The following is a 71052-nucleotide window of genomic DNA, read 5'->3' as shown; positions in this document are numbered from 1 at the left end:
TGTTACTGGAGCTCGCCCTGGATATCAGCCACCAGCCTCCAGTCTGAGACACAGTAGTGTAAATCCCAGTGACTCACAGAGTCCCCTACAGGTCTGTGACCCCCAACTGTGCCATACATAGCACGGGTAATAAAAACCCAGAGACAGATATTGGGGTTCAAGCTGGAAGATAAGAGATGCAAAGGAGCCAACCACTAGAGAACTCTTACCTCTACAAAAATCTTCAGACTAAAAAGAGAGCGCGTTCCTGTCTCCTCTCACTTTTCATTCCTCTCTAGTGCTGGGATTAAAGGTGTGCACCACCACTACCTGGCCTGTATGGCTGACTAAAGTGACTGCTTTGCACTCTGATCTTCAGGCAAGCTTTATTTATTAAAACACAACTAAAATATCACTATACATACACATGCTGAGGGCCACAGTCTCGTCTCCAACTTGTCTTCATCTGTTCTTTCATTTTTGTTTGGAAAGCTAACACAGGACTGTGCGCTGTTTACTTTACCACCCAAATACATCTTTCTGTTATCATGTTGTCATGAATAGAAACACCTTTTAGTAGTGAGGAAGGAAGAAAAACATAGTCCCAAAATAAAGGGCAACCTTTGAAGCTTAGTAAACTGGACACCCGGAACAACTTCACCAAGTTGTTTTGTCTTCAGCCCCGAGCATCATCTCAGAGCAAACGGAACATCCTCTTGATGGAGCCGACTTAGCTAGATAGAAGACCAGTTTCTCTTTTTCTCCCACTCACAGAGGACTGGGGATGATTTTGTCTGTATCTGTCGTCCTCCATCGATATAATCTTGGCTAGGGCTGAGCAACAGCTTAAAGGAGTGGAGCCCTTGGTAGATCCTTGGTTCTGTTGCCAGCTGGAGAAAGTACCCTGATTCTCCTCTCACAGAGTCAGAGTACCCTGGAACCCCACCACAGCCATGACTGGTCCCGACCTTGGTGATCCCAGCTGTCAAGTTTGTCCAACCATTTAAGATTGTGAAAGAAAGCTATCATTAACCAAGTTCAAGATCCAAAACTACACAATGGAGTTACATGTGTGCATAGGCACACGCATGTGCACACACACATGCACACAGAGATCGGAATTCATAAATACACACACAACAGTCACTTGTCTGAACTCGTATCTATTCTTGGCCAAACGCAGTCCCACGTGGCCCATGGCACACATTGGACCCATCCTCTCAATGCCGCCTCAGATGTTCACCTTGCTCCCAAGCTTCTGTCATCAGGTACAACACAACACGCGGCGGCCCTGACTCTGTCCTGCTCTTGGGCGGTGGCATCCTTGAGTCTCCAGAGAGGCAGGTCAGACCAAGTCCTCTGAAAGGCTGGGGAAGAGCAGGAAGCAATGAGCCTCAGAGATAGACTCTCTACCTTGGCTGCCTTGCTCCTGGGAGAGGGCCCGGTGCTTCTGTGTCTCTGAGGTGTGACCCTGCCTCTTTCCTCCCCTTCGAGGCTCATAAGCACAATCTAAACTTTCCATCCCTCAGCCTGGGACCTCCAGCTGCTTCCACAAAAAGCTCCTGAGCCTGGACTAGGGAGAGGAGAGAATTTTTCCAAAGGATGTATATGTGTATTGTTGGGGGCCAAAAGCGTCTCGGTGAACTCAGGGTCATGGCACAGCCTGACAAATGGCAGGAAATTGGGGACTTCGGCCTGACATTTTTTGCACAAAGGCCCCAGAGTCCAGCCAGGTGAGTTAGCCTCTAGGAGGGACACACATGGCCACCGCCCAGCACTTCCTGCCCTTTGTTGGCCCATGGGACAGCCTTTCTTTCGTGACAGGCTCCTGTTACTTATTTAAGGCCAGGAGTAGCTCAATATAGAAACGGGTGGGCCCAGGAGTCGGTGGAGGATGTAGGAATGTAGACTGGCCGGATGCCTGCCTGGGGTAGGACTGCCAAATTGAAATACTATCGCCATATATACCAATCATGACCTATCTGCCATTTATATACCTATGGAGATGTCCCATGTGCTCCATGGTATGTTTCAGAGGATCACAGTCTGCCTACACAACAGCCCTATGGAGATGTCCCATGTGCTCCCATGGTATGTTTCAGAGGATCACAGTCTGCACACACAACACCCTTTGCCAGCTGCTTCATCATCCTTGGGTCCCTGTGTCCTGGCTCATCTTCACGGGTACCCTGGAGGAACGCCATCTTTCTGTCATAAGGAAACCGTGGCCGCCGCCTTCCTCAGGATCTACCTCTGTTGCCAATGAGACTCTGTGTACAGGGTTGGCCACTGATACCCTGGGGTCGTTTACATCCCTGTATACATTATCACCTTCACGTAGAGTTCACAAGGAAGAATTTGAGGTTTTCTTGGAAACTCTGGGTCTGGGCTTAGAGTCCCCCGTGAAGTAGCAAGAGCCTGGGCTCAGGAAGACCCACAAGCTCTGTTTCTCTCACTGTCTGACTGAGGCTACAAGCCAGAGTAAGAGGGCCTTCATCTTCACATTCTGTGGGTCTAAGCCATGCCTGCTAGCATGTACTTGTGACACTGAGGTCAGGAAACAGTCCCGGAGGTCCACAGGGCCATGAGTCCTACACACCGAGTCAGTAAGCTTTGACGGCTCTGACTGATGGTTTCAGTAGATCCCCTTTTCATTTGCATGCCTAGGTTTCTTTTCTTTTTAAAAAATACTTTATTTTATTTTTATGTGTATGACTGTTTTGCCTACATGTATGTCTGTGCACCATTTGTGTGTCTGGTGTCACTGGATGCCAGAAGAAGGTGTCGGATCCTCCAGAATTAGAGTTACAGATGGTTGTGAGCTGCCACGTGGGTGTTGGGAATTAAGCCCCAGTCTTCTGCAAAAGCAGCCAGTGCTCTTAACTTCTGAGTCATCGCTCCAGGCCCCTTTTTTCTTTTTCTTAGTTAAATTTCATTCTCATGGGAGTCTGTGTGTGGGTATGTGTGAGTACGCCCACAGAGATCAGGACCACCGGACCCTGGAGCCAGAGTTACAGGTGGTTGTGAGCTATTCACCGAGGGTGCTGGTGCCTAAACTCAAGTCTTGTGAAAGAGCAGAGCACATCTGTAACTTCTGAGCCATCTTACCAGTCCTATTTTTCTTTTCAGTGCTGGAGAGTGAACCCAGAGAGTTACACACGCTAAGTGTTCGCTCAGTTGTCCACTGCCTTGTTCTAAAGCTAATTTTAGACAATCAGTTGTGAGGTTGGGCGGGCGCAATGTGATGACTGCTTGTTTTGCATCCCCGCCCGCAGGAGGCAGAGGGAGGCAGATCTCTCTTGAGTTCACGGTTAAGGCTCCACCTGTAGTTGCAATGTTCTGTTCCTCGACTTTTAAAGTAATTCTTTTTAAAAATTACTTTCTTTGTTTGGTCATATGCTCAAATGAGGAGGTCAAAGGGCAACTGTGGGAATTAGCTGACACTCTCTTTCACAAATGTGTGCCCTGGGAATTAAACTCAGGTCTACTTGTCAGCAAACCCTTTTGCCTACTGAGCCATCTCAACAGCCCACGTTTGTGACATGTCAATCTGTTAGAATTACGTGCAAAACAGCAGTAAGTCCAGGGTAAATGCACAAACACACAAGCTTTTGTGTGCAATTATGGCATAAGTTTGACTAATAAGCGACTTTTTCCTAGTTAATTTCCTTTTAAGTTTTTATGTATGTATGCTTGCATGTGTGCATATGTTTGTGTGTGTTCATATGTGTGTTCATATGTGAGTATGCACTTGTGTATGTATGCACTTGCCTAGCATGCACAAGGCCCTGAGTTTGATTTCTAGCACTGCAAAATCTAAATAAAAAGAAGAAAGAATGGTTGTGTTTGTGAGACTTTTCATCGCTAAGACCTTAAAAAAATAACACTAAAGGAGGATTTATGTCACCTGGTACCCAGCTAATGGGACGAGAATGTTGCTACCATTTGGGACACACCCGTCTCCCCCAGTTAACGCTCTCCGGACTCATCCTCCCAGACACATCCAGCAGTCTGTCTTGATCCGACCTTGGTTGGCTGTCAAGATTAACCATCAGTGAAGACAGTGAACACTTGCACAGACTTGGACACACACAGGGATTGGCCCAGCAGGCGCGTGTACATCATAGTATTTCAGCCAGTGGAAAATGGCAGCTTGCACAGTGCCCGCTGAAAACCTCCTGCCACCCTGTAAGGATGACGCAGTCAGAGCAACATCACAGTGTCAGGAGTTAACAACACCAGAGCAGCGATACTGGTGACCGCACCCATGGCACTGCCCGAAATACAAAGGTACCGCACAGAGAACCGCATGCAGTCCCCAGCGTGGAGCATGAGGGCAGGCGGCTGTGCTACTGGTTTGTTTTTTTTTTTTTGGGGGGGGGGGTTGTTGTTGTTACTGCTGTTGCTTTTTTTTCATATTTATTTATTTATTATGTATACAATATTCTGTCTGTGTGCGTGTCTGCAGGCCAGAAGAGGGCACCAGACCTCATTACAGATGGTTGTGAGCCACCATGTGGTTGCCGGGAATTGAACTCAGGACCTTTGGAAGAGTAGGCAATGCTCTTAACCACTGAGCCATCTCTCCAGCCCCCACTGCTGTTGCTTATAATCGATTTATTTTTATTTGCATTGGTGTTTTGCCTGCATGTATGTCTGTGTGAGGGTGTCAGATCTTGGAGTTACAGACAGCGGTGAGCTGCCATGACCATGTGGGCGCTGGGAACTGAATCCTGGGTTCTCTGGAAGAGCAGACAGTGTGCTCTTAACTGCTGAGCCATCTTTCCAGCCCTGTGCTACTGGTTTGTACGTTGTCTATAACATACTTTTCTTGTCAGTTTAGAATGCACTTCTACTTATAAAAAATGTACTGTAGAGCAGTCTACTGTGTTACACAAACAATATCTTGTTCATCTCCCCCTTATGATTATAGCAAGATGGGTTGGGGCTGTAGCTCAGAGGACAAGCACTTGCATAGCATATGTGAGGCACTAGGTTGGGCCCCTAGCACCAGAAACACACACACATATACACACACATACATACACATACACAAACACACACACAAAGGCCATGATGACCGACTGGTGAACATCTCCTAGGCCTCTTTAAGGAACTTCTATGTTTGTAGGACAGCAAAATTGCCTTTAAATTGCATTTCTGGACCTAGGATTGTGGCACACACCTTTAATCCTAGCACTTGGAAGACAGAGACAGGCAGATCTCTGTGAGTTCAAGGCCAGTTTGATCTACATAACAAGTTCCAATTCAACCAAAGCTATTTAGTGGGAACCTTTCCGGACTGGAGAGATGGTTCAGAGGTCAAGAGAACTTGTCAGACTTCCAGAGGACTTAGGTCTGTTTTCCATCACCTACATCATCAGATAGTTCACTACTGCCTGTAACTCCAGGTCCAGGGCATCAAATGCCCTCTTCTGGTTTTTATGGACACCTGAACCCATGTGATATACACTCACAAAGACATACACATATACATACACATAAGTAAAACAAAGAAAGAAAATGCATTTTTTAGAGTTGGTCCCTAGATAGGCTAGGAAGGAGGCTCAGTTGGCAGAGCTCTTACAGGCATGCACAGAGTGCTGGGATTGGTCTCCAGCAGCTCATAAAGGAACACAGTGCATGGTATCATAGTCTTGCAGTCTAGGCACTTGGAAGGTAGAGGTGGGAGAACCAGAAGCTCAAAGTCATCCTCATCATCAAAAAATGGTGAAGGCTGGAGGGATGGCTTAGCTTGCAGATTACTGAAGCCTGATTCCCAGTGCCCTTATGGTGGCTCACAACTATCTGTAACTCCAGTTCAAGGGGATCCGAGGTCCTCTTCTGACCTTTGTGGGCACCAGGGATGCAGGCGGTGGACCTACATATGTGCAGGCAAAACACTCCTGAGTATAAAAAATGAATTTTGAGAAGACTGTGTCCCTCTCCTTAGGTGACACATGGCAGGACTGTGTTGCACATATCACCATACACAGTAGAATGTATTTTCCAGATGGATTCCCGTGCCAAAGCTTTTCCCCAAATATTTCTGATCTACTTTGCGGAAGAAACTGCAGGAAAGTCAAGGTGAGGGTCACTGGCACCGGGTTCTCTCCTTCCAACAGGCAGGGAGTTCTCGTTGGGAGAGGGGAAGAGAAGAGGTGGCAGAGGGGCTGACCTCAGGCTTGGACCAAGGCCTGAGCATCCCTATTAGCACAGGGGATGCAGTGTACTCCTAGCCATGAGCCTGCCCTGGGAAGAGCTAGGATTTGGGGCCAGAAGCCCTGAGCTGAATTCTGAGCTCTGGAAACACAAAGGCTTTTTGGTTTTGTTTCTGTTTTTGCAGTGTGAGGGCACTAGCTCCCACTTGAACCTTAAGTGACCCCAAGGAAGCTGAAACTTTCTAAGCTCCTAGTTCCCATCTCTACAAAATGAGGATACTAGCTACCACAAGGACCATTGACACCGTGACAACAGTAGCCATAGCATTTGCTCTCAGCCTTCTCCGAGGTCAAAGCGGGGCTTGAGCTAATCCGTGTATGTGTGTGTGTGCATGTGTGTGTATGTGTGTGTATGTATGTGTATATGTATGTATGTGTGTGCATGTGTGTATGTATGTGTGTGTATGTATGTGTGTATGTATGTGTATGTGTGTGTATGTGTATGTGTGTATATGTATGTGTATATGTGTGTATGTGTGTGCATGTGTGTGTATGTGTGTATGTATGTGTATACGTGTGTATGTGTGTGTGTGTGTGTATGTGTGTATGTGTGTGTATGTGTGGGAAGGTGCTTTTATGAGCTAACTCATAATCATCTAGCATATGGTCACTGTTGTCCCTCATCCCAGACCTTTACTGAACGCCTGTTTTGCCCCGGGTACTGAGTTATATCCTGCAAATTTGGTAATGAAAGAGGCAAGGCACGCAAGAGGCTTGGCCTCACTCCACTTTAGTCCTCCAGGGCCTCTCATCAGTCCAGTTAGCCTGTGCAGCAGGTGGGCTGCTTCTGTAGGTGTCGCTGTCATTATCCCCTCGTTGTTGCTGTGGGAATTCAATGGCTTGTTTTATCCAACCCCTCGACACATGTCACAGTGCTTGTCAAAGAAGGAGCACTCAATAACGGTTAGCTCTTTGAAAGTGCCCTTGAGGTCACTGCTCTCTGAAAGACTTGGTCACTGTCTAAGATACCTCCCCCTGCTTGAAGCTGGAATAGCTGAGGCATTTCCACGCCTGGCTTCCTTTGCCATGGACCTCTTGGGTCCATAGCTTTTATTCCACTCCAGCTGTGCGCACACCAAGTCTCCCTTCTTCAGACAGTGTATAGCCCGGGAAGATAGGCCTACAGTTATGCAGACACTTCTCCTCTGCGGTGCCATGAAAGACAAACTGTCTGCTCGTATCCAGTCGGCAGACATCCCCTCACGGCTTCAGTTAAAAGGTGACAGCAAATGCCTGCCACTACCTGGAGGTCCAGGATCCGGAGGATGAATAGCCCAGAGACGTAGGCAGACAAAAGGGAAGGAAGGAAGGAAGGAAGGAGGGAGGGAGGGAGGGAGGGAAGGAGGGAAGGAGGGAGGGAGAGAGAAAGAAAGAAGACAAATGTTCTAATTCCTAATGCACCTAGCCCAATCATCAGAGAGGCTTCATCCAGGAAGCGATGGGAGCAGATGCAGAGACCCACAACTAAACATCAGGCAGAGCTTAGGGAAGCCTGAGGAAGAGAGGGAGGAAGGATTTCTAGGAGCCAGAGGGGTCACGGACACCAGGAGAACATGGCCCACAGAATCAACTAAGCAGGGCTCAGTGGGGCTCACAGAGACTGAGGTGGCAATCAGAGCCTGTGGGGTGTGACCTAGTGCTCTGAATAAGTGTTATGATTGTGTAGCTTGGTGTTCTTGTGGGACTCCTAACAATGGAAGTGGGGGCTGCTTCTGACTCTCTTGCCCATTTTGGGGACCATTTCCCATCTACTGGGTTGCCTTGTCCAGCCTTGATATGAGAGTTTGGGTCTAGTCTTATTGTAACTTGTTATGCCATGTTTGATTGATATCACTGGGACACCTGCTCTTTTCTGAAGGGAATCGGAGGAGAAGAGGATCTGGGGGAAAGGGAAGGTGGGGGAGAGGATCTGGGAGGAAAGGAGGAAGGTTTGTAATATATGAGAGCAAAAAAACAAAAAATTAAAACACACACATACACAAAGATGATGACAAAAGGTCATCCTTGGCTACATAGAGAGTTCAAGTCCAGCCTGGGCTACAAAAGACCTGGGAAACTTTCACAACAAAAATGAATGGGGTTGTACATGGTAGCTCAGGCATTGATAATGACTCCCATAGGTTCATATATTTGTATAGTTGGTCCCTACATGGGAAACTGTTTGGGGAATGCTTAGGAGGTGTGGCCTTGTTGGAGGAGGTGAGTCACTGGGGGTGAACCTTGAGGTTTCAAACCTTGTACCATTCCAAGTTTCTAACTATACCTCACGCTTGTGGCTCAGATGTGAGCTCTTGGCTACTGCTCCAGCAACATGCCTGCCTGCCAGCTGCCATGCCCCCTACCATGGTGCATGATGGTTATGAACTCACCCTCTGAAGCTGTAGGCAAGCCCCCAATTAAATGCTCCTTTTCATACGTTGCCTTGGTCATGGTGTATCTTCACATATTTACAGCAATAACACAGTAACTTCACCTGACCTTTTCCTTCTTTATCTCTGTCTTCACATGACATCCACCATTCTTTCCCTCCCTTCCTTCCTCCCTCCCTCCCTCCCTCCCTCCCTTCCTTCCTCCCTCCCTGCTTCCTTCCATCCTTTCTTCTCATTCTTGGAGATGGAAACCAGGCTCACACACATGTCAAGCTACATTCTACCACTGAGGTACACCCCAGCTGTCTCCTGCTTTTCTTGTTTCTTATAAACAGGTCATTAATACAAGAATATGTATTTCCTGCTTTATTTGCTCAGCCCCTCCAGATACTCCTTCACTGATGATGGACTGTACCCTGATAAAGCCATCATAAGAGGAAATGTTGCAAGTGGAAAGTGTGCTTATTGCCTCTAAAAACTATCATACACCTTAACTTTGAAATACGGCACACTTTACAGTTTCTCTCTCGGGATCATTGACTGATGACTGTCCCTGTGTCTCCCGAGAGTGTTAACCTGGGAGGAGATGAGAATGCAGGATTCCCAGCGCAGTTCACACTGAATGTGTGTGCCTCTCTCCAATCGTGAAACTGCACCATCATAATCTACAGACTCTGTGCATTTCCTTTTTGAAAACTTTTATTTAATTTTGTGTACATTGGTTTTTTCCCTGTATGTATATCTATGTGAAGGTGCCAGATCCCCTGGAAGTGGTGTTACAGACAGTTGTGAGCTGCCACATGGATTCTGGGAATTGAACCCAGGTCCTCTTGAAGAACAGTCAGTGTTCTTGACCACTGAGCCATCTCTCCAGCCTGACTGCACATGTTTCCAGATAAGTTTGTGTTCTGAGATACTGGGGTTTTAAGAAATGGATATATATCTTTCCGGTTACACAATTCAATCCTTTGAGTAAATTTAAATTGCTTCTTCTCTAAGACGTACAACGGAAAGAATATTCTTCCTCAAGTGTCTATTGTCTACCGGTGTCTAATGTGTTATGGTTTAGTTCAAAAATGTCCCCCCATAGGCTCATGTTTTTTTTAAAAAAATATTTATTTACTTATTATGTATACAATATTCTGTCTGTGTGTATGTCTGCAGGCCAGAAAAGGGCACCAGACCCCATTACAGATGGTTGTGAGCCACCATGTGGTTGCCGGGAATTGAACTCAGGACCTTTGGAAGAGCAGGCAAAGCTCTTAACCACTGAGCCATCTCTCCAGCCCCCTAGGCTCATGTTTTGAATGTGCCCAGATAGTAGGCTGTTTGAAAGGCTGTGGAGCCTTTGAGATGTAGGCCCTGGCTGGTCGTTAGAGACAAACCTTTATAGGTACTAACTGGGTCCTAACTGTGCTACCACTGTCTGATCATGGTATACCACCACAGAAGGAGTCTCCACCACGGGTTCCCTTTGTCACGCCCTCTCTGTCATCACGCACTGAAGCCCTCTGAAGCCGTGGGCTCAAACGAGTGCCTTCCACGTGTGCTGGCTGCTGACCTTGTGCAGAGGGCAGAAGCGACTCAAGGAAAGAAGGGTTTGTCTGGCCTCACAGTTCCAGGGCACCGTCCATCACAATGGGGATGCCATGGACACAGGAGTTTGGGGTGGTTGGTGACACTGCATCCACAGTCAGCAAGCAGAGGGATGTTGACAGACCGTGTTAACTGTCATGCTTCCTAAGTTGGTCTGGTTCAGCAGTTTGGTCGCAAAGATGTAAAGGTGATCGACATATAATTCTTAGCATGTTACATAACAAACATGTTAAAAAGTAGCGGCTGTCATTATCAACTCTCGTAACTAGGCATCTGCTGTGGGTTCTTCCCGACAGAGGCTCTAGCTCTGTGCTATGCATGGGGCCCTGGGGATCACTCCAGTACCAACAACAAGATTAAAAAGAAAATTAAGGGAAGAATTGGGTAGTTATTCTATTTTATTTGATAAGCTGGGAATTTTGTTTTGTTTTATTTTGTTTTGTTGTTGTTGTTTTTGAGACAAGGTTTCTCTGTGTAGCCCTGGTTGTCCTGGACCTGCTCTGTAGACCAGGGTAACATTGAACTCAGAGACCCACCTGCCTCTGCTTCCCTAGTGCTGGGAATAAAGACATGCTCTACCACCACCTGGACTGATGAACTGGGATTTTTGTGGTTTGTTGTTCTTATTCTCATTTTGTTCTGTGGTGCTGGAGTCAAACCCCAGAGTCTCCCACGTGCCAATCATGGGTCCCATCACTAAGTGCACTTTTTGCTTCTTACAACTGTAATTTATGGTTAATGTATCATCCACCCGTGTGTGTGGGGGGGGGTGCACTGTACTAGAGTGGAGGGTCTCACTTTCTACCATGTGGGTTCTGGGAATTGAATTCAGGTCATCAGGCTTGGTGGCAGGCACCTTTACCCATTGAAAAATATCGCCAGTCCCTTGAGTAAGTTTTTATGTGAGTTCTGGGCTCCTTAAAAGTTCCACCACTTATTAAATTTTTTAATAAAAAGGCCTCCAAGGGCCAGGCATCGTGGCTCATGATTTTACTCTCAGCACTCAGGAGGCAGAGGCAGGCAGAACTCTGGGTTCGAAGCCAGCCTGATCTACAAATTGAGTTCTAGGACAGCCAGGGCTACACAAAGAAAATTCTACCCCCTCAAAACAAAATCTGCCTGGATTGTGGCAGAGCATGGTGGGAAGGCATCACTCACTAGTCATTCATCTCAGGACCCCTGCAGGACCCCCCGAAACTAGTCAGGGTCCCTAAAATACCCCCAAAACTACTATCTCCAAATATATTCAAACTATTCTAAGAATTTTTCTCTAAATTCTACAAAGGCAGAAAGGATTACCAATTAATGCTAATCATAAATTATGCATCAGTGTTTGGGAAAATTTATAAGATGGTATAATTTTTATGTGCGGCATGTTCATTTTATGGCCTTCTGGGTAATCAGTTTGAGCTCTACATTGCTGTGCATTTTTTAAAAGCATCAGAGCACACGTTTATTGCTCTAAGTGACAATAAAGGTTTATAGCCCTTTGCTCGTGTGCCATCCCCAGCCATGCCCAGGCTTCTCGTGCCAAGTTCTCCTCCAGAAGGCCACCTCAACGGCAGCATTAGCTTTATGGAGAAGACATGAGCTGCCTCACGATGATTCAGTTTCTGGTGAGTTTCCAGGGACACCAAGCAGAGAGGAACAATTCATTCTCCTCTAAAACTTAGGCTGTAGGGAAGCTCGCCTTGCCATTTTTTTCCTTTCTTCCTTTCTTTTTTGTTCAATTTTTTCTTTCTTTTTTTTTTTTCTGAGACAGGGTCTTATTATGTGGCCTTGCTGTCCTGGAACTTGCTATGCAGACCAGGCTGGCCTTGAACTCATGGAGATCCACCTGCCTCTGTCTCTTGAATACTAGATTAAAAGTATGTGCTTTGTCTCAAGAAATAAATAAAACACAAAATAAAATGGGGTCTGGGCTGTCCAAGAGCCTCCCCAGACATTTTGAGGTATTCCTGCTGCCTTTCCTTGCCTCCTGAGATGGAAGGTGAATCTCTTCTACTGTTGAAGACACCAATCACTCTGCACAGAAGACCCATGGGACTTGAGCTGGATCTGACCTGAAAGCCTCCTCTTTGAGGACTAGTTTTTGTAGTTCCAGAAGCTGCCATGTTAAGTTTTCTAAGGAGGGAGGCAACTGATGGTTCTACGCAGCTCTGAACCTATGAGCCGCAACATCAATCACCATGGCACAATAACCCTGCGGTGCAGTAGTGGAACACACACCTTGGCAGTAACCAACAGCTCTCTAATTGGGTTTGATGAAAAGAACATCATGTCAAGTTTTGAAAACTTAGCCAACTCCCCAGCTTTAATGAAGTCGTGGATCCTGGAGGAGAACCTACAACAGCTACTTTACTAAGCCAGCATAATCCTAGCCACATTCTAAATATTTATTTCTACACCCATAGATAAGTATAGTCCTCACCTCTCATGAAAGAAACTTCTCTGTGCGTCAGGTGGAGACGAATAGAGAAAGCCACAACTGATCAAAATGGAGCCCAGTTGCATTGCAGGTAATAAAACTACAACACAACTCCTGCCTCCCAGGCTCATAGGTGATTTTGGAAAAGACAGATCATAAAAGCTAAAAGAAAAGGAAGTCTGCTGTGAGATTGTTTCTCTGGGTAATGTCAAAGAAATGACATCCATGACATGACCAACAGGGCTACCTAAAAATGACTTGAACAAGGATGACAACAGCAGACATGGTAACATGGAAGGGGGATGCACCTATGGCCTCAACTGTAGACAATATACACAGCTAAAGATTGCTGAGAGCAGGGAGATAGTCTTCCCTAAGGAAGAGCACACCAATTGGCTATGCAGTACCAAATGCTCATCCCTGAAAACATAAACATAGAAGTGACATTATACAGACTTAGCAGGATGTATTTTTTTTTATTTTTAGGGAAATGCACACACAGGGTGGGAGGGGGAGAGGGAGGGAGAGAGAGAGAAACAATTAAAGAAAACGAGATCATGAATTTGAAAGAGAACAAAGATGGTAGATGGGAGGGGTTGCAGGGAAAAATGATATAATTTTGTTATAATTAACTGAAGTTTAAGAGGATGCTGAAGAGATGGCTCAGTGGTTAGGTGCAAGTGCTGCTCTTGCAGAAGGCCCAGTTTCAATTCCAGCACCCATGTTGGGTGGCCCATAACCTCCTATCATTCTAACTCCAAGGGAATCCACACCTCTGGCTTCCATGAGCGCCTTACTCGAGTGAACATAGAGATACACATGAATTAAGTCTTTTTTTTTAAAAAGGGGGAGACGTATATTATTAAAAACAAAACAAATTCATAGCATCCCACTCTGTCTCTGACCCCTTGCCCCATTCTCTGGCTAGGCCATGCTTGTACACCTGCAACTACACCAAAGTACATATATGTTCAAACAACCGACCAAAAGACGTTGTAATCAATAGGCCCAGTGTGATGGCACACACCTCTACTCTCAGCACTTGGCAGGTAGAAGCGGGAGGTCAGGAGTTCAAGGCCATCCTTGGCTATGTAATGAGTTCAAGACCAACCTGGGCTGCAGGAGACTCAACCTGGAAACTCAGTTTCCCTCCACCAGCACCCACCCCTGGAGAGGGAAATACTGAGGAGTCATAGGAGGAAAAGGGAAGCTGCTGAGCTTGTGGCGTCAAACGGCAGACTATGGGTCTGCGAGTGTGCAGGCATCGTGCAGAAGGAGGGGTCTTAGAGGCCTCCGCGGGCACAAATCAAAAGGCGGAAGCTGCATATTTGACTGTGGTGTAGATAGAACAGTCTCTCTGTCCTGCAGGAGGCAGTTGCTTTTAGAAGAGTAAAGAAGGGTGAAGGGTGACTTTTTAAAAAATTTTTTTTGAGACAGAGTTTCTCCATGTAGTCCTACCTGTCCTGGAACCTACTCTGTAGATCAGGCTGGCTTTGAACTCGCAGAGATCCACCTGCCTCTGTCTCCCAAGTGCTGGGATTAAAGGTATGCGCCACCACTACCTGTTCCAGGCACATTAATTCATGTTCCAGGTTTGCTTCCGAGTGGTCTAAAGTCTTTTGGCAGAAGGACAAGTTGGGTTTGAGGGACCAGGATGCTTCTGGAGAGGAAGGGACTGTAAAATCCTGTCTGACATGCCCTGGGCCTTGTTGGTCACTGTAGCTGTGTCCAGTACGTTAGTACAGGGTTCATTGTTCATAGTGTACAGGAGGTGATGATAAATTCTTCCCCAAGCTGGGTCTGGTGGTACAAACACATAGTCCCAGCTACTTGGGAGGCTGAGGCCGGAGGATCTTGCGTTAAAGCCTGCCTGAGCTACAGAGTGAATTTGATGGCACTCTGGGTACCTTAACAAGACTCTGCCTCAAAATAAAAAAAAATAATAAAAATAAATAAATACAAAGGAGATACAGTTAGGGGTAGAGTCATTGCCTATCCTGTGTGAGAACCTGGCATCAATCCCCAGTGTCATAAATAAACAAACAAACAAACAAATAAATAAATTCCTCTCTTAGTTAGAAGGTTAAAAGAGAATGGAGCTCAGGACTTCAGACATGCTAGGCAAGTACCACCAATTACGCTGCCCCGTTTAAGCCAGCATTCATGATATGCCCAAGGGCTCAGAGGATCACAACCATGCCTCAAGTTGAAACAATCACCCCGGTCAGAAAAGCCACTTGTGCGGAGCCCATGAGAGATCGTGATTAGATATAATTATTCATTTGGACATAGGTGACCACGACAAAGAAAGCTGTGTTCTTCAAGCTTCTGCACCAGCTTTGCTTCGGAGTCTAGAACTGTGTCTGCACAGGAGTCAGGGCAGATCCTTCCTTCCCTCGTTTCACAGATAATGAGTTAACACTTGAGGAGCTAGCTTCCTGAGAGCATGAGGGAGTGAAGAGCAGAGCCAAGAACAGCAGCTAGAACAGCGGTTCTCAGCCTCCCTATTGCCTAGACCCTTTCTCACAGCCCCTCGCGCTGTGCTGACCCCAACCGTAACATGATTTTTGTTGATACTTCTTAACTGCAATTTGGCTACTGCTATGAATAGTAATGCAAATATTTTTGGAGATAGAGGCTTGCCAAACAGGTCACGAACCACAGATTGAGGACAGCTACACTAGGTCTTTTTACCCTTTAAATCATCTGTGGAAAGCTGTTCATTTTCCTAGCTGCTGTTCATTGAGCACCTCCCAAAGCTAGGCAATGCGGTAGGCCCCGCATTGTAGGTCTGAACCCAGGGACATGGCGGCGGCCTCAGAGAACTTTGGGGACAGAGGGGAGAACAGTACTGCACACAGAGAAAGACTAAAACTGCAGACTGTAGAGTAAGAGGGGGAAAGACACTCGGGCAGACCCCTAAGCTCTAGCACTCCAGGCTGTGCTTTTATTTTAGCCTATTCATGTATTCTTCAGGGGTGGGACTTGAACCCAGGGCTTCACAAAAGCTAGGCAAGAGTACTACAGAAGGGCAGCTCCGGCCCAGTTCTGAACTTTCATTCAAAGGCCTGATTGTCGGGATTGTTTCCAACTTGAAAACTCTGGAATTTCCTACTTTTCCTCTGCAAAAAGCCTCTGGGAAGACAGTGGTGTGTGTGTCTGCGTGCGTGGGTGTGTGTGCATGTGTGTGTGTGCGTGTGTGTGTGTGTGTGTGTGTGAGTGCGTGTGTGCAAGTGTGTGTGTGCGTGTGTGTGTGTGTGTAGTGAGGAGACAGAGAAGGACATTTCCTTGTCCTCTTCGGCCGCCACTTGACTCTCTCCCAGCCATGGCTCAGACTCTTCCTGCTCAACGACAGCTCCCACAGCTAGTTGTATGCCTGACTGCAAATGTTATCAAAATGTCCAGGCGACATGGGAAAGAACAATGCCCCAAGAGGTTAGTGAAGTCATGGGAGCCTCCAGTGCTCAGTCCCAGCCTCAACCACTGCTGGTATTTGTTCATATCTAGCCAGTGTGTTTACCTCCGTGGTCTGCAGTCCTGTCCTCAGGGGGCATGACAGGGCTCGTCCAGCTGTCCCCACTCTTATCCCCATAGCTGGGGATAAGCTAGAGACTTACAGTGAAATGTGTCCCCCAAGACACATGTCATACTGTGTAGTAGGAGCTGCAGGTTGTATTCCGCCACCCAGCTCCCGCCACCGGCTAGCTTTACCCAAAATGACAACACACAAACTGTATTCTTTTAAACACTGCTTGGCCCATTAGCTCTAGCCCTTACTGGCTAATTCTGATATCCCGATCAACCCATTTTTAATAAACTGTGTAGCACCTGTCTTACCGGGAAAGATTCAGCATGTCTGACCTGGCGGCTTGCTTCATCACGTGCATCTGCCCCGGAGACGGGAGCATGGCCTCTCCTCCAGAGAGCAGAGCTGTCGAGTCTGAGCTCACTTCCTCTTCCTCCCAGCATTCTGTTCTGTTTACTCCACCCACCTATGTTCTAACCAATAAAATGGGCCAAGGCAGTTTCTTTATTAGCCAATGACCTTCCTCCATCAATACTGGAACTACAAAACCCTGGATGCTGCCTAAGAAAATCCTTAACAAACAGCCAAGCAGGACAGTTTGGAAGATCTACACAAGAGTGAACAGAAAGGGACGAGAACAGTAGGGTCAAACCACTGGACTGCTGTGGTCCTTCTGACATTTGCAGGTAGAGGAGGATGTAAAAGACATCAATCTTTTCTGTTACACTTCTTTGTTTCTGGGGGTTCACACACTCCACAGTCCACACGTGGAAGTAAAAGGACAACTTGCTAAAGTGAGTTCACTTCCACCACGGGAGTTCCGGGATTGAAATCAAGTCATCAGTATCAGCATCAAGGGCCTTTATCCACTGAGCCATCTCGATGGCCCGGGGTCTCTCTCCTGTGTATTACAGACTGAAGATGGCTCGGTCATTGAGAGCCCCTCGTGCTTTTTATTCAAGTCGAGTGGGTTTGGGGACACAGGACCGTGCGGCTGTGACAGCAGGCAGGGCAGTTGTGTGGGTGAAACCATTGTTTACTTGAGTGGAGAACAGCAGTCGTGGCTGGCTTCGTATGCACGTATAGTCCAGATTACTCCTAAGGGCAGATATTTCATCTTTTAACTGTGTTTATGAGACTCAGCGGGCAAAATTATAGCACAATAAATATCACTTTGTAGCTCCACGCCATGATCTCACTCTCTGAATAGTGAAGTGGTTTAGGAGCGAAACTGGCAGGGTTAACTCCGACTCCACTACTTAACAGCTGTGGGATTCTAGGCGAGCTATTTAATTTCCCCAAGAGCCTCAGAATCCTTATCCAGAAGTCAGGATTGATCATAGAGTCTGCTTCCCAGAGTGGTACTGAAGACTCAGTGTGGCCATCCGGGTTTTAATCTGGCTCAGCACCAACACATATAGTGAGGATTGATAAACTCCAGCTGTTACGATATGAACCTCTCGCAGGACATGTGGTTGAACTGGTCTCCAGTTGGTAGGGGTAATTTGAGGAAGTAGTGGAAGCTTCAGGAAAATGCCTCTGAATTAGGACACTGAAGAAAAATCTTCGAGGGCTCTCCTGGTCACTATGTCCTGGTTCTATTTGGTGTTAGCCATCTACCGTGAGAGAAGAACATACTCACGCTACCATGGTGTCTGCCCAAGCAACCACGGACAGAGCTCTCGGAGCCTGTGAGCCCTAGGAAATCTTTGCTCCTCTAGGCCATTTCTATCAGATATTATTCGGTTGTAGCTGTTACCTTGTTCTTATCATCAACTGTCAAGTGTTATCATTTGTGAGAACGCTCACATTTCATAGACTGGGAACTTGGTCCCCAATAAAACAGTATGAAAAGGTGGGGCCTTTGATGATGATCAACTCATGAGGATTCTGTCATCATGATAGATTCTCAGGTAAATGGGTTTTCTCGAAAGCAGTTTTACCCTAAAAAGCCAACTTTATTTAGCTTGCTATGTCTTACCTCGTGATAGCCTTAACTTATAATACAGTGAAAAGGCCCTTACCAGTTGCCAAGAGGAAGCCAGCACCATGTTCTTGGACTTCCTATCCTCCAGAACCCAGAGCTAAAGAAACCTGTCTTCTTTATAAATTGCTCAGCCTCAAGAATTCCATTACAGCAGCACAAATTGGATTAAGACATACTTATTCAGCTACTAAGTACTTACAGTGCACCAGATACAAGGCTAAATATACACACAGTGGATGAACATGTAATTAAAGGGAGGGAGGCTCTTGCTCTTACAGACAGAACTGAGGGCTGTCACCAAAACCGTTCGTTCAGCCGGTGAATTAGAAAAGAAGTACCTACAGGAGAAAACAGTTCATTCTGATCTGATGGACAGAGGCCAGATCAGAATGTGATGACCGAGCCTCCAAATGCACAGGTTAGCTTTGGGAACAAGAAGCATCATCTGCAAAGACCTGCCAATGAGAGGGGGTGTGGGAGCCAGCCCATGGGAGAGGAGGAGGGAAAGTTAGTTAGGGGCCAGAATTTGGAATGCCTTGAAAACCAACTTAGGGAATTTGGGTGACAAAAGGCAGAGTTTTGGAGCAGGTGGGGAACAGGGTCATTTTTAATTCTGAGGCCCGGCACTATGGTGTTGGGTAGAGGGAAAGCAGAGAGAGGTGAAGAGATAAAAGTCAGGCTCTGCCAAAGGCTGGGAAAGGAGCCCGACATCATAGCTGTCCTCACGGAGCCCAGAACGCACTGGAGAAGTAAGACACGTGTGTCAACATCCAAGACGGAGATCACAGAACAAACCACAGCTACCTTCGGGTCCCTGCCAGGGAAATGAGTTTTCACTTCCTCAACTGGAAAACGGGACAGTGGTGATACATTTACCCTTCTGGTTTGTAAGGATGTAATCATGCTAGGGCAATGATGTACTGAAAACCATTCTCAGGATACAAACCAAGCTTCGTTCAGTACTGCCCAAGGGCAGGCTCAGCCCTGGTTGGACCAGGGTGGAGGAAGCTAACTGCATGCTGGTTTTATTGCATGAGAAGGCTAGTGCCTAGTTAAGTGAGCCTGGTTGAGGTATACCAGGGAAACTGAGCCAAGGCTGGCACTTTGGGCGTCTTTTGTTCCAGCTCTTCTACTTCTATCTCCATGTGTGCCTCTTTTGTTCCTGCTAGGGGACCTGAGACCTTCCAAATTGTGAGACACAGGTGTATGAATGAGAACAAAGTTGACAAGGGGGTTGAAACATTCTGTTAGAACCATAGCAAGAGAGACAGGGTGCTTCTGGGACCTTCTTTGTTTGCAGGCTACATGAGTGAGGATGTTGGTGGAGCTCTCTGGGCCTCAGTTTTCTTCCTGTGGGTGAGGACGTCAGATCCAGTGACCCCTAACATCCACAGAACTTTAACTGTGTGGAAATTTTGGGACACTGTACACATAGCTCTGTTTCACCTGAGAGAAAGTAGGTACAAACATTTGTAAATGTTTGGTTGGACGCATCACCTCAACTCCCTGGCACCCCTTTCTAAAAGGAGTCTGGAAACTAACCGTCTCCAGAGCCTAGTTTAACCCTACCCATTCTCAAGTGTATTTTAGAGATCACTCCTGCTGTCTGGGCCAAGACTAATTCAAAAAGGGCCCCCCAGTTAATGCCAATACCTGCACCAGCTTCTGGAATTTCACCATTTGTACCAGCTCTCCTGACTCAGAAGGACACCAACCAACTAAAATCTGGTTTTAAAAGGGCGTATCTGCTCTTGTGTCTCACCTATTCACCGAGCCTCTCCTGTACAACCAGGGCACTTCTCTGTCCCATTCTTTCTGGCAATTAATGACTCTTCCCATGGCTAGCCCCATTCATAGGGCCGATAATAACAATGTATTTTTTCTCCTAGCCACCTGCCTTCTCATCTCCCTCAAGGAACAGCTGCCTGAGGTCTTCAGGATGGCAGTAAACTGGATGCCTCTTCAACTACACCTCTTGCTGTTATTTACCAGACCTGAGTTTTGATACAGCAGCAGAACTTTTTTTTTCAGGAACCTACGGGTGTCTGTAAGACAACTGGAACAGGAACATTTTAAAAGACAATTAAAGGGAATTGGGATCTTTGGATCTTTTAAGATACACCTAAGCCGGGCGGTGGTGGCGCACGCCTTTAATCCTAGCACTTGGGAGGTAGAGGTAGGCGGATCTCTGTGAGTTCGAGACCAGCCTGGTCTACAAGAGCTAGTTCCAGGACAGGCTCCAAAACCACAGAGAAACCCTGTCTCAAAAAACCAAAAAAAAAAAAAAAAGAAAAAAAGAAAAAAAAAGATACACCTAAAACCTGTTAGTCCTGGACTATGGAGCCTGTGAAAGAGGCACACCTGTCTGTATTTTTAGCAGGAACCTTAACAAATGAAGTAATGAGTTACCAGTACCTTAAGTCATCAAATGCCATTAGGCAGATATGGGAGGGATAAATGAGCAGAAATGAGACAGAGTTTTTTGGGGTTTTTTGTTTGTTTGTTTTGTTTTGTTGTTGTTGTTTTTTGCTATGCAGGTAATTCCAAGTCTCTCCATAGTCTTTGGAAAACACCAGCCTTATAAATAGTACCTGCCATTAGCTGCTGTCCAAGAAGCCCGAAGATTTTCCTGTGTGTGGGGGGGAGATTTAGTCTATCTGCTTTGGCAGGATGAGAGATGGATCCCCGGTGTAGCATCCAGGAAGCTGATGAGGTGGAAGGCTGCTTTTTGCTGTGTGGGTGGCTTTGCCATACCCAAAGGCAAGCCTCCAGGCAGAAGCTCTTCTGTAACCATGCATCTTCTTGGAGGAGCTATAGGGTGCTGCAGGAGCTGGCATGTCTCTGTGTTAGAAGCTCTTTGGTTAAATGCCATACTCTCAGATCTGTAAAGGCACTTGAGAATTGGGTACCATTACCTGTTAGTAAATATTTAAATTAGACTTATAAGTTAAATTTACACGTGTATTTTACCCAATTAGTTATAGCCTACCAATGTTAGTAAATGTAAGAAGATTAAAAGGAATATTTTAATAAGTCAAACAATATTAGCACACATGGGTACTCTTACCCAAGATGGCGGTGAGGTCAAAATGGAGGTTACCCACATGCTTGAAAAAATGGGAACTCACCCAGATGAAGCCTATGTTAACCTGATGGCGAGCACCGGTGAGGTGTTTCCAACATGTAGCCCTGGACCAGTAGGAAAAACAGCCCATCTCTGTGGTACCTCCAAATGTTAAGGTTTTTCTTCAGCCCTGTAAGCCTCTCCTCCGAAGTAATAATACAAATCAGACCAAATTAGAAGAAGCCCATGTTTAATGGATGCCAGCGCTCCCCCCAGAAAAAAACGTGGAGAGGGAAAAGGGGAGACAATGTGTTCGTTCTCTGGGGGGCAGTTTAAATAGCCTATGGGAGTGGTCTTGACCCTCCCTGGAGAGGGGTCACTGTTTGGTGGCTTTCTTGGAGGTGGAGTCTGGACTGCGGCCACTCCCAGGGGAGGGAACTTGGACTCCCAGCCAAACAGTAACCTGTAATTCTAGCTTGAGATGGGCATCACTTCTACAGAAAAAGTCTTTCACCTGTCACTCTGGGACACAGTATGTTAGAGTCTTACGACCCTAGACTCAGGCTTGCAAGAGGAAACAAACACTTCAGGAAAAAAGTGGAAACTGAGGCAGCTCTTCTGTGGATGCAAACATATCACTATTCATGAAACGAGCACAAGCCAGGCACTACAGACACCCTCCCATGGGGATTCTGTGGGTTGAGGTTTATTTTATAGAGGAAGAGACTGTGGGTCATAGAGGTTAAGGATAAGACCGGGATATGTGGCCACCGAACCAGAAAGGAGGGTTAACTTCTGGGCTGACTCATTCCAAGCTCACTCCCCACCTGCCATGACAGACAATCTGTGTGTGTGCTTGTGTGTGTGTGTGTGTGTGTGTGTGCATGCGTGTGTGTGCAAGTACTAGCACATGCATATCATAGGGTATACAACTGCCATGACAATCTGTGTGTGTGTGCGCACGCATGGTCATGTGCGTGTGTGTGCGCGCAAGTACTTGCACATGCATATCATAGGGTGTACATGAAGTTTATAGGACAACCTTGGGTGTCAAACCTTACTTTCCACCTGTTGTTCACTGTTGAGCGTACTAGACTCTGCTTGCTGATCGATGAATTTCTGGGCCTTCTGTCCAGGCCTCTCATCTCGATCTAGAAGCACTGAGATACAGGTTCATGCTGCCATACTCAGTTTTACGTGGATTCTTGGTCTGAACTCAGGTCCTTTCCCACTGAGCCATCTCTCCGGCTCTCAACTCCAAATCTTTAGCAATGAAGAGTTTTGGATTAAGATGAATCTCACTGTCCATGCTTCTCCTGACTTCTCCCTTTCAGCCAACTCCTTCCTTCTAGTGGAAGTTTCTCTCTTCTTAAGATAAAGCCATGCCCACAAAGTCTTCCTTTGGCCCCACATTCTGCCCTCCTATCTCTTTCTTTCCTATCTACATAGTCCTTAGTTTCTGTCCTGCAGTCAGCCCTTCCCTGTAAAATCAGTCAACGTAAGGAAACCACATTGGCCCTTTCATGACCAGATCATGCCGATGAATCTTAGCCCTTACAGCAGGGGACTTGGATGATCACTGCCTCCCCCCCCCCCCCCCCCCCGTCTTTTGGCTGAGTCACTCTCTAAGGTGCATTCTCTACCTCTGCCCCTGACCCCAACCACAGCCTAGCTGTGAAAGAGGAGCTTTCGCAGACTCTGCCTCAGCCTTTTCTTATCTCCACTGAAGACCTAGTACCTTCCAGCAATCCTTCAGCCCCACCTGTACCTAGATGACGCTTATTGCTGTTTCTGGTCCTGACCTCTGGTCTGAGCTCCAGTGTTGCAAACAGGACCTCCAGACAAGATCCTTAGCATCAGCATATTTTGAAACTGGACATTTCTTTTCCCAACCTTCCTCTTTTTTCTTTCTTCCCCTCCCTTCCTTCCTTCCTTCCTTCCTTCCTTCCTTCCTTTGTCTTATCACCTCCATCTCAGAAATCCCACCACTCTCCCCTCCCCACACCTTTCCACTCAGTTAATCCACTAATAACCAGGGTCTGTCTAAAGCCCAGTGATGCCTTATGACACAACACTCCACATACCCAGCCACTACACCATGTCCACAGCCTTATGCATATACAAACGCCTCCTGTAAATGACTCCTTCCTTTCATTCCTATCCCCAGTGTATGATCTACAGTCTTCCTGGATTCACGATCTTGCACTGGCTTCACACTGTGCTGTGGTCTCCTCTCAGGCACATCTCCTCCTTCATTCCAAGTGTACTGAACTACAATTTTTTTTCTTTTGTTTCTTTGTTTTGATTTGTTTTCTTAAGACTGGGTTTCTCTGTGAAACAGTCCTGGCTATCCTGGAACTCACTCTGTAGACCAGGCTGGCCTCTACCTCACAGAGATCTTCCTGCCTCTACCTCTCAAGCTCTGGGATTAAAGAAGTGAGCCACCACCGCCTGGAGAACAGATGTTTTCCTATGGAAAGTTGATCCTTGTCTTAAAGATGTTGGCTATAGCCACCTCTTTATTCACAGGCTCCTACACTCTACAAAAAATGGCTCTCTGCTTTGGAAACAAAGGAAAAACCCCTGCAGATCTCAGCTCCCAGCCTCACCTTGGCCTCTCTCCTCTGCCCCCGGAAATGTTTCACGTTTCCTTCTTTCCCTGGCATCCTGCAGCAGAAGCCCCACACCACCGCCCCAGACCCTTCCCTAACCTCCTTGAGCTGTGCCTGGCTCTCTGCTGCACCAGCATCGGTCATAGGCTTTGCCACCTGCTGACGGTGTTTGTGTACATGTATTACACAGGGAGGGGAAGGCTCTGCCGCCCGTGTTTGCATTCTCAGCGCAGTGCATAATGTCTGGCACACGGCCCGTTACAGTAGATGTGGTCGGATAATAACACACAGAGCATGACTTTGGAGGGAGGCACTTAATTCAAGCCCCAGTGGAAATCCAGAGAATTACACAACTCGGCAGTCAAAAATAAAGTGCAGCTTTTTTTTTTTTTCTTTAAAAGTCATCTGTTTACCTTTGGGCATTTTCTTTGGGCAAGGCACTGTCTTCCAGGTCCTGGATTTCAAGATAGATGGAGCACTGCTCTGGTCCAGGGTTAGAAAGTCCATTGTAAGAGCATCCCTGATCCCTTATGCAGGCACAGGGGCCTTGAGGTGGTGAGTGAGTGCATTAGATCGTTATAGGGGATGAAATGGGACAGGGTCTGTCCTACCTCCCTAGATGTTGTGAATATGGATCAGAATGTGTCATAGTGAGGATCAAGAGGATGAACCAGATCCGCACTCAGGGATGTGGTAGGCTCCCAGGGGCTACAAGAACACAAATTTAAACCTTACGCCATAAGATTTCTGTGTTATGGTTCCAAGCTGCCATGTATGATTGCATCTGTAGATTTGCACCTGTATCTCTATAGAACATCTATTTTGCTGCTGTGCTGTTCTGGCTGCTCTGAGGAAGTGAAAAGTAAACATTGAAGACCCCTTTTAAGAGGCTTAAAGTCTGTTAAAGGATGGGCTGGGGCATAGCTCAATGGTAGACTGCTTGTTTAGCATGCACAGGCCATGGGTTTGGACACACACACACACACACACACACACACACAGGTAGTAGTAGCCAAAGTGCACTGGATTCCTGAAACACGAGTAACCAGCACATCTACAAGGGCATTGCGTTTCAGCTACAACTTGTGTTCCAGGCCAGCAAGCCAACTGTGCAGAATGGACCAGGGTTTCAGTCTAGCTGAGAGCATCTCTGCTCACCCTGTGATCTCTTCACTTTGTTGGCCTCATTCTGGAAGTTCCACGGTACACATATTGGGGGTCCTGCCAGATACTGGCTTATTGGAAACCACAGTTCTGACTTGGTAGTTTTCAGATACAGAGTGCCCTACTTCCTAAGCCCAGGTATCTGCTGTCATTTTACCTGTTTGATTTGATAGTGGGGCCCATTCGAACTTAGGCTGATTTAAAATGTCCCAAACTCTATCCACAAAGTTAATGTGATTATTTTTGAGTTTGAATAGAAGTTGATTCACTAAATGCAGGAGCATGGCTTAACTAGATTGCATACAAAATAAAAATTTCAACCCCAGTTTTGAAAAAGTATTGCTTGGTTTGAGAATAAGCCTTCTTTTTTTTTTTTTTTTTTAATTGTTGGCACTGATGTCGGGCGAACAGCGCTTTAAAAACATCAAAGATACACACACATCCCAGCATATTTCAGGGAACACCCTCTGTCTTTCCCAAATGCGGTGTGGAAAACCGCGCCAAAACGATCATGCAGAAACCTCCTAGTGAAAACATCGGGTCAGCCCTTGCCAGTCCTGAGGCGGGCGGCAAGGACACCCCAGCCCAGCTCAGGTGCTTCCTAAATTGAGCCAGTGCGCAGACCACTTGAGGGGTTCACTGAGTCCACGGTTCTTGGGATCGGGGAACAATCTCTCCACTTAGGCCCATCTGGCAGAAACGCTCCGGTTTAGAAACCCAGGAGTCATGTGTGACAAATTTTCGCCATCTCCCTTCGGTGTTAGCCGCCCCTCCCCCTCCAGCTCTGAATCCGGGCGCGCCTGAGGTGCCTCGTTGGCAGAGGACTCCAGCGTCTGCAACCCGCAAAGGTCCCCAAGGTTGGGTGAATAGGATGCGAGCTTCATTGTCCTTTCACGGGGTAAACTCGGGTTTAGGAGATTCTCCAATCCCAATCCCCACCCCAAATCTATGCCTTTCTCACCCGCGCAGGCTGCTTCTTTCATTGAGATTGTCCAAGGTTCCAGCCGTAGGCTAAGTGCTTTTCCCACGTTAGCAAGGATCTCAGCAGCTGTTGGAGGTGTTATTAGCCTTTTTTTTCGGATGAAAAGAACCCAGGCACACAAAGTAATTTAGCACAACTAGGTTTTGAGCCCAAGTTGGGTTTGACGCCGAGGTCCCTTAAATTTCCATTGCTGCTTTTTATTCGGCAATATTAATTCTTATGGAGCAATTATGGTATATTACAGGCAGTGTGCAAAGTATTTTTCCAGACTAGTCTCACTGGTAAGTCTGCCACTTACCACCTAAGGGATCTTAAACAACTTTCTTAACCTTTTTTTTAAACTCTATTTTCCTGTCTGCAAAACGAGACTTTAAAATGTGGCTGCAATGAAGTATTAGAGAATTAATACGTGCAAAACACTTAAAAAAGACCAGCACAAATTCATCCTAGAAAATTTTGCTGTAAAAGGGTCAAATCCATTTGTACTCGGAGAAACGTCGGTGGGAGACGTTAAGCAAAAACATCGGTCCAGTGGTACGGTGCTCAACCCGTAGCATAGACTTGCTCAGGGATGGCACGAAATCCAGCCACCTGCTAAGTAGGTGGCCTGCTCCTCGGGCTGAGGCGCAGAAGGTGCTGAGGTTCGCGGGCACGGAAGGGTCGGTTCTTAGTGGAACTCCCAGGCTGGGGATCTGTGCCTGCGTGCAAGAGACGCAGCATTATGGAGGATCACGGCTGAACCCCTGCAAAAGCTGTGCGTAGGACATCAGCGGTCGGGATTAACTGGCCGGGTCCCTGGCCCGCGCAGGCAAGCATACACATCACAAGCACAGATCTACAGGGACACACACTGACGCGCGCGCGTGTACACACACGCACACACGCACACTCACACACGCACTGGCTGGGGCCGCCAGCCCCTGCTCCCCCGCCCGCCGCGCTCCAGGGCGGAGTTTCCTCCTCTGCTTATTGTTCGCAGCCCAGCGCCCGCCCAGCCGCCGCCCCGCCCGACCCCGCCGGCGCTGTGGGCGAGCTCCTGGGGGAGGGGGCGGAGGCCAGCGCGGACGGGACGGGGCGGGAGTCGTCGCAGCAGCGCGCGCGCTGGGCTGCAGCCGCGCAGACACCGCCCGGACCGCAGCCACCTTCGCTCCTCGCTCTTGGCTCCGCGCCCCAGCCCAGATCTGCGGCAGGCAGGAGGGGCCGCCGGAACGCGACTCCGGAGTTCGCGGCTGTCGCCAGGCCTCCCCAAGCAGCGCCGAAGCTCCGGCCACGCTTACGTGCGTCCCTGCGCCAGCGCCTCAGCCACCTGCTCCGAGTCCCGGGGCGAGGACAACCATGGGCCCCACTCTGGCGCTCCCCGCGCTGCTGCTGCTGTTGCTGCTGCCGCCGCCGACGCTCTCCCAGGATAATGGTGAGTGGACAGCCGCGGCTCCGCTGGACCCTTGGTCGTTCCCCTCCACCCCAAGTCAGGCGGGACTGCTGGGAAGGTGGCTGCACCGCGTGGTCCGACCGCTGGCAGCCTCTCCCGCGTGGCCGGACTCGGAGTCCTGACCTTGGTATCATCCACGCCCCCTCAAATTGGAGAATGCCGCAGGTGCGGGGCCAGATCGTGGATTTGCCTCTAGTTTCCACTCGTGTAGAGTGAGCTGGAGTGCATGAGGCTGTGAAGGGGTCACTTTTGGTGGGTTTGCGGGAGAAGGGGGGAAACTTTGGGCGTTGGGAGGTTCCAGATTCCTCAGGACCACCAGAGTGCGATTACTCTTTATTTGTGATGGGGGCGAGCAGGGACCGTATTGCGACGTCGTTGAAACTAAGCAAAAAGACAGACTGAAAGTACATGAAAGAATTCCTGAAGCAGACCGCAAGCGAACCCACGCGTGCAGTGTGCTGGTTCCACGCGCTTTTAAAGTCTGTGTTGGGGCAGGTGGAATAAATGCACCTTCTATGGTCCCAGAGTCTGGCTCAATGGGGACCATGCCTTCTTGTTGCCAAAGGACTGGATCCCCTTCTCAGAGCATGACCAGGATGGTGAGCCCCTCCCACCCCTTTGTGCTAACAGAAACTTCTTTCACGGTTTTGAGCTTCTTCTTAGTATTATTACCTTAGGCGCTCGTCTCCCATTAGACGCACCTTGGAGACAGTGCCACTACGCTCTTTCTGAAGGTGGAATGTTACTTTCTGTTTTGAGAGGTCAGGCAGTGTCCGCAAACATAACTAAAGCAGGTGTCCCAAAGTCCCTGCCAGCAGCTGAGATACTCAGCCCAGGGGAGAGGCACGTTTCTTAAACTGTGTAGCCTACCCTTCCTGAGCAGGTAGATGCAGGGAAAAATGGGGGGCGCTTCCCAGGGCCAGAAGTACTGTGGTGACAGCGGGGACAAGGAAGGGACTTGATGCGGGCATTCTTGTTGGGAAACTGGATTCTCCAGGAGAACAATGAGATAGCCATGCAGTCCTCATCGTGGAGAGGGCTACTGCTCCTATAGGTGGCCTAGGACTCCAGCGGCCTGGCCTCGAAGGGAAGGGCGCTCCCACTGGAGGAAGAAGGGTGCCAGGTGAGGAAGATGGGAACAGCTTCGAGGGCCACAGTCTGCAGTTTAAAGACTCCTTAGGAAAGATAAGTCTGTGGAGTGTGTTGGCTCTTGAGGCAGCCAGACTTCATGGCGGGTCTTCAAATGCAGTCTTTTGGAGGAAGAATTCCTCAGGCCCATTCAAAAGCCAGATGGGTTAGTTTGTCTAGTGATCCCTATCTTACAAAAGCCAAGCCGGTCTTTCTTGGAGAAGATACAGGCTGTGGGAGAGACCTTGCTGTCCTGTCCTAAGGAGACATGCTCTGGAACCATCAGTGGACTACTGGGGCCCTGGACATCAAGGCTGGGGTTTGTGTCTGGCACCTGAGAGCTGCTTAGAAACCACGTCTGCTGTGAAGCCCTCTCCAGACTCTACACGGGGATGGTTCATAGTCAGACATCGCTATGCAAATGAAAGTATCCGGAAACCAGTTCTTATTCCAAGTAGCAAGCCCCAGGTACCCAAACCACCAAATGTCATTTTTATAATATTTGGTACTACAGCGAAGTTCTTTGACAGTGTATGGTAACAAGGAGGAATGACAGAGTGGCTGCTATCGGGTAGTGGAGGGTTTGCATCCTCCTCTAGATCAGTTAGTTCCCTTAGTGGCCATCACCAGCAGTACCCCCATCCCACCTGAGTTGCTGGAATTCTGTGAGAGATGCGAACACGCTTATAGTGCAAAGGTCTCTGTAACAAAGGCATTGTGCTGGCAGGTCTCAAGCTTACCTCCTAAGCTGTTGGCTTGAGCACCACCCCCCGAGGTAAACAACCTTTATCCCGGGATCCTTTCCGTACTTTTCCTTGGCCACAGGGGAGAGTCAGACCTTTAAACTCCTCTGTAAAGTAGAAAGGGAGCACAGAAGGGACCTCTCTCCATCTCCACTCTTGTGATATATCCGGGCCTCAGTGTTGCTTGGCTGCTGAAAAGAGAGATTGATTTAGTACTGTCTCTCTGTCAGTCATTTGATGGACAGATAAATCCCGGGCAGGAGAAAGGCAGTGTGTATGTGGTGTGCTGGAAACTCACAGACTGGGACCCACACTTGTGTGCCTGTGGACGAGGCGGTGTACGTCCCAAGTCCTGGTGTCTTACTGAAAGTGACCACAAACCTGCTTCGTGGGTTGTTCTCATCTGAGGAACAGTGAGGGCCACAGGTCTGGCATTGTACCCGATTTACCAATATCAGCTGCATCTTGTTATTGCGCAAGGAGCCTGAGACAGCCTGAACGGCAGGGGTCCGCCGCTGTTGGTGAGTGGCATTCAATGCATAGCTGCTTCCTCGAGGCTGGGGGAGGTTGGCTTAGGGAGCACAGCGTGGTCTGGGGGAGAAGCTCCTGGAGTGTTTTCTTATGGAGATTCTAAAATAAAAAGGGTCTGCACGGAAGGGGGATCTCCTCCTAGGGCGGCTAAGCTGGCCTGAATTGTAAGGTGTTGGGGAAAATGCAGGTTGTGGGGGGGGGATGGGAGCCACTCTAGGGAGTTTGAGGTGGAGGTCTGTAAGCAGCAGGAATGCTATAGGGGAAGGAAGCAGCCGCTGGCTAAAGGAAGGGATCTGGAGGTGGGGTGGGGGCAGGGTTTTTCTATCAGGCACTTAACAGTCGGGATTCACTCTGAGGCAGGCCCAGGCGTCTGCAGAGTTAGCTGGACCCAAGGAGCCGCTTATCTGAGGTGAGGCTGACAGCGTCCATCACTGAAGGCTTCAGGTGGGGCATGGCCACCCAGGGAGGGAATGACCAGCAGTTTAAGAGACCTCAGGAGGTCACTCTAGGTGTATAGAATGTAGCTAGAGAGAGCCTGGTAGCCTGCCTCTCTTCTGGGGCTGCTGGGAAGACAACCTCTGGAAGCTGAGGGGGAGGGGCCGTGGGTGAGACCCCCTGGGGAGAAGGCTGTTGAATAGGATATCTCCTGAGCTCCTGGAGCCTAGCAGAGCTCTTAGAGCTTGCTGTGCCTCTCCACACGCACATGCCCTCTCCACAGGCCCTTGAAGAACAGGAACCTTGGAGCTTTTGTCTCAATCCTGGGCCAGCCCTGTGTTTTGTCCTGAACAGGTGCCCCTGGCTGTTGACCTGAAGGGGATATCCTGGCCAACTTGAGTCCCTGGTATGGTTGTCTGGTCGGTGGACTCCTTTCCCAGTTGTGTGCTGGGAACTCTTCCAGCCAGCCTGGAAGCTGCTCTGCACAGCTGGAGATGGATGAAGTTGCTCCTACTCACCGCTGGCCTGAGCACCCAGCACACCTAGGGCCAAGAGCACTTTCAGCTCTGGATTCTGTCCTTACTTGGGCCCACAGTGTCTGAGGCCGGGCAAGGACCTCAGCTGGTGGGGTTTCCTGTCACAGCCTGTTCCCAGGAACATTGTGGGACAAGACTTTCTGTCATGTGTCTCATCCACTTGTGAGGCTGTGAAGAATCCAGGGAAGTGTCAGATTTGGGATCATGACTCACAGGGCCACAGAAGCCTAAGTAGGTCTTTAAGAAAAGCCTTCAAAGCTGGGTGTGGTGGTGGAGGCCTTCAGTCCCAGCATTCAGAAGTGAGGGGCTCTCTGAGTGCCACGCCAGGCAGGAATACGTAGTGGGACGTAGTGGGACGGTGCCTCAAAACAAAACAAAAAACAACAACAAATAAAAACACCAAAAAACAGCTTTAACGACTCGAAAGATATGTTATGGGATGGGATTGTAGCATGGTTGGTAGACTGCCTAGGATGTTTGGTGCTCTTAGTTCAATTTCTAGCACTGAGTAAAGCCAGCATAGTGGCAAAAGTTTATGCACGTGGGAGACTGACACGGGCTGGACCGGAAGTTGGAAGTCATTGGCTCTATAGTGAATTGCAGGTCAGCCTGAGATCGTGAGACCCTATCTCAAAAGCCAAAACATTGTAAGGGGCTTCTCATTTGCAGGAATGCTTAAAGTAAGATTCCTGTAAGCAGCAGCCCACTGGCTGTTCAAAGTGGAATCCAGAAACTGAGGATGTAGCTCACGTGGTAGAGTGCTTGCCTAGAATACGCAGAGCCCCGAGTTCGATCCCCAGTACCGGAGAAAGTGAGCGTGCGTGCGCACTCCTGTAGCCCCAGTACTGGAGAGGTGGAAGGAGGAGTAAGTTCTAGGTCAGCCTGGGCTACAGGGGACCCTGTCGCAAGGTCAAAAATGAAAAGAATGGAATATGGTTGCCCAAAGGTAATTTCTATACTGCTCCTGTGTAACCGTTCTGAAACAGAATCCAAAAGCCGAGAGCCACCTGGAACTCACCTATGTTAACCTACTTAGTTTCCAGATGAGCCGTACAAACCAAGGAGGTGGGGACGCTTGCCCGAGTTTCTGGGTGCTCCCACGGGCTTGAAAAGACACAGGTATGTGCCACTGTAGATAACCAGGACTTGAACTCGGCCTTTTTGGCGCCTGGGGACTGGAGGAATTTAGTGAAGGTTGACCAATGCAGATTATTTAATCAGATTTTTCCCTTCCTGATTGCTATCAAGGTGAACTGAAGCTTGGTGTTACTCTCCCAGAACTCCTCAAGTCCAGTCAGAATGCTCGCCACTCGAGTTGTGACTATATGTCCGTTTCTCTAACTGGCCTGAGACCTCCGGAGGCACCCGCAGCATGCAGTCAAAGAAATGCTCATGGAGAGAGTGGCCTCATCTAACTTTGTTGTTGTTTTTGTTTTGTTTGTTTTTTGAGACAAGAGTTTCTCTGTATAGATCTGGCTGTCCTGGGACTACTCGCTCTGTAGACCAGACTGACCTCGAACGCAGAGATCCTCCTGCCTCTGTCTCCCGAGTGCTGAGATTAAAGGTGTTCTCCGCCACCGCCAGGCTCATCTCTAACTTTCTTACCCTTATCTCCCCGAATTCCAAGCTGTTATGTTATTGTCTCTGAGACACAGAGACCACCAGTATGGTGACTGCAAGCCTCTGGGCCACCAGTCCTTCCTTTCCCTCTCCAATCCCTACGCTCTCAGCACATGCCACCATTGCCCTCTCTTCCTCTGTGCCCTCATCCCTCTTGGGTCAGCCACCTCGCACTTCCCTAGGGCCAGGGTGCAGGGTGGCACCCCGTCCGCCAATTGTCATAGCCGGAAAGCTGCGAGCCTCAACCCAAAGGAAGAGAATTCTGAGGAGTGGCTGAGTGAGGCTTGCATTCAGCCCCAGGTTGGGGTGCAGGAGCCCCCCCAGGAAACAGTCCCCCGAGGATTAGGGCCAGCCAGGGGCCCATGACTGTCTGAGTATGAACCTTGCAACCCTGACCCCGGTCAGGGAAGACGCAGTGCTGTGGCACAGCCCGGCATTCTGTGAGTCTTAAGGACCCAGGGAAGCCTGAGGCCTCCGCCGTGTATCTCCAATCTCCAGGGGTTAGCCTGAGCTACAAGGCGGCTCAGACTCCGTCTAATCCGACTCCCACGCCCTTTGAGAGCATACCCACCAGTGTCACAGAGTGGGCTAGCACAAGGTTGCCACTAGGTAGCCTTGAATTCTGTGCATTCCAGAGAAGGGAAACTGAGGCACGGGCACAAGAACTTCCAGCTGATCACCTGACCATCCTCAGACATTGCCAAGCTCCTCACTTCCCAGGTCAAAGCTTCTGCTTGAATGCTTTTATTATTTTAGACAGTTTCACAGAACTCTGGCTATCCTAGAACTTTCCGTGAAGCTGAGGATGGCTTGACTGCCTTATTCTCCTGCCTCCGCTTCCATTTCACTATGACCATTTTACACAGTTCCCGGGATTGAATGCGAGGCTGCAGTGCATGCTAGACAAGCACACTCCGAGCTGACGTGTGTCCCAGCCTGGGTGTCACCTGCTTGAGGGAGGACTTTCCGGGACAGATGCCCCCACCTCTCCACCCCCATTTTCTTACTCTACACCACTTTCTCCTGTTACACCCACACATTCATTTCTGTGTCTTTCCTGCTAGACTGTATTTCACAAGGGCAGGGACTTCTGTTAGTGCTGCAGACCCAGCATCTAGAACAGTCCCTGTCCACAGTAGATGTTCAATAAATTCTGAGTGATGGAGGGGCGGAGCGGATTTGGAGTCCAAAGTCTTATGGGCAGCTCTGTACTCTCCACTCCTGACCTGAGTCCTGAGGGGTGGAGGGATGCGCTGGCGTGGGTCTGGGAGAATGGACAAGTGAGCATGAGCAGGGACAGGACGGTCATTTCTGTCCTCATTAGCATGTAGCCTCATGGTTGGTGATAACTGCAGGGTGGAAACCCACCAGAAAAAGGAAGGAGTAAGAAAGCCACTGTAGTTTCTCCTTTGTAGGTATCTCCCCCAGAACTACACGACTTTTCTTTTCCCTTTGGTTTTTTGACTCTTACTAGTACATTTTGCTGAACTGAACTTATTTACATGCTGGTATCTAGCAGCAAGGCAAGCAGGGGAAAAGTACTTTTTCTTTGGAAAGAGTAACTTTCATTTAACCAAAACTAAGTATTTACCTTATAAAGAATGAGAGATGGAGACCGTGGTAGGTGCCTGGCAAATTCCTCTGTGGTGGCTGTGGATGCCTCAGGCTACGAGTGGCCTTTGTCCACCTTCCTTTTCCTGCTGCACCAGGTCCCACTGTGCAGAAGGGAAAGAGAATTAGTTCCTCCACGACCTTAAACTTTGATGCCTCTGGCTAACCCCTGCTCAGCGTGGTCTGCTGAGGTGTGGAGACTAGGTGTTGGGTTTTGAGGGAGAAGTTAGTTTTCAAACAAAGAAGTCAGCTTCCCTGAGCCAGGCTCCTCTGCCCTCAGCTAGGCCACTGTGCCAGTTGCCCTGAAACTTCCCATAAGCTGCAGCCGGGGCAAGTACAGGGTGAACTGGGTTCCCACACTGGCCTTGGAATAAGATAGAGCTATCTCTTCATGCATGTACGTGAATATATGAGTATACACACACACACACACACACACCCCGAAATGTGCCCCCCCCCCCCAATTAGCCCTCGTCAATACAGGTTTTTCTGAAGCCATAGGTGTGCTGATCCTTGGAACACACAAGGTTGTGCCTTTCACACTATTCAGTGTGGGCTGGGCTCTCATGGCCCATTTTCTACCGGAATAAATGTTCATGTGATTGGCTGGTAGTTCCTCGGGCCATCCCTGCTGCACCCCAGTCAGCTCCTGTCTCACTTCTGCTAAGCACTTCCTTCCTGGTATCATCCCTCTGCTACCCAGGCTCCAGCTCCCTTGCCCAGCCATGCCACCTGCCAGCCATGCATGGTGTGGTGTGGTTTTTTGGCCTCAGTTCCATATTTTCCTCCTGGGGTGAATAGAGGATGGAGAGGTTGCAGCCTCCTCTTGTGATCCAGGAGGAGGAATATTTCCTTAAAAAGCAGAGGAGTGGGAGGAAGACAGTGTGAAGTACAGATCTGTGCCTCAGTTTACCCAAATGGAAAGCCAGGGCTGGCATCATATAGGGCTGTCTTTGTACTTTCATACGGCATAGAGCAAGCTGCATGCCAAACTGTTTGTAAAGAACGCTAGTGGCCCCTCAAGATTTTAATAGGCTCTTAGCAAATGCTTGGTCAATGAGTTCAATACTTGTTCTACTAACAAAAGGGGAACCCTGATGCAAACATTGGGGAATTGCCGCTTACCGTTTCCCTTCATTGAGGCGCAGGACCAAACCCCTCTTTTTTGGATGAGTGCGGGGTATTCGAGACAGGGTTTCTCTTTGTAGCCCTGGCTGTCCTGGAACTTGCTCTATAGACCAGGCTGACCTCGAACTCAGATCCACCTGCCTTTGCCTCTGAGTGCCAGGACTAAAGGTGTGCACTACCATGATGGCTCTAAATACAGTCTCTTATGTTTCTGTTCCTACTGGCCTGACTGTAGCCCAGCATCCTCTTACATTGTAGCATTGAACAGAAAATCTGTTTCTCCTCTTTTTAAGAGAAATGTCTATTGCTGGTCACAGTGGTGCATGCCTTTAATCTCAACGTTTGGGAGGCAAAGTCAAGCTCATCTATGAATTTGAGAGCAGCCTGGTTGGCATAATGAGTTCCAGGCTGGCTAGCCAAGGATACAGTGAGACCCAGTCTCAATGTACACGCGCATATGCGCGCACACACACACGCTCATGGACATGCACACGGGGGTAGAGTAGGGGGGTGAGAACATGTACTAACATTTTGTGACGTGCTCAGGCTCCCTCAGGACATTGAGGGATAGTGTCCCTACTTACCAGACTGACAGACTGACTTGGGATGCAGGACATTTACTGTAAAGACCTGGACCACACTCCAAAGCGTCAGTGAAAACACCGAGTACTGAGCTATGTGTGGCTGAGCAAGACTCGGGAAAAATGAAAACGAAACCCCAGAGACCTTCTCTTCAAGAGGGTTTCTAGGAAGTCATGTGGGAAGTTGTGGTTTGTGAAGGTGCTTGCACCAGGTGCCTGGGAACAAGTTAAGAAGGCTGGGAGTGTTCCCTGGGTGCTAGCCAGGCTTGCTTCCTAGAGGTGGGAAGTGCTATTAAAAGAAGTAGGGGCTGGAGATGGGACGTGCAGCTCAGCTGGTGGACCGCAGCTCAGCTGGTGGACCGGTGGACCGTTGGCAGCTGGCAGAGAACACAGCCCTACACTTGATTTTCACTATTTAAGCCCAACAGCACATCCTCCTGGGCGTGAGGGGCATTACCTGTAATCCCAGCACCGTGAGAGTGGACACAAGAGGACCAGAAGTTCAGAGTCAAGGGCTGGAGAGATGGCTCAGTGGTAAAGACCACTGGCTGTTCTTCCAAAGAACCCAGTTTCAATTCCCAGCACCCACACGGTAGCTCACAAGTGTCTGTAACTCCAGCTCCAGGGGACCTGGCACCCTCACACAGACACATGCAGGCATCAGTGCAAATCAAAGTCATCCTTGCATAAAGTTTGAGGGTAGCCTAATCTGTATGTGGCCTTGTCATTAAAACAAACAAACAAAACCAAACTGTGTTCCTAAGGTCTGGTCTTTCGACTTTATTGCTGGCAAACAGTTTTCTGGTTGCTCCTGGCTCCAGTTCCCCTCCGTTGCCTCCCACCCCAATTCCTGCACCAGCTCCTGTCCCAGGTGTCAGGGGAGGAGACCTTCTGGAGGAAGTGCTGTTGGCTTCTTAACCTATTGTAGCTCTAGCCAGCTCGCCTCAGGCTATACCAAACAGCCACAGGAAGCTGCTGACTGGCATTCGCTTTCCTAGCAGCCGCTGTCCCTGAATCCCCTCTCCCACAAGAGACAATGAGCGAGGGGGTAGGTACCCTTGCTCAGGCAGGTTGAGCCCACCAAGCATGTTGCACCCCAGTCCAAGTGCAGTGTCCCCCGCTGTCTTCCTTGCCTACACTGTTGGATCACAGTCCAACTCGGGGAATCATACACTTCTCATGGTAAGGCCACGCTGGCTCTGGTCTTACAATGCTTCCCCCCACCCCATTTTGTTTTTTTGAAATAATTTCTGTGTAGCTTTGGAGCTTGTCCTGGAACTCCCTCTGTGGACTAGGCTGGCCTCGAACTTACAGAGATCTGCCCGTCTCTGCCCTCCCGAGTGCTGGGATTAAAGGAGTGTGCCACCGCCGCCCGGATTATAATGCTTTTTTGTGCTTCAGGGGGCTAAGGCCCTGCAGAGCCTGTGCTGTGGCCCCTTCCTCTGGCCTTCCTGGGATGGCAGTACACACTTAGGCAGGGACGTCCCATGACTTTACTCTCAGGCCTTGGGAGAACCTGGGAGTTCGGCTCTGTATACTCACAGAACATTCACGATCATAGACTCCAGGACACCTTAGGATAATTGCAGATATGTGCCAGCCACAGCCCTCCCTAGGCCCTGTGTAGTTCCAGCGATGGCCATTGGTGTGTGTTGTGCGACTGTAGCGGCGAGGGGGAAGGGGTTGGCGTGGTAGGCAGGTCGTCCGTCCGAGCTCAGGATTGAACTGTAGAGCAGGGAGAAGAAGGAGACTGTGGAAGAGCCTGTCCCACCTGGGCATGCAGCCTGGCGGCCCCTGCTGGCCTCAGTTTTCTCATCTGCAAACAAGGAATGGGTTGAGCCGCTCCGGGCGAGGTGGGGCGGTCTTTTCAGTTCACTTTGACTCATCTGATAATTTGGATAAATTTGTGGATGCACCCCAAGAGCATCCTGTGTTGATGCACTGAGATCCTGTGGATGCCTGCAGGGGAGGTGTCTTCAGGCCAGTGGCCTGCTCAGGACAGTCTGGGATGCCACCAACTTCTGAATCACAGTGGAGGGAGTCCATGAGAGCCTTCCCATATGTCATGAGAGCCTCCCTCCTTCTCAGTGTTGGTCAGATGGATCCCTTCCCCTATCTGTCCAGTAGCTAGAAGTGGCAGGATCTAGGGCTAGTGGTCCAGGGCTAGTCATGTTCCACAGTCAAGATTAAGTAGCTGCATTGGACCTCAGGGTTTCTAGATGCTAAAGAAAGGCGGCTCTGATCATCTGTTGCCATCTCTTACTTGTTGGTATGGAATCAAGTAGCACCTAGGGTCTCCTAGCTCTGACATGACAGATGCCGAGGAAAGATACTGCTAGGGAGAGGACCCAGAGTTTGTGCATCCCTGATGTGGGTGATGGATGAACGTCAAGTGTCTGCCACTGAGCTGTGTTCAGAGCTCCATTTCCTAAATTTTATTGCGAAGACTACTCTCATAGTCATTGAGTGGGGAGTGTTGTGGGCTTGGCCCCAGGCTGCTCAGTCGCTTACTGCCTGCCCTTGGAAGGATGGGTAATCAGTTCCTCTGCCTGGGTTACTGTGGACATGCCATCCTGACCTAGCAGGGACCAGGCTCAAGCATGTCGAGACGAGCTGTAGATGTTCTTGGGCTGTTGGTCACTATGGGATGAAGGAATCTTGCCGTGGAACTATCTCCAGTTTCCAAATGGGAACTCAGGATGGGAGGATGGGAGGAACTTGCCTAGTCATGGCCTTGATTTCGCATTGGCCTTATGGTCCTCGCTAAGGACATGAGCTTGTGGAATAGGCTTAGCCTGGATGGATATCTAGGCTCTGTTAACTACCTGCAAGGAAGCAAAACTGAAGATGCGGAAGAGCAGAGACTGAGGTGAGGGTGGTAGAGTGTGCTGGGATTCTGGAAAGGGATGGCACCTTCCCATTACACCCCTGTTGAACTCCAAGGCAAACTTCAAATGCAGCTAATGTGATCTAAGCCAGCCTGGCCCTTTCCATGACTGGGAAGCTTCAGAAGGAACATTCAATGCAACTCCCACTTCTCGGGAAAGGCAAAGTCTGTGTGTGTGTGTGTGTGTGTGTGTGTGTGTGTGTGTGCGTGCATGCATGCGTGCGTGCGTACATGCGTGTGTGTGTGTGTGTATGTGCGCGTGCGCATGTGTGTATTTACTATGGTCATGTCCTCTGCATGATGTCATCAAACCTCGGTACTCTTAGGGCAATGAGCATTGCTCTTTGGAAGCCTGAATTCTTGGCTCACCTCCTAGACTGAACCTGTGAAAGTGAGCTTCCTAGACAAGCTCTGACGTACGAATAAGTTGAAAGGAACCAGCCCTAAGTGGCTTAGTTAGAGCCACCGACTTGGTTCCCTCATTCCCCCGACCCAATTCCAAAGAAGTCCAGATTTTGTGCCCTCTGGAGGATGGCCACGCTTTCTCCCCCTAGGTCCAAACGGGGTGTTAGGCTCTGGAATGTTGACTTTCTTAGGTTTTGCTTTGGGAGCTGTCAGTTGAGGTGCTGAAGAAACCAAGCCTTAGCAAGTGGTCCCCCACCATCCACCCTGCCCCAAGCACAGGGGTGGGAAAGGTGTCACAGTGAGGATTATTTTGTAGCCAGAAGCTCATGGGTGTCTTTCCTGGAAAAGGGACTTCAGCAACACTGAGCACACAAAGCTGGGAAATCTGGAAAGCTACCCTTGTGGTCACTGTGGTCATGACCTCTGGCTTCCACCTGGTGAAAGGCAGTCATTCCCTGGGAAATTCACAGGCTTCTTTTCAGAGACAGAACATTCATTCTGGTTCCCAGAGGTGACTGTCCCACAGCTGGGGATGCAGGACTTCCCTCTGGCTTCATGCCTTTATTTGTGTCGGGCCAAGAGTGGAGACTGGTCCCTGGCAGAGGCTTCCAGAATCCACTGCAAAACTGTACACATCTGGCAATGTTCACGGGAGGGGGAGCTGGTGTGGGAATAATGATAACGCGCCCCCTCAGGAAAATATTCACTGAGGTTGTTTTTGAGCTCAACTATGAAGGGAAGCGCGGAGCACCAAACGCGCATGCGCTTTGACTCTGGAAGTATGAGCATGCCGAAGGTGGAGTATGAGGCTCTGCTGGGAGGAGGGGATGTACCAATACCACAGGGCCCCCCCACACGTCAGTCCTCCATGGAGTGTGGCTGAAGGAGAGTGTACCCCTTCGGCTCCACTAGAGTTCCGGTCCAGTTTCTTCACCTAGCCACCCAAGTCAGTAGTCTGCATCTACTCATAAACAAGAGAAACAAGATAACAAAGCAAGTGTCTGACTGGCGTGGGAAGGCTGTGTCTGGTCAATCTGCGGAGGCCTTAGTAAATGTCGGTGGAAAAATTTAAGAAGAAGGCTTTTTCGTTTTATTTTTTTCCCAGAGCACGGGTTTCTCTGTATAGACCAGACTGTCCCTGGAACTCAAAGAGATCCGCCTGCCTCTGCCTCCCAAGTGCTGGGATTAAAGATGTGTGCCCACCACCGCCTGGCAAGAGGTAGGCTTTGTAATAGGTTGGTACATAGAAAATTCCACTCTGTGTGTGTGTGTGTGTGTGTGTGTGTGTGTGTGTGTAGAGAGAGAGAGAGAGAGACAGAGACAGAGACAGAGAGACAGAGAGCATATCCACACCTCCGTCTTCATGCCTTAGCAGTCACAGGTATATCAGTATCTTACCATTGCCCAGTCTGGTCCCTTCACAATGCCCAGTCCACACTAGGGTGTTGGAGCCTAGGTTCCTGTTTGGTTCCTCCTGCCTTCAGTCTCTGTGGATTTGAAGAGTTTTAATGTTTTCTTCAAGGTATATACTTACATACTTTTTCTTTTTTAATGTCATTTTGTCCCAAGGTGGATAGATATTTCTCTCTTATTCACAGGAAAACCAGACTCACACAGATCTCGGGCCTTACTTGCTTTCTCTGAGGTGGCCATTGCAACTGGGCTCATGACAGGGTGAAGGGCTCCTTCGGGAACTGCTTTTCCAGGTGCTGTCTTCTGTTGTGGCTTAGTCCTGCAACCTGTGTTGGCAGGTGTCGGGGGGGTGGGGGCAAGGCAGCTGGGCCTCACCTCTGTCCCTTCCCACCACTGGCAGCGGGCACTGCTCCTGGGCAACCTGCCCGGACCAACTGACCGGGATTCACATGGTCAGCAACGGCAGGCCAAAGGATTAGGAGGCCCTGGGAAGGTGCTGCTGAAGGAGGCTGATGGCTTGTTCCTGCTCAGGAGGAGCCCAGCCCCCTTCTCTGGGTGGCTGGGCAGGCTGGCATCCTTAGCTGAAACTTCCAATAGAGGCAAAAGCAGCTGGGCTCCCTCTGCAGGGGGACGAGCCAGAGAGAGCTACTGTGGGCAGGCTCACAGGTAGCGGCGGGGCAGAACTAGGCACAGGAGGGTATTGCAGGCTCTCCCTGTACTTTCCTCTGAGTCACAGACTGTTTCTAAGGTTCTTGTTGAGTCCTCGAGGGTAGAGTTAGGGTGAGGTCTAGGCCTCGGCCTCCCTGGAAAGGCTCTGAGAAGCACCAGGTGGGGTGGGTTAAAGCCCACGCTGAGCCTCTGAGTTTTATGAGAAGGGATGGGAGGGGTCACTGGGCTGTTGAGCCTAGATAGCTAAATCCCTTACCCCTCGGGGCCTTCTGTGGACACTGAGGGGTTTCTCAGCCTCAAAGTTTGCCTTAGAGCAGGCTGCTGGCTCCAGAGAGCTCCTCCTCTGCCTCCACCATGGAGTGACAGCCAGAGAGAGTGAGGCAGGGCTAAGTGGGGTGGCCGGCCACATAGAGAGACCTGACTCTCTGTCTGGGTGAGAATGCCCGAGGCTGCGGTCCAGCAGTGGGCCCACCATCCCATCACCAGACTGCCCCAAATCCACACAGATGATCACAGGTCATTGCCCTCAGTGTGCGTGGCACTGCTCTTCACAATGGCCTGAAGTAAGCTGGGAACTATGGAACCATCCATCAGCAGTAGGATTGTTATCAGACTTAGAGGGGTCACAACCTGTGCCCCAAGCCCGGTCCGGTCATCTATCCTTAATAAGCCAGTTAAAAGTGGAAGGCAGAAAAAGGATTTATTCAACGTGGCCACATTGGGAAGAGGGGCAAAGAGATATATGGCACACTACCAAGTCTGTCTTTGGGGTTCTGAAGTGAAGGACCAGAGATGGGCATGCTTAAGTGGTAGCTTCCGCCCACCACTGACTCATCATTGGTCTTCATTCAGTCCCATCCTGCAAGGCGGTCTGGTAAGTTGTTGGACCAAGAAAAATCTCTTAAGGAGATTACTTGTCCTCTGGCTGGTGCCTTGCTTTTCTTCCAGCGTGAGCTTCCTGGGGACATTCTCATTTCTTTGGGGTCCGTTGTTTGGATGTCTAACGGATTGAAAGATGCATCTCCTTTTAGACTGTCTAAATTTCTGTCAGGCCCTTTATGGGTGGGGGTGACAGGAGCGCACCCTCGCACAGAACACTGCAGTGAGAATCAACAACCGATAGCCACAAATCATGAGATGCAGAGTGCTGAGGCTGTGTGTGTGGTGGTGGTGAATTCAGAAAGGCAGAACGGGGCTGGAGATGTTGTTTGGTTATAAAGTGCTCGCCTAGAATGTGAGAAGACCCGGGCCCAATCATCAGCACTTCCTGCTTTGGGAAACGGAAAGAGGGAATACAGGGCAGGTTTATTAAAGAAGATGTCCAGTTTCACAGTCTGCTTTGTGAGATGGGAATGTGTCTTTAATCCCGCCTCTCGTGTGTGTGTGTGTGTGTGTGTGTGTGCGCGCGCGCGTGCGCGTGTGCGCGCACACGGGTGGCCATGCCAAGGTATGAACCTTGTCATCTATCCCAGGCACCCAATGCTATCATTAGGCCATGGCACGCACTGTATTGCACACTCAGCTGCACGCCTTCTGTCTCTCCGGGGAGCAGCAGACCTAGAGAGAGAGAGGTCTCTTAGAGGCAGCTAAGTGTTGTACTGGCCCATTGTAAGACAGCCAGGCCAAATGGATCACTCTTTGGTCAAGCCTCTCATGCCCAAATTGTCCACTGGGGTCAGATCCCTGTTATGATCACCCAAATGTTTTGATTGGAGTTCTCATGAACATGGGAGAAATAGGAATCTGGCTTGGGCAGAAATCCGGCTAAGTCAGCAGACTCTGCCTAGTAGTGGGATGCTAGCTAGCGTGCTGGAGGGAGCCTGCTGCTCTTGGTGGGTTCAGGAAACCAGAGGGCTGGGAAAGCCGCTGCAGACGTGAGGACACTGCTCTACCTGAGACAGCTGGATCTGGATAACTGCGGTTCAGGTGACATTTCCTAGAAGAGGTCTTGCCTGCCAGTTGATGCGACACAGAAAACCAGGCAGCCAGGAACCTCGGTGAGACAGTTTGTTTGTGTGGACACGTGTTTAAAATTCTCTCATCCAATACAGCCTGAGCATTGCCTCCCTTCTCTCCACTCCTCCCCTCTCCCCCAGAGCCAACTGCTCCTCCATTTCCCTTCAGAAAAGAACAGGCCTCCCCAATATTAGGCAGAGCTTGGGGAACCTCTCAGAAGAGGGGAAAGATGGATTGGAGGAGCCAGAGGGGTCAAGAATATCGCAAGAAAACGGCCCACAGAATCAGCTAAGCAGGGCTCATAGGGGCTCGCAGAGACTGAAGTGGATCACCCGTCTGAGTTAGGTTCTCTGCATATACGCTGTTTAGCTTGGGGTTTTTGTGGGACTCCTAACAGTGGGAATGGGGGTGTCTCTGGCTCTTTGGCGTACTTATGGAACCCTTCTCCTCCTATTGGCTTGCCCCACTCAGTCTTTATATGAGTGGGACAGTTTTTAAAACGAGGAGGAAGAGGCTATGATGAGGTGGCCCTGATACCCACACCACCAGGTTCCTGTCACCTATTCTGGTGGGAAGGGAGGGGAAGCAGAAGGCAAGTTAGGTGCAGTGACCTGGAGGGTGATGGCTGACTGACTGTTCCCGTCCCTGTTGCCAGCTGGCACTGATGTCTCCTTGAGAGCCAGGGTATACGGCTCCTGTTGACACCTTCCCTGGAATACACTGGTGTCTACTGGGACAGTCTTGTGCAGGTGGCAAAGTTGCAGGGGATGACCTTAGTCCCTCCTGTCTATGCAGTGGGGAGTGGTGTTGGGGACAGCCATCTAGAGGGGAGGAATCCTGCAAGGTCACACCATAACATCAGTCTTCTCTGAGGTCTGTTGCTGGGCTGTAGAGCCTTGCTTAGGTTTGTAAATTAATTTTGACTTTTCTTTTTTTCTTTTTCTTTCTTTCTTTCTTTCTTTTTTTTTGAGTAGGTGGCATGTTGGGAGCTGCGTGCATTTTCTGTTTGTATTGAGAGGCGTTGGCTTTGCTTCAAATAACAGGCGTACAAGTGGCCCTGTGGGGCTCTAGGGAAATCACAGAACAGGATTTGTAGCTGAATGAAAGCTCAAGTTTCCCCAGACCCAGGAGAAATACCACGTCGAAGGTCTGCCAACAACTGCTTTGCTGTCTGGAGTTGTTAATAAAGTTTTATTGTGATTCAGCTATGCTTTAATTAATTGACAGCATCATCTCTGATTACCTTTGGGCTTATCCCGGCAGAGTGGAGTGTTTGTAGCAAAGACTTTGGGAGTTACAGAACCTATGCTGTCCCCGTTTGCTCATGGAGTGTGTCACTTAAGCACGAAGCAGGCAGCCCTGGAAGCCCTATCGAAATGTCCAGAGAGGCCCAGAGTGGTGGCTGTGATGTATAAATGGCTCTGAAATCCACGTCAAAGCTGACTTAACCTGTGTATTGCATAGCATTACAGAGCACCATGCCAGGAAACGGGGCTTGCAGTCTAAGAAACCTTAGAAACCGTCTGCCGGCTTCATAGGGTCAGAGGCAGTGAGTGTCCTTCAGTCCCACCAACCCCCGGAGGGCTGCAGCGGATCCAGCTTGGTTCCGTCCCCTGGCCCTTTTGTTTCTCCTATAGAGGTGACAGCTTGGAGTGGTGAATTGGAATTGAGGAGGAAGGAGAGGCCAAGCGAGTGTCCGGGTGGAGTCCAGTCCCGCTGCCTTCCTGCCCGCCTTCCACACGCCCTCTTCCTGGGGCATTCTTTCCAGCTTCCTTTTCTGCTATTAATAGTGGAGTCAGTCCCAGGTCTGGGAGCAGCCGGGAACAGGAGGAAGCGGGTCCTCATGGAAGGTTTAAACAGCACCCACCTCTCCCTGGGGAGGAGGCTGAAAGGGCCTTCCCTGCTCCAACCTCTGCCTTCTTCTCCGTCCCCTCCCCTCTATGGCAGTTCTTCTTGGATAAGGAGAGAAGCAGCCTGGCCTGTCTATGTTTCGTTCAGTCATTTCCACCGGCACTGGCTGGAATGCTGATGTTCTAGCTACAGATCGCTGTCCCTCTAACTCATTTGCAGAGTCATCTTCTGGTACCTGCAGGCGGTTGTTGCTGGGACCCTCTTCCTCCCCTGCTCTGTGGAGTCACTTATAGCATGGCATAGCATTTGCACACAACCTGCTTGGCTCCTTCCGTATGCTTCAACTCACCTAGACCCAGGCTCCATGTGTTGCGTCGTCACTGGGGTCGGAAATCTGTCTCTTTTTTTCCTTCAGATTTATTTTATGCGCCCGCATGTGTGTGTACTGTCTGCATGTCTGCTGCCCCCGGAGGTTAGAGCTGGAGTTATAGATGGTTGTGAGCCACCTTGTGGGTGCTGGGAACTGAACCCGGGTCCATTGCAAGGGCAACAAGTGATCTTAACCATCTATCAATGTCCATCCCCCCATGGCTCTTGAGCTGACCATGCACCCAGGTTACCCACATAGACTGAACTCTGCCATCTGTTTTCCTCTATAATCACCCCGGGTCCCACTAGTCTGCCATTGTAGCCCCTACCTCATCTTCTTTCTTTTTTTTCCAGGCGATCTTACCCTTACACTTTCCCATCCGACTTCTAAGCAACCGATGCCTCTGGAGCAGGGGTGCCCAGTTTGGCTGACTGGGTTCATCTTACACTGATGCACCGTGCCTTACTTGGCACCAAATGCTACCCAACAATCACGTCTTGTTTGTCTAGTACAATGTTTCTGAGAGTGTAGTCCTCTGACCTGCGCCATCAATCCATGGAGGACCCAGGAAGCAGGATATCACACTCCCAACTCTCTCGTAGCCGCTGTACCCACTGGCATTTTGTAAACTCTCCTGGAGTGTTGATGCTGGCTGGGGCTTGAGAACCACTCTTGTAGTAGGTTACTCTGGTTTTTGTTTGGTTTTTGTTTTTTGAGACAGGGTTTCTCTGTAGCCCTGGCTGTCTTGGAACTTACTCTGTAGACCAGGCTGGCCTCACACTCAGATCTGCCTACCTCTGCCTCCCAAGTGCTGGGATTAAAGGTGTGCACCACCACTGCCCGACTTCTCTCTTTATATCTTAAAGACCCAGTGAAACAATAGAAGGAGTCCAGTGGTCAGTGAAAAAGGGAACCCCTGTCTGAACTGACTCTTCCCGCCTCTACCTAGAATTTAATCTGGGTGTACTGTTTGCACTGTCTGCACTGGCTGCACTGGCTGCACTGTTTGCACTGGCTGCACTGTTTGCACTGTCTGCACTGTTTGCACTGTCTGCACTGTCTGCACTGGCTGCACTGTTTGCACTGGCTGCACTGTCTGCACTGTCTGCACTGTTTGCACTGTCTGCACTGTCTGCACTGTTTGCACTGGCTGCACTGGCTGCACTGTTTGCACTGTCTGCACTGTCTGCACTGGCTGCACTGTTTGCACTGGCTGCACTGTCTGCACTGTTTGCACTGTCTGCACTGGCTGCACTGTTTGCACTGTCTGCACTGTCTGCACTGTCTGCACTGTTTGCACTGGCTGCACTGTTTGCACTGGCTGCACTGTTTGCACTGGCTGCACTGTTTGCATTGTCTGCACTGGCTGCACTGTTTGCACTGGCTGCACTGGCTGCACTGTTTGCACTGGCTGCACTGTTTGCATTGGCTGCACTGGCTGCACTGTTTGCACTGGCTGCACTGTTTGCACTGGCTGCATTGTTTGCACTGTTTGCACTGGCTGCACTGTCTGCACTGTTTGCACTGGCTGCACTGTCTGCACTGTCTGCACTGTTTGCACTGGCTGCACTGTCTGCACTGTCTGCACTGGCTGCACTGTCTGCACTGGCTGCACTGTCTGCACTGGCTGCACTGTTTGCACTGGCTGCACTGTTTGCACTGTCTGCACTGTTTGCACTGTCTGCACTGGCTGCACTGTCTGCACTGGCTGCACTGTTTGCACTGGCTGCACTGGCTGCACTGTTTGCACTGGCTGCACTGGCTGCACTGTTTGCACTGGCTGCACTGTTTGCACTGGCTGCACTGGCTGCACTGTTTGCACTGGCTGCACTGTTTGCACTGGCTGCACTGTTTGCACTGGCTGCACTGTTTGCACTGGCTGCACTGTTTGCACTGGCTGCACTGGCTCCCTCTGCAGAAGGCGACTTCCAGCTGTGCTCTGAATATCACATTGAGCTTACCAGTACCTCCTTTCACCCTCAGGTAGCCAGGCTCATGGTTCAGCAGCCCTGAATTGATGTCTGTTTCCCACTCTGGGTAACAATTACCCAAAATTCAGCATTGACTTCTGTAAAGCTAAGCAGTATTTTCTGCTTCTGTCCCTAAGGATACATTTTGGCAACTTTTGAATTTTATAATCAAGTAAGTGTTCCTTTTGCTTGCCTTGGGGACACATAGCCTAAGTGAGCCTTAACCTGAGTTCTGCTGTTGCTGCCTAATGATGCTGGTCAGGACGTTGGGTGCTTGCTATTGTGCCTGTCTTTCAAATAAGGAGTCTTCTTGGCTTATTTTTTAAATGAATTCTTATAAATGTAAACATAGTCCCTTCATTTACTGTTCTATCACATTCAGGTGTGTGAATACAATCACAACATTTTTATTACAAACTCTGTTGATAAACATTTATTTCTTGTCTATATGGAGTCAATGTGAATACAACCTTAGAAGCCGGGCAACGGTGGTGCATGCCTTTGATCCCAGCACTTGGGATGGCAGAGGCAGGAAGATCTCTGTGAGTTCCTTTGTACCTGGGTCAGAACTTGTAGTGGACAGTGGTTCTGGGTTGCAGTGTTAATTTGCCTTCGTGCCTGTCTTTTGTTCTTTACTCCGTATTCTTGCTACCAGCTGTCTGTTTTTACACGTTTTGCTGACTTGAAGGGCATGAAATGGCAAACCCTCCTTTTATTTTGTATTTCCTAACTACTGACATTTCTGGTGTGCATGGGTTATATGTGCCTTTTTCCCCTCTGCTGTGAAATATCTCATTTTCTGTTGTAACAAACAAAATACTCAAGAACAGCTTCAAGGAACAATGTTTATTCTATTTTGGCTCAGGGCTTCAGAGGGGTCCATGGTCACTTGACTCTGTGTCTGCACTGGTGGGGGAGGGGAGGGGAAGGGAGAGAGAAGAGAAGGGGAGGAAGAAGGGCACACCCCCGGTCACCTGGTGACCTACATCGTCTGGGGGCCAAGTATCCCACACAAGCCTTCGGGGAGATTATCCAAAGCGTGGTATCTGTACATGGTGTCTCTTTGCTATTGGGGTTCCTTTACTTTGGAGGGGGTGACTGGACTCCCGAAAGGATTTGTTCTTTGTTTACTTCGGATCCTGTGTCCATCGGAACCCATGCTTGGGTATTCGTTCTGATATGATGATTACTCTTCTCAAGTGGCCCATGGTTGGCCATGGCGGGGGTGGTGACAGTCAAGTGAATCCCTCATTTAGCTGGTTTCCGTCTTTTGGACTTACTCCGTGGTTTTTGTTGTCTTTCACTCTCCCTTGCTTCCCGGCATTCCCAGATGTTCCGGGCTCAGCTTGCATGCCTCTCTGTCGGCAGTGCAAGCACAGACCCTTTTCTGAGGAGCCCTGGTGCGTGTTCCTGGAGATGACATTAGGCCCAGTCTGGATCAGGGTTGAGCCGTGTTGTTGCTTTGTCCCAGCTTCTAGGTGCTGCCATGGGACAGAGAACCCCATCAATCTAAACATACATTAAACATCTATTAAAACTGGAGCTCATAATCTGGCAAGATGGTTCAGAGGGTGGAGGTGCCTGCTGCCAGGACTGACAAGCTGAGTTTGATCTCTGGAACCCACATGGTGGAAGGAGAGAAATGATTCCTGCATGTTGTCTTCTGGCCTCAACACATGCCCTGGCCCTGCTTGTCACACAGTAAATAGAAGAATAAGATGTAAAAGTGTGACTTCATACTGCCGTCTCAGGACTCCAGGATTTGCTTAGTCCCTCTCCACTCCAACCCTCCCTCCCTTGTCGCAGCCCTTGACCAGCAGTTTTTGACTAAACCCTGTTTAGCTATGGGGTTGGCCTTTGCTATTTTGATTTTGATTTTTGAGACAGGGTTTCTCTGTAGCTTTGGAGCTGTCCTGGAACTCACTCTGTAGACCAATCTGGCCTCAAACTCACAAGAGATCTGCCTGCCTCTGCCTCTTGAGTGCTGGGATTAAAGGTGTGTGCGCCTTTTTTAAGTGGTAAAATTTTGTTTCACACAAGGGTGTGGGTTAAAGAATTTCAAAGCAATTTTACTTGTAAAGTAATTGAACAGAACGCAGAAAACAAGAGCCGGGTTCACCTTGCTGCAAAGAGAAGCTGCAGAGAGAAGCCTCCACCATTCAGTGAGGCCATGTGGTGTAGTTGGAATGTAGCTAGCTTTACTTTCCTAGACGTCATTAGCATCCCGCCTGGCTTATTTCCCACAGTTTGCATCCAGGAAAGCCACTTCTTTGAGGTGCTTGGTTTTGCTTCCCTCCATCACCTCAGTGCTCCAGTTGCCCCAGAAGCCTCTGTGGCCAACCATCTGTTTTCCAGCCCTCTAGCTTAGCCTTTTCATTGTATCCCATAGGTGAACTCAAACGCCGTGTAGCCTTCTGGCGTCTTTCATTTAAAAAAACTACATAAATATATATACATAAGTGTATGTATACTCGTCTATGTAAACATACTTTTATGTATGTAATTTTATGTATACTTATGTCCATGTATGCAGTTTAAGCTGGTGTGTTGATGCGCACTTGCAATCCCAGCTCTCTGAAGAAAGGAGGGTCACAGGGTTAAGGACAGCCTGGACTATTTTAAAAGAAAAATAAGAGCTGGTCCAGCGAGGTGGTGGCTTAGTGGGTAAAGGCGCTTGCTGCCAAGCCTGACAACTGAGTTTAGTCCCTGGAACCAGCGTGTAGAAGGAGAGGTCAGATCCTGAGATTGCCCTCTGACCTCCTCATGTGCTGTGTGGTGTGCAATGCACCTGCACACTCATGCGCACAAATAGAGAATAAAAATGTAGGAAAATAAAGGGGAAAAGGTCTGTGGAAATAGCCAGGTTCCTGGGTTCAATTGTACTGAAAAAAAATCTAGATAAACAGCTAGCCTGTTTTCCAACGGGCTGACCTAATTTACATTTCTACTGTGTATGGAGTTCACTTCTAACCCTTGCTTTCAGCAACCCTGGTAGATATGTAATGGGCCATCATAAATTTAATTTGGATTTGCCTCATGATGAATGTTGAGCATCTGTGTGTATTTATTTTCTGCTGATATATCTTTGGCAATTTTTTTTCTTTTCTTAAATTTTATTTTTATTCTTTTGGAGGGGTAGGGTCTCACTCTGTGCCCACACTGGCCTCAAAGTCTCAGCAGTCCCCTGCCTCAGCCTACTGAGTGCTGGGATTATAGGTGTGTGCATGCCGGCACGCTCTTACCGTTGTTTAGATGTCTTCCCCACTCCATGGGCTTGGCACTCAGTAAGCCTGGTGAGAAGGGACAGCTTTGTTTTTCCCAAAGCACCCAGCCAGTCTCTCCCAGTTTCTGCAGGCCAGAAACTAATTTGGAGACATCATTTATTAGGTTAGGGGAGTTCCCTTCCATTCCTGGCACACTTACATATGACATACAGTCATCCGTCGCGCCCCCCCCCCCCCATCTTTTCCTCCTCTCTTTAAATTGCAAACAAGAGGGGAGAGATGAGTCAGTGTTAAGAGCACTTGCTGCAGGGGAACTGAGTATACTTCCCAACCCAGACAGCTCACAAAGCCTGGCTCCAGGGATCCCGTGTCCTCTTCTGGATGCCAGGCACCTGCACTTACGTGTGCATATACTTACACGCACGTACACACAAATAAATCTTAATAAGTAAATTGGGAATAAGATGATCAAAGGTTTTTATTTTGTTAACACGTCAAGTTTTGGTTTGGTTTGGTTTTTAACTCTGCGCTATCCATGCCCAATCCCACTTGGCATGGAGTACCGCCATTTTTAGGTGTCATGTTTTTGGTTGATCCTTAGGTAAAACCATAGAGCAGCCCCTCCATGGCTGTTGAAGTGACTGGTATGGGGTGAGGGTATCGGACAACTCCTGCGTGTGTAAAAATCGGGCAGCCTCTTTGGAGAAATGGTTGGGCGGTTGATCAAGAGGCTAAAATACAGAGTTTCCATACGGCTCGGCATTTCCGCTCGTGGAGAAATGGAAACCTACATCCGCGTAAAAACATACACACAAGTGCTCCCGGAAGCATTGTTCACTGGAGGCTGATGGTCGGCACCGTGCAGAGTGAGCGAGGATGAATGAGAAAACACTGTAGAGCTGGCGAGGGAAGTACTGTGAGTGGCGCTGCGGGCTGAAGAGCGGCATGGCCTGCAGCGGGGGTCAAGGAGACGGGACAGAGAATAGCTTGGCAGTATGGGGGGTAAAAAGAGCCGCATCGCAGGAAATGTCCCGAAGGGGAAGATCCATGGGCAGTAGTAGATGAGTGGTTGCCATAGGCAACACGGGAGCTTTTTTTCTGCTGTCTTTAGTGTGAAAGTTGTGTTGGTCCAGCAGGGTTGTTGTTGCTATGGATACCGTTAGTTCGCTAGAAGCTGGGGAGTACTCCAGAAGGGCCTGCTCATCTCCCTGCATAGCTATAGGTCTCTAAAAACAGCAACATTATTTTAGATATGTATGTATGTATATGTGTGTATGTATATATATATATATGCACGTGTTTTGCCTGCATATATGTATGTGTATCACGTGCATGCCTTGAGCCCACAGAGGCCAGAACAGATCATCTGATCCTTTAAAACCGGAGTTACGAATGAACGTGAGCTACCGTGTGGGTCTGGAAAATTGAACCCAGTTCCTCCTCTGCAAGAGCAGCAAATGCTCTTATCTGCTGAGCCATAATCTCTCTAGGGCCTGTATTTTTTTTTTCTTGCTCCTAGGAGGCTGCCTTTTTTAACTCCCCCCCCCCCCCCCGGTTTATTCCATTGTTAAAGCCCTTACTGGCATTGTGAGGCCGGGGAGGGGACCGTCTCTGATGTTCTGATTAAGCCCCACTCAGGAAACTGTGACTTGGGGGTGTGGTTCTTCCCAGGGTCCTTTATGGCTTTAGCCCCTGGAGCATCCTTGCAGCATCACTGTTAGTTTTTAGTTATCCTCTTCTTGTTGGGCGTGGTGCTGTGCAGTGGTCCTCCCAGCTACTTGGGAGGATAAGGCAGGTTTGACGCTAGCTTGGGCTACATAGTGACACCCAGTCAAAACAAACTATTACGTGTTTGGTGGTGTTGTATTTTAGTTTTGTTTTCTTTCTTTCTTTCTTTCTTTCTTTCTTTCTTTTTTTGTTTCTGTGATCAAATCGCAGGTCTTGGGTTCCGTCCCCGGCACCATGAAGTTTAAACTAAAATTTACTTAGCCCTAGAGAAAGACCAGAGTGATGGCCGTGTGGGACCATCCTCAGCATGCTTAGTCCCACCTTCCACGTGGTGGTTTTCCCTGAGCCCAAGCCCAATGATCCCTAGGAAGCTAGTTCTCCATCTTCAGCTAGTTGCGTACTCCTGTCTAGCCTGCTTCTAGATAATACCATGCTGATACCACCCAACGGTGAACTGCTACAGGATCATAGCCTATTGGGGAGAACAGGTAGGAGAGCTGGAAGAGAAAATTCTCCCGGCTGCCAAGACTTTGCTTAGTGCATTTGATGTTTTTTTACCCGCCAGATCCTGTTTGAGGCTGGTGATGGGGTGAACACCTAACGGCTTCACAGGCAGTATCTGAAAGGTGAAAGCCCGTGGTTTAGAAGGGGCAGGAAAGGAGAAGGAAGCCAGTCTTCATGGACCCTGTGGAATGAGGCTGTGGTTGCACTAGAGTGGACTGTCTGACTCCGTTGGTCCCCTGGGCTCACTCTCCATCACCTCCATCATGGCTGCTCCGTGGGCGCATGACTAAGTGGCACAGTGCAGGCAGGAGGCTAAAGCGCAGACGTTCTTGATGCGTGTGTGCTCCCTGGCAGCCGTGTTTCCTGTCGCGTCTAAGGAGTCCCCACATGCCCGTCAGACGCCTTCCTCAGAGCCGTAACAGACAGACACGGAGCATGCTTAGCTGTGAGCAAAGTATGGAGCACAAAGATCCGAAGACGTACTTGTTGCATTAACTCTGCCTGCTACTAAATAATAAAGCAGGAGGAATAGGGATGGGACCCGAGACCAGAAGGAAATGTAGAGCACTTAGCGGGCAGTGTCCCCAGAGACCCCAACTCTCAGAAATGAATCTGGCCTCTATTAGTCACAGAACCAGTAAAAAGGTGCTTGGTGGTGGACCAATGGCCTTCCCGGAGGAATCCTTCTCAGAGGAGGATTTGACGCTGTTTCTGACCTACCTACAGCATGCAGTAACGATGCCAGTGTTTAAACTGAGTTGATTATGAGATTGGAAACTGAGTCCTGCCTTTTGCCTGCCTCCTTTCGTCCCTGTTGCTGCGAGAAAGCTCCCTGACCAAAAAGCCACTTAGGAGGAGACAGTTTATTTGGCTTACGTACAATTCCAAGTTAGGATGTGTACCTTGGAGGGAAGTCGCGGTGCCAGGGCCTTGAGGCAGCTTGTCACCACATCCACAGTCCAGAGCAGCGAGGAATGCAGGCCCCCTTGCTTTCTGCTTGCTGTGGCGAGCTAGATGAAAGCCAGCTTCCTCCAGTCTCACATAGCTGGGGACCTCCTGTCTAGGGAATGGTGCTGCCCACAATGGGCGGTACCTTCCTTCATCAATTCATCTTCAAGACGGTATTGCGCAGTCATGCTTGCAGGCCAACCTCACCCAGGCCACCTCTCAACGGAGGCTTTCTTAGAGCGTTCTAGGTTGTGGCAAGATGACATTTTAAACAAGCTATCACAAGCTTGTGGCGGGATATGGGGGAATAATTGGGAGGTAGAACCGCAAGCTCTCAGAGCGACACGTTCAAGTCCTTACCACGAACCTTGTGAACGTGATCTGAGGCATGCAGTCTTTCAGGTGTAATCAGACTGTGATGAAATCACACGAGCAGGGCAGGCTTCACTAGCATACCCAGGGGTCGAATGTTGGCTCGGTACCCATGAGGCTTTGGTTTGGGACTCCAGGGCCCCCCCTGAAAACCGAGGCATACAAGGAAAAAAAGCCACGTGTTGATGGAGTCACAGAAAGAACCACAGTGACACAGCCAAGGAGTGCCAAGAATTGTGAGGAAGAAGCAAGGAAAGATTTTTCCTCCAGACTTTCATAGGGAATATAGGGCTGTCGGCTTCAGACCTCTGGAGCTGGGGGCGGTACCCTTATGTCCCTACAAAGCTGCCTTTAAGGGAAGAACTTGTGCTCCCCTGGAGGTACGCGTCTGTGGGGGCACTGACTCCTGGCAACTCCTTAAGTCATGGTGTTTTCCAGCATCATTCAGCATAGCTCTCAAAATTATTTTTGTTTTAACGTTTATTTGTGCGTGTGTGCACTCGTGTGTGTGTGTGTGTGTGTCACACATTTGCGTGTGTGTGCATGCGTGCACACGCACACGCTGTTAGAGGAGAACTTGCAGAAATTAGTACTCCTTCCGCGTGACTCTCTGGAATTAAACTTGGGTCATCGGGCTTGGCAGCCTTCTTGTTGGACCTGCCCACACACTTTGGTCTTTAAGAATACACGATGCTTAGCTACTGTTCTAAAAGCCCTTTGGCAGGTTGTGTGGATTGCCATACTGGTCTTCCTGCCAAGACTATCAAATTACATACATCTTTCCCCTGGAAATTCTATTCTGTCCCCTACACTCGGGGAAGTTTGTTCCCACCCTAACTGGAATCAGTGTCTGACTAACATACCTGGCCAAGGAGGAAGAGGCACACCGAAACTCTACATTATGCTAACAGTGCTCTCAGTTCGATAAAATCCAAGCCACCGTCAGTTTTAAAATGCAGAATTAGCTAGGCATGGTGGCTCATACTTGGAATTCTGGCATGTGGGGGGCTGAGACAGGAGAAGGGTCACCATGAATCCCCCGCCAGCTTGTGCTGCAGAGTGAAGCTGTCTCCTAAAAATTAAAATTAAAATTGAAAAACGAAGTCATCAAAAGAAAGAATAGCTATTTCGTGAACCACTTAGAAAAAACCAAACAACTGTGAAGTCACAACTGACAGATGATTACACTCTGTCTGCATTAGAGAGACCCGATAAGATGCTCATCTCAGAACACACGGCAAGTATTGCCGAGAGCTGTGCTATCTGAACCGTCAGGGTACACAGAGTGCAAGTGAGCAGGGCAAACACGATGAAAAGCTCGTCCCTGTGTGTACGCAGTGCTGGGGTCAAGTCTTTATGGTGCGATTGTTTGTGTGTCCGTCCGGGCAACCTCCAGTGTAGGTCCTCTCCTTGGAGAGTCCCCTGTTCCCACCGCCCATCGCACTGTGGGAATGATGTGATTATAGACGCGTGATATCAAATCCAGCTTTCCGTGGATTCTAGAGATCCACACTCGGGTCTTCATGTTTGCGGAGTATCTCTCCAGCCCCTCCAACTGAGACTCTCAATTAACACTAATGTCTCTTTCCAAGACTTCGGATTTCTCCTTGTACAACTGTTCTTAGGTGTTCTTGGTGATGCAACCATCCTTTCTACTTTGTCTTTATATAACAGGACGTCCCCGGCTGCGTGCCTTGGGCCAGCATATGGAATGCAGGGTCTCTGGTTGGGTACCTGTATTGATAAATCGGTCCCGATGAAAAAATTGTCACCTTTCATTTATCACCCTCGTGTGTATTTTGGGAGCCCAAAGCAAGGTAGGCATGGCCTTGCCAGACAGGAAAGCGGTTGAATCGACTGAGATGGGAATGTTGGCAGATGGAGGTTTATGGGTATCTGGTTCGTTTCTCTGCAGCACTGTGTATCAAGGCTGGTTTCGATTCTGGAGACCAGATGACGTGGTGGTCAGGAAACCCAGCACTGGGACTTGGTAGCCCCAGGACCAACCGTTTGCCTTTCATCTTTGTTAACTCTTCAGCCGCCAAACGAATCTTCCTTTGCATTTTGAAGGCCTCTGGCTTCTGTTCTGTGTGTTGGCGGGGCGCTTTATGGAATTAGTTTGGTATTCTCTCATGTTAGTTGGTGGTTTTCACTGGGGAGTCATTGATCCCTCAAAGGAGCACGTGGCAGTATCTGGGGGCGTTTCCAGTTGTTAGGGTTGGAAGTGTGTCTGTCACTTCTGTCTAGTGGCCAGAGGCCAGAGATGTTGCTCGAGTGTGCTAATGCCCAGGGTGACTGTCTACAACAGAAGAATCCGGTTCAGAACGTCCCTGGTTCAGATTGAGAAGCATTTTCCTGTTTGCCACTGTAAGAAGTCTCTCTTGGTCAGCGTTCTCTTGCTGTGAAGAGACAGTAATGACCACGGCAACTCTTAGAAAAGAAAGCATTGAACTGGGGCTTGCTTATAGTTTCAGAGGTTAGTCCACTGTCATGGCAGGGAGCATGGTGGCATGCAGGCAGACAGATAGGGGGCTACATCCTGACCTGAAAACACACACACACACACACACACACACACACACACACACACAGCCTGGGATGGGTTTTTGAAACCTCAGAGCTCACTCCCAGTGACACACTTCCTCCAACAATGCCATACCTCATCCAATAATGCCACAACTCCCAATCCTTCTCAAATAGTGGCACTCCCTGGTAACTAAGCACCCAAATGTATGAGTCTGTGGAGCCATTCCTGTTCAAACCATCACAAAGGGCCAAGTCTGCCTCTGTGGCTCTTAAATTCCCGAATCCCCACTGATGCTGCCACCTCCTGAGCAGTGTCAAGTTGATGGAGCTATCAGTTGCTTTCTGAACGGCAAGGAGGGACATCCCCGATGTCTAGCCCCTGTGGGGCTGGGAGGAAGGGTGCCAGTGGGTAAGGTAGTAGTTGTACCAACATGAGGAACCACTTTAACCTTGCTGGTAATTCAGGGCTGGGGTAGGAGGAGCAACCCGCCTCTTCACCCCTCTGACTTTACCCCGTCCTGGCCAGGCAGAGAACTTCCACAAGTACTCAAGACAGGGGACCCTGCACACATGAGCATGCATGTATACACATACACGTATATACCGCACACCCCTCCCATCCCCAATATGGCTCTAGATTTGTTTGTAGTGGGAGAGAGTTGAAACCGGTCTCAAATAGCCCAGACTTTCCCTGAACTCATTATGTAGCCAAAGACGGCCCTGCACGCCCGATTTTCCTGCCTCCTCTTGCCTGCTAGGATCTTGCCTGTCTGTCTTGTTTTTGCCTTTAGTTTAGCTAGTTTTATTTTTAAAACCAGGATCTCACTGTGTATGTAGCCCAAGTGGAAGCTGAGCTCACCATCCTCCTGCTGCAGCCTCCCCATGGCTGGGGCTGGAGGTGTGCACCACTACACCTGGGTCGACTGACTTTTTTTTAATAATAATATAACATTCTATTGTGTGTGCCTTCAGTCATATATGGCAGTTGGTCCCACCAATGCCACTTCACCTACCGGACTCCCATCCCCACCACACTTGATACCTCCGTCTGCTTCCCAAGAGAAAGATGTAAATGACAGAGACTGGGGTCTTGTGTATTGACGGAGAGACACGCCCTCCTCCTGCCAGCTCAGCCACACTTAGCCCTGCAGCAGCGACTTGCTGCTCACTGGTGTCACCTCACCTTGCAGGGCTCTTTGCACGTGAGCACAGCCTCCTGACGCCTCCACTGTAGCCAGGTTCATGCCCCGTGCTTTGCAACTGACAGCATGCTTGTGGATCCAGAGGCTATTGTGGAAGCTGGCAAGCCTGGCATTGTCAGTCTGTAAGAGGAAACACATGCTGTTCCTGACCAGCCTCACGAGTGGGGACTCGTCCCAACAGACGTGTAGGCTGGCCATGCACAACACCCCAGCCTTTCCACTGCTCATGGAAAAAAGCCGGGAGTCAACACCCCTCCCCCAGCCCACCCCCTCTCCCCAGTTTTCTTCCTTACTCTTGTGGCCACACTGGCTTGATGGAAATCCAGTCCCGAATAAAACCTCTGCTTACCTCTAATGTCCACAGCTCTGTGCCTCTGACCACCAGTGGTTTCTCTGGGTGATCGATAGACTCCCCTCTCTTGTCTTGTTACCTTCCGATCCCATTCTACATGAGGAAACTATGGGTGTTTCACCCTGTGCAATGGCTTCTTTTACATGTCAATAAGATTAGAACTCAGGTCGCATTTGATCTAGGATATAGTTTTTTTTCTTTCCTTTTTGAGATGGGGGGGTCTCACTATGTAACTTTCTTCCTTTTTGAGACGAGGTCTGAATGTATAGCTCTGACTGACATGGAGCTATAAAGCGAAGAGAACCTTGCTGTGTTCTCAGAACTGTCTGGTGGGGGCAGCTCAATCCCCCGAAGGCCCATGGTTCTCAGCTGCCCCCTCCCCCGTGTTCTAAGCTCCAGGCACATCCCTTAGTCCCGTCACACTCTGCCCTGTCTTCTCCTTTGAAGATACTTGTTCTCACAGCATTCTTTTTAGCTTAATGGTCAATGGAGGGCAATTTGCTGTTACGGTGTAGCGATGCATTTCCGTGTCAGGGTGACAAGGGCTGGATTGTTTTGGTCAGTTTTAAGCGTCAGCTTGACAACACAGCTTAGAATCATCTGGTAAGGGTATTAATGAGGTAATTAATGATCTCAATCAGGTTGGCCTAGTGGGCATGGCATGTCTGAGGGAGATTATCTTGACTGTTAACTGATGTAGAAGACCCAGCCTATTGTGGGATGCACCTTTCTTCGGGCAGGGGTCCTACACAGTTTACTAAGCGAGCAAGGACCCATGCTTTATCCCCCTTGCATTCCTGCTTCCCTGATATAATGAACCAGGACCCCATTTATATCCATAACAAGCCCTTATTATCCCCAGAGCTGCTTATGGTCAAGGTGTCTTGGTTTTTCGAGACAGGGTTTCTCTGGTGTAGCTTTGAAGCCTGTCCTGAAACTCATCCTGTAGGCCAGGCTGGCCTCGAACTCACAGAGATCTGCCTACCTTTGCCTCCCAAGTGCTGGGATTAAAGGTGGGCGCCATCACCACCCGCCTGGCCAAGGTGTCTTATCACAGCAGGAGATACAAAACCAAGACAGCTGCCTGTCCTGTCATCCCCACCCCCCACCCCCGCCCGCCGACCCTCTCCGTTTCCATGTCCTTATTCATGCTTCCTGAAGTTATGGCATCTGTCATTCAACTGTTCTACCTTCAGGTCATCTCCCTGGGGTTGTGGGTTCTGGTCTTACTCAGCATAGGTCCCCACAAAGCCCTGCCGTGTAACAGTGCTCTCAATATACATTCTTTTAAACCAGTTAAAAGCTTTTCTTCCTTACCCTGCCCCCCACCTAGGTTAAGCTGCCGTGCTAAACAGCCAGGCACACCACTTCCTTGGCCCAGCCCACAGTGGGACCTTGTGAGCAGTTTGTGTAACTGCCCCCGGTCATCCGTTTGTCCTCTCAGGCCGTGCCGTCCCTGGAAAGGCTATGTGGGTTAGGGTTTAGGGTTAGGGTTAGGGTTAGGGGTTAGGGGTTAGGGGTTAGGGGTTAGGGGTTAGGGGTTAGGGTTAGGGTTAGGGGTTAGGGGTTAGGGTTAGGGTTTAGGGTTTAGGGTTAGGGTTAGGGTTAGGGTTAGGGTATGTCACCACTTGCTGCAGAATCAGGGTGGGCAGGGCAGGACAGCAGAGCCAGTGGTGGACTTGAGGGGCTATGTTACTGTAGACTCTCGTGAAGGATGCAGGCTTCAGCAAGGCAGATGTTAGAGATGGGTGGGGAGTGGGGAGGGTTGATGCATCTGGGGGCGAGCTCGAGAAGCTCACAGACACGCTGGCCAACACCTGGTTTGATTTCGTGTTGTCTTCATCAACAGCAACTGAGAAGGTCGTGCCTACTGCAGGACCACCTGAACTCAAAACAACTGTGTCTGTAGACCAGAGTAACCAAGGCTCTCCGACAACGGCTACGGCTAGCACAGTATTGACAAAAACCACAGCTGGTAACTCAGAGACAGTTGCATCTTCTCCAACCCAGACAACCACGGCTCCTTCACCCAAAGAAGCAACAGTCCCAGGCCAATCTCCAGGGCCTACTACTACATCGCCCCCAGGCTCCGCTGACAGTCAGAGTGTTGATGACAGTGGCCCTCCTACAAGTCCCGGTGGCTCCCAGAGTGACAAGATGAACACAGGAAGGCCACCCAGTGTCGCTGACCCCACTAGTAGCACCGAACAGCCAGTCCCCTCCGGAGGCAAGAGCAGTGACAATGTCACCACAGCCCCGCCAGCCACTCAGGGGAGTGACCAGATCACCACTCTGTCTTCCCAGACTCCCGACCCTTTAGTGGCCATCAAGTCTTCTCTTGCCTCCACCACAGTCAGCACAGCAAGTCCTCACTCGCCTATTGCTACTCCTTCACAGACCACAGAAGACCATTCCACCGTTGTTCTCAACAACAGTTCTGGCCCCGTGTTCAGCCCTCCTGACTCCTCTGTGTCCCCAGGGAAAACTACCATGCATGGTAAGTCATTTCTTGGCATTTTTATTTTCTTTTTGCTTTTTTTCCTCTCTCTTCTTTTTCTCTTTCTTTTACTTTCTCTTCTTCCCCTTTTTTTTAAATCTTTTTTTCTTTTGTTTGTTTGCTTGCTTGTTTTTGAGACAAGGTTTCTCTGTGTAGTCCTGGCTGCTCTGGAACATGCTCTAAAGAACAGGCTGGCCTTGAACTCAGAGACTGTCAGCCTCTGCTTGCCAAGTGCAGGGATTAAAGGTGTGTGCCACCATGCCAGGCTGCTTTTGTTTTCCTTAAGAAATAAGAAGGGCTGGAGAGATGGCTCAGTGGGTAAGAGCACTGGCTCCCTCTACAGAAGTCTCAGCGCCCACATGGCAACTAACAACCATCTGTAATCATTTGATGCCCTCTTCTGGCAACCTTGGGTACTGCATACATGTTGTCCATAGACAGAACTGCAGGTGAAACACAACATAAATCTTAAAAAAGAGAGAGACTTGACAGTACATTCTCCCATAGTGGATTTTAGAGGTGTATGCTGAATTTTAAACATTTTGTGTGTCTTCTGCCTTCATCAGCCCTAGCCATGGGCTCCTTTTCTTTTTAGCAGCAACGGAGGTTAACAATGCGTAGATTCAACCGAGCCAGAGCCTATATGGTTGTGGTGATAGGAGCTTGGAAAACTAGAACAATGCTTCTCAGATCTGTTTGATAGAAACACAGTATAAGAAACATGCTTTTAAGTAAATAAAAACAAATAAATAAAGGCGGGGGGCATGGCCCAGTGAGGAAGAGCATTTGCTGTCCAGTCTGATGACCTGAGTTGGAGCCCAGGGACTGACCCCTGGAGACTTGCTTGCTTGCTCTCAGGACTTATGGTATGCTATGTGTGCTGCTGTTTGCTATCCTCCTCCCCTCCCTTTCTCTTTCCTCTCCTCCCTCCTTTCCTCCCTTTTCTGAGAATGGCTGACCTGAAAGGGACTTGCTGTGTTCCTGGAGGCCTGGCATCAAACTCACAGAGATCTGCTTGCCTCCGCCTCGCAAATGCTGGGATCAGAGGCGTGCAGCACCACACCCGATCTTGTTTCTCCCTCCCTTTTACTTATTTCTAAAGCGCCAGTCTTAACGGGGGGCATTAATGTCAGAATTGATGGCCAGCTCAGTTTCTGCGCTTGAGCCTGTGCACTGGTAGACAGTGGCCACACCCCGCGGCGGGGGCACAGACTGAGAGGGATGTCTGTTTGAATCCCCCACACTTAGACTTGTGCCGTGTGACCTTGGATGAACCAGGAAGCCTCAGTGGCCTTGCTGATAGATAGGGGCTGTGATGTGCCAGGCTAAAGGAGTCAGTGCCTTTGGAACACAGCGCAGCTCCTCTCACAAAGCAAGTGCCCTGTGGATGTTAGCTCCACCTGTGCCGCCACGTCTGCCTCCTATTCCTCCATAGCCATTGGCTTCAGCTTGGGAGAACTGTGAAGCCAGGAGAGACTGCCCTTCCTTGGTGGGTACAGCCGGTCTCCTCGGCCTTTACTCTGTCTGTTACAGCACCGCTGGGCACCTCCGAAGGGACTCCGTCCACCGCCATCCAGACGCCAGGAGTCTCCACATTGCCTGTATCCACATCACGGCAGACTACAGGGTCTCCCGTGGGAACCGAGACCGTGCCGACCGCTGAGGAGTTCACCCAGTCCAGCTCTCACTGGACTCCAACAGCCCCTCAGGGCCCCAGCACACCCTCTCCCGTCTGGACTTTGAGGAATTACAAGGTAATTCCAGCAACAGATGGGATAAGAAAGCCAGACTCAAGGGCCGCATGCAGGGCCCCGGCTTGGCACTTCCTGTCTCTTTTCCTGTTCTAACTCAGGCTTTGGGAACAGCTGGGCAGCCAGGGATCTTCCTGGCTCTGAAACTAACCAGCCATGCCCACACCTTGCCATGTGCCCTTCTCCTGTGCCACTCAACCCTCGCGGAGGGGAGAGTCTAAGGTCAGCTGACCCGAGCCTAAACCTTCATCTTTTGACCTCTTCCAGCTAAAATGCGAAGCCCCCATGATGCCCAGTGAGGAATTACTCATCCTGAATCTCACCGGAGCCAGCCTTTGCGTGAGTATACTCGTCTGAGCCCCAGCCCAGCCCTCTGTGCCACCCCGGTCCGTGAGCTCCTATGTCAGCCTGTCCCGTGCACACAGGACTGTCCCAGGCCCAGAATAGGTGCAGTCCCCTCGGCTTTCGACACCTCAGGTGGATTGAGAGTTGGGAGACCCTGGCTGCAGTTGTGTGTGTGTGTGTGTGTGTGTATGTGTGTGTGTGTGTAGTATTGGTAGGTTTTACTGGGCCATGTGGCTCAGGCCTATAATTCCAGCTACATAAGAAGCTAAGGCAAGAGGGCTAAAGTCAAAGCCAACCTGGACTATAGCCATTCCTGGTAATTTAATGAAACTTTTTCTCTTTAAAAGTAACAAGAAAACTAGAGATAAAGATTTTGGCTAGCAGGTACAAGGTCCTGGCTTTAATTTCCAGTACCTCAGAAAAGAGTTAATCTGTCCTGAGCGTGGGTTGATTTCCTGGTCCCCCGCGTATCCGTGTAAGAGGGTATAGCAATGTGTACAGCTCCTCCACACTGCCAGTGTTCTGGGCCCACAGTCTTGGTTGGGCTGCACAGCGCAGCACAGACCTGCTCCTCGGTACACGTGGTGCCTGGCTTATTGCTGCCCTCTACTGGCCAATGCCAATTTTTGCAGCCACTTCTGGAAGCAAGAACTGAAGAGGAGACCTGGGCTTTGCTATTGTCACCTCCCAGTTCTGTTGCTCTGACACTCATGAAATAAACTATGGGAGCATGCATTTGGCCATTAGAGGTTTAGAAGAAGCAGACTTTTCCCGGGTTGAGCTTTGGAGAGAAGGCAGGACTAGCATTGAAACTGCCCCTGAGACAATGTTTCAGCTAAAGTCCTTACAGTAACCTCACCATCAGCCCCGACGTTATGTTTCTGTGTTCTTTATGCTTAGGTCTGTGTAAGCAACCCAGCGGACACCCCCCAGAATCCCATAATGCCTTACTTTCCCTTACAGCCTGTTTCTGTCCATAGCCTTAGCCTATGCATGGGAGCTGGGACATTATTTGGTTTTTTTGTTTGTTTGTTTGTTTGTTTGTTTTGGAGAGAACTGTGTGGCCTTTCCAACTGAGTACAATGGACAAGAGGCTAGGGAGCAGCAGGTTTAAATCCATGGATTGCGGTTCTCCCCTGGCACTGGTGGGCTTCCATACGCTGATTTATCCCACTCCCAGCGGAGGCATGACCATGCAGCCACTGATTCCAGAGCCGCAGGGAGGAAAGGGAACCTGGGAGAGGTGGCATGACCCGCAGACAACATGCACAGGCTGGGGGAATGGAAACCTAAGCAAGGGGGAGAAAATAAGCAGGAATATACTCGTCGATCCCTGGCAATCCAGGAGTGGCGCCAGTGAAAATGACGGGAGAAAGGGGGCGGTCCCCAAGCCCAAGCTGTTGTCACCACCTCGGGGAATCACCTTTGCTCTCTCTGTCCAATAGGAAGGGAACCCTCCAGATGAGAAACTCGTGGAAATGCTGTGCCACTCGGTCAAAGCCTCCTTCAAGCCAGCTCAAGATCAGTGCACTCTGCAGCTGGCGCCCATTCTCGGCAGCCGGGCAGTGGCAGTGCTAAAAGTCACTATTGAGAGTGAGTGGACGGAGAGGGGACCCTAGCCTGTGTGGGCGGGCGGGGGGCAGAAAGATGGTCTGGGGGTGGTGCCAGGAACCATCCCAGAAGACCTGAGGGACTGACTGGGATAGATGCAGGACATCCTCCTCTTGGGTACTCCCTCTACCCATAGCACTCTGGGTTGGACCCTGGAGACAGCAGTCTCTCCTTCTTTCCCACAGCGAAGCTTCCTCCTAAAGTCGTGTATGAGCTATTGAAGGACAAGTGGGATGACCTGAGAGAGGTAAGGAGTTTTGTCCTGCACGGTCCTAGGTCCTCTGATGTCCTCTGATAAAGGAGAAGCTCCTTTATCACTTAAGCCTCTGGAAGAGAGGACCATTTGAGTGGGCAGAGTGGGTGGTGGGATGGGGGGCAACAGACCCAGATGGAAGGGCTCACAGCAGGATGGGGTGGAGACAAGAGGCCCGGACTCTGTTTTCTGCTCCTCAAGTTCTCTTTGGTGGCTAGGCGGGAGTCAGTGACATGATGCTGGGGAGTGAAGGACCACCGGAAATCAACGAGGACCGCTTCAGCCTGCCGCTCATCATCACCATTGTCTGCATGGCGTCCTTCCTGCTGCTTGTGGCTGCCCTCTACGGCTGCTGTCACCAGCGCATCTCCCAGAGGAAGGACCAGGTAGGCATTTTCCTGCTCAAGCCAGGGAGCAACCAGCCTAGTGAAAACTCTCCTTCAATCCCTCCATAGCGAGTGGGCCTGGACCCTTCTGACAGGCTCCTGTCCTCACTGCAAAACCAGCCTGTCTCAAACACTGGCGACTCCTTGTGGCCAGAGCAGAAATATACTGGCTTTAAGCCCTATCTCTGTCCATGTCCTGTGTGCCCCTTTCAGTCTATAGCCTTGTCATCAGCACAGAGGGGAGCTGCTCGGGAGATTAGGAGTATCTATGGGCTTAGGCAAGTGCCCCTCTAACCAAAACCTCTTTCGCCTGACCTGCTGGAACCACCATCTCCTCTGATGTGGTGGCGTCCATCTGTAACCGCAGTACAGGCGCCGAGGCAGGAGGATCACAAGTTTGGGGTCAGCCTGGGCTACACAGTGTGACCCGTCTCATAAACAAAGCTGCCACTATTATAGTGCCATTCGACCGTGAGTCTCAACCCGAGCCGCACACTACTGGGAACATGAAGAAAGTTCCTGGACCTAGTGACTTTATACACCAAATGAGGCATGCATGAGTGATGGCAGTGTGTATCCATGGCCACAAAACTATTGCCAGGCTGCCCGCTGCCACTTGCAGCGTGCACTACAGAAGGACCACCATGTTCATCTTCCCCATTTGGGAAGTCCTGCCAGTTGGTCTGAAGGCGCTGCTTTCCTTTCTTTTCTTTTCTTTTCTTTTCTTTCTTTATTCCTTCCTTCCTTCCTTCCTTTTTTTTTCTGTCTTGTTTTTATTATGGAGTGAGAGGTGCTTGGAGGGATGGAGGAGAGAAAAAAGAACTTAAGGACAAACCATCTTCAAAAATCTCTCCCCAATGATGTCACACATTGCCACGGGAATGAAGGTTGATAATTATGAGAGATGGGGAAGGGTTCATAAGATGGTCAGGCCTGGAGCCAGGGTGCCCTCCAAAAGCATCTGCCCCCACAAAGGAGCGACAAGGATTTACTTTAGCCAACTTGAGGTCTCTGGGTAGAATGGGGACGTATGTTTCGTATTAACGCTCACAGCTATTAAAAAATTGCCTTCTTCCTGGGGTCTTTGTCCCCACTCTAGCAACGACTCACAGAGGAGCTGCAGACAGTGGAGAATGGTTACCATGACAACCCAACCTTGGAAGTGATGGAGACCCCTTCCGAGATGCAGGAGAAGAAGGTGGTCAACCTGAATGGGGAGCTGGGGGACAGCTGGATCGTCCCTCTGGACAACCTGACTAAGGATGACCTGGACGAGGAGGAGGACACACATCTCTGATGAGTCTGCCGGCTAACCAACAGCACTGCGGAGCTCCAGACCACCCAAAGTGCCATTTGGACAGGGGGAAGCTTCCCACTGGAAGAGGGAGAGACTGCGGAGGGAGAGTGGACTCCGAGGCTTGCCTCCTCCCAATCCCCGAAGGGCCTTAATTTTTCCCTTTTCAAGCTCAACAAGTCACATTCTGTCCAGTTTCCTCGTGTAAAATAACCACCCCACTTGTGCCTGAACCCAGAGCCGCTGGAAGGCGAGAGGAAGGTGGAGAAAGCCACGAGAGGGGCTTTGGGGGAGCCTCTAGTCGTGACATCCTCTCGTCTCAGAAGTGAGGTGACAGAGACGGAGAGGTCAGATGACTTGCACAGGGTCACGCAGCCATTTGGGGTCAAAGATTGTTTCCCTAAGTGGTGCGGGACTGCACCGTATCATGCCACTGTGTTCCTTTGTGCTTCTCCCCAAGGCAGGAGGGTGGGCTGGAGTGAGAAACAGGCCACGGTGGTCTTAAAAGGACAGGCCCCAAGTTCCCATGTCCTATAATACGGCCTCCACTAGCTTGTTGTATCCCAGCTCCCATGACTCAGCCTTTAGTCCCACCACCTCCCAGGGCACGGCTTTGAGCCCCCTGTTCTGGATTCTGTTTCTCATGCTTTTGCTTAGTGGGATTGGGACTTAGCACACACAGGCCTCACCACCCAGTGGCGCTCTGTGAAGAGGTGGATGGGCAGGCAGAGGAAGGGAGCTCATGCCCAGAAGGCTTCCTCATGGCAGCTGACCGTGTACTGACACTGGCCCATCACCCAGGGCCCTCCTTCTAGAAGACGCGCCTCAAGATGCCTTCCGGCCTTCTGCTCCCACTAGGGACAAATCTGCAGTACCTACTGAAAGCAAGATGTCCTCTATCTGTTTCTCACTGTTCCACTGAAGGGGTGACTCCCCGAAACCCAGAGTCAGAGCAGTTGTCTAGGGACAGACACGGCCTGGGACCCTGACTGGTCCCTGACTGGCAAACATGTCTCAGTAGACAATCAGTCTAAAGAACCAGGTGTTAGCGTTCCACGGGAAGCTCGGGGACTTGTCAAGCTGCTGAGCATTGTGCTGTGTGTGCTCGTTTGGTCCAGCTGCCCAGCTGCCCACCACCCAGGGCCAAAGCTCAGGCACTGGAGACGCTATTAGCTGTGTCACCTCCTTCGCCATGGAGAAAGGCGGGCCCAGAACATGCAGTTTTATGGTGCCTCTGCCTCTGCCCGCTCTCCCAGCACGGAGCCAGCCTTTTGTTTCCTGTGGTCTTGGTGGCACCCCAGCTGTCCCGTTTCTGGTGGCAACTCAGGGAGGCACAAAGCCATGCCTGGTACCTAGCACAGGAATTTTACAGGCTCAGCTGTCAAGCGGCCATGTAAAAGGCTGCTGAGGGCAGGGACTAGCAAGGTTTCATCTGGCCTTCTGAGAAGCGGGAATCTGTGGGGAACTTCGAACTTGGTCTGTTTTGTTCTTGGCCACGAATTCCCATGATCCACTGTTCTGGAGAAGCTTAATTTTAAAAGGAGCTAGGGGGAGGACAGGCGTCCTCTGCCTAACTCCACCTTGACAGCCATCACCCTGTGCTATTCCCTAGGGAGAAAAGGCTATCAAATCAAGGCAGGCTCAGTGAGTCTCCTAGGCGCTGGAAAGATGCTTCTTTCAGATGGCAGGGGAGGGTAGAGAGCGGTGCCAGGGAAATTAAGGCTTTTTGTCACCAGAGGGTTCACTCTGTCATAGTCTGTGTGAGAGGCTACTTCTGGGTCACAGTCACTGGGGCAAGGCATTTGATAGACAGAAAATTCTCTTTCTGCAAAATGACCAATATTGCAACCCCACAGCCTCTCAACTACAAGATTAGAAAAAGGCTATCTGGGCTGGAGGAACGGCCAGGCTGCTCCAGAGCTCCTTCTTGTGTGCCCAAACTGTGTTGCCTTTTAGCACTGGTATCTGGCCTCAGCTTGTTCTTACTGCTGGGACATCTGTTCAACAGAACACACCGCTAGCATCTATAAAAGTCATCTTCCTTTGTTTTTACTGGGTTTTTAGAGCTGTCAGTTAATTCAGAGTCTCTGGCCGAGAAAAGGAAGAGGAAGGGCTCTCAGCAAGACTGCATTCAGCTGTACCAAAGAGAAATCAGAACTCCTCACTCAGTGACAGATGGTTTTCCCAGCTGTAAACCCAAGGGCCTGGTGATTCTGACTGACCAAATCCAGCGGCTGCTGCTGCTGCTGCTGCTGCTGCTGCTGCTGCTGCTGCTCTGTGAGTTGGAGAGAAATAGCTAAGCAGTCTGCATCCCAGGCAGGACCCAGGCTCATCAGGGAGATTCAGGCCTTCAGGCTTCCTCAATAGAGGGAGCTAGCAAGCATTTGGAGTTTTTTTTTTTTTTTTTTGCCCCCCTTTGGACAATACACTGTTGAAACTTTGAAAAATAAATTGAAGTTGAAAGGATATATACATATTTTTGACACTGTAGATACAAGGGCCACATGTTTGTTTACCCTGTTCTACTTTCAGAGAGTAAATTTTGGGAAAACATTTGATAGCTAAGAGATAGCCTTTTTTTCTCTCAACAAGAACGTAAATGTCTATTTAGTAGAAATGACTTTTTAAAAATGAAAAACAAAACAGGCTGGTAACAAAAGTATTTACCTTGTAGATAGGGCATTTTAAATTTTAAGATGTGGTCCTTGCTCCTCCCCAGCCAAGTCTTAATCCTACTGTAGTATGGGCTGGTGTTCAGAATGTGCTTATGGCTGATGGTGACAGGGAAAAGGTTTGGGAGACACAGTTCAGTCTTTCTACAGGAAAACACATCCCAAGCCACAAAGTAAGCAAATGGCTCAAAACCAACCCAGGGACAGGACAAGATTAAAACACGCATCCCAGACTGCTCACCCTGTGCTTTGTATTTCTCAAGAACAGAGAATTTAGGACTGCAACTCACAGGTACAAGGTCAACACAGGACACCACCAATCCCTCCCCCACACTACCCAGGCAATGCTGGGGAGGACACAAGGGACACCCAGCCATGTTGTTGGGCTCTGGAATCATTTGGGTCCAAGATGTAAATACACATTTTTGGGGGGTTGTTTTTTTTAAAAAAAAAAACTCGCTGAGGAATGTCCAGTAGAACAAGGATCAAAGGGAACACTTGAGCAGGCAGAGAAGGTGGGAGAAACCCTGTGGTGGAGTTTTTGCCATTGTACCTGCTGATTCCCTCAGGTCTGCTGAGAAGTCAACACCGAGCCCGGCCGGACCACTGTTTCACGGGGCCTTTCTGTTTCTTAGTGAATGTCAGGCAGCTTGCCCAGGAGACTGGGGGAGCGTGTATTTTAATGGACAGGGGTCTGAAGTACACTGGAATTTATTGAGAAACTTGTTTGTAAAGACTATAGTTAACTACTGCATTTTCTTATAAAATATATTTTGGAAAATTGTACACTGTCAATTAAAATGCTTTTGTGTAAGCTGGTTCAGGCCCTAATGTGTTGCTCTGGCGTAAATTCTTCACCCACGCACCTAAGCCATGTCCTCTGCCCCTGCCCAAACCTGCTGCAGCTGCCGGTAGAGGGGAGATGCTGGAAGGAGGAGTGGAGGACTCCAGGGCTACCCAGTACCTGAGAGGACCACATTGTCACCCTCTGGCTCCCCTCTACTTCTGCCTGCGATGTTCCTATAAGTGACCACCCCCAAAGAAAGATGCCGTGTCTATGGGGCATGAAAGCACTGTCCAAACTCTGCTCTGGCCATGGACAGTTGCTGCAGGGGACTTGTGGCTATCTTCTCCAGGTACACAGTGAAGAACAAGAAGATAAGAGATTCTTTACATCTCTGGGCAGCATTACCAACAGCCACATTTTCTCAGCACAAGGGAAGCCCAAATTCCAGGCATGAAGGCGGGAAAGGACTGCCCTGCAGGTCCGGCCCGCATTCTTAATCTGTATCCACTTCAATGGTCATACACAGCAGGGAAGAGAAGGTGGTTTGCAGGGAACCTTATCTTTTTGGCCTGGGCCCTGACTCCATCTTTTCTGCCTTTGGTGCTAGATTCTTTTTTCCATACCTCCATCATGCTTGAGTTCCAACAACAGACTTCGTGTCTAGATTGTATCCACAGTTACCACGGATTTTTCTTTCATCTTTTGTGTGCTGGTAGGTAAGTGACTCCCAGAGGGGCGGGCCAGAGTTAGGCCCAGGGTGTTTTGAGGTTAACCTCATGAGTATGCCAAGGATACAGAAAAGATCCAAATGCCAGGAACTCCCACAGGACCATGGCCCTGCTCAGGCGCACTGTTCTAACAGTGACTCACAGTTATCACAGCCCACAAAACAGCTCTCAGGCTCCACTCTCTTCCTGAGTAGGTCACTGCCCTGGCTCCCAGCCCTAACAATCTAGAGGTCCTCTCAGTGGCCCAACTTTCCTATTCTAAGAGCCCCCACCCCCAAACCACCTAACATACAACAAATGAGAAAAGAAGCATGGGACTGGCTACTCTAATGAACACGTAAGAATTTTCCAAATACCCTTGCACATCCTCTTAAAACCTACAGGAGCCTCACAAATATGACCCGCTGCTAATAGTTACTTGAAGAGCGGAGACTTGGTAAACAATGTGTACCAGTTTCTGGTGGAGATTTCTAATATGCCCATTCCATGGCCTGAGCTGCACACACTGTCAAACATCCTTATCTCTTGGGTTTTGCCATCCATCAGAACCTTCCCAGCACACATAGTGGACAGGTCACCTTTGCCAACTTTTCTCTTTTTTGTTGGGTGTCTCTGGCTTTTCCTGGTTGGGTGCACAGAACAATCCCATTGGACATCAGAGGCGCTGCAGAGCAGAAAGGG

The 71052-nt window shown here is 49.5% G+C and overlaps 1 protein-coding gene across 1 annotated transcript; it reads left to right on the top strand.

Annotated features, from left to right (window-relative positions):
- The first annotated feature begins 25457 nt into the window (after positions 1-25457).
- On the top strand, positions 25458-69685 carry Podxl (podocalyxin like). Its single transcript, XM_041675390.1, has 11 exons — positions 25458-25540; positions 25631-25844; positions 26397-26682; positions 26908-27339; positions 59897-60544; positions 62078-62298; positions 62563-62634; positions 64086-64233; positions 64437-64498; positions 64723-64890; positions 65990-69685. Exons 1-11 carry the CDS (start codon positions 25458-25460, stop codon positions 66185-66187), a joined length of 2532 nt encoding a protein of 843 aa, XP_041531324.1. The 3' UTR covers positions 66188-69685.
- Positions 69686-71052: the final 1367 nt, after the last annotated feature.

The sequence above is a fragment of the Microtus oregoni genome, unplaced genomic scaffold (assembly GCF_018167655.1).
Source record: "Microtus oregoni isolate MIOR12 unplaced genomic scaffold, Mior012 000026F_ref0000081, whole genome shotgun sequence".
Taxonomy (NCBI): Eukaryota; Metazoa; Chordata; class Mammalia; order Rodentia; family Cricetidae; genus Microtus; species Microtus oregoni.
The sequence above is the reverse complement of the archived record's forward strand: the minus strand, read 5'-3'. Positions and strand labels throughout refer to the sequence as shown.

Bases quoted from the DNA above. Each gene is read 5' to 3' on its own strand.
- Podxl (XM_041675390.1), top strand. From the start codon at position 25,458: ATGCAGAAACCTCCTAGTGAAAACATCGGGTCAGCCCTTGCCAGTCCT. The intron at 25,541-25,630 runs GTGCTTCCTAAA...CTCTCCACTTAG, and splicing joins GACACCCCAGCCCAGCTCAG to GCCCATCTGGCAGAAACGCT. The intron at 62,299-62,562 runs GTAATTCCAGCA...GACCTCTTCCAG, and splicing joins GGACTTTGAGGAATTACAAG to CTAAAATGCGAAGCCCCCAT.